Here is a 72089-nt window from a genome sequence, read left to right as displayed (position 1 = left end):
GAGCTAGTGTCTCCAAATTTATCTACTGCAGACTTACTGTAGTCTCAATCCATAAAATCTTTCTTCAGTTGTTGAAAGGCTGTAATCACATCATCACCTTTGTTATGCAACCTCATGTTCCTAAGGAACTGTCCTTTCAAAATATTGCCAGTAACATAACCTGGGTGCATACTATTTCTTAAAACGAGAGTATTTTTCTTACAAGGTTTCTTGTGGATTCATGTAACTAGCTCATGCAGATCATTTCTGCAGGCAGAGATGTCCAAAAAAATCTATAACATCTCTACAAGATGTATAACTAAACTGAAGAAAGCTCATTGTTCCATGCAGAAAATCAGTGAAAGCACTAAGGTCATGCTTACCACCTTTCCAGAGGATAAATATATCATCCACGAAACACCTCTAGAAACATGTCGAAGGGGCATACACATTACCTTTTAGAACAGGGGTGTCCAACCTTTTCAGTTACAAGGGCCGCATTGAGTCAACAGAAATGGTCTGGGGGCAAATGGCAAGTGAGGACCAAAAAAAAAAAAAAAAAAGGTCTCTCAGATTAACTGAAGAGCAAAAAAAAAAAAAAAACAACGCATCATAAAAGACCCCAGGTTTATGCGGACTAATACAAAGTCAGCCCACTGGCTGTATTGGCTGTATTGTAGGTGAATTTGAACAATAAATAAATTAATAAATGCATAATATTTGCCCTAAAATTCAATATCTCATTCTAATTATTAAAAAAACAGTTAAATCTAACATCTTAGTTTATGACCTCCCAAAGGATACCATTATGCTTTTCTTGACATTTATAGTTTTAGTCCATGGCTTTAACACCAGTCGTCTGTCTGTGTGTGTCAGCCCCTCCTGGAGAACATTTGTGTCAGTGTGAGATTCAATGACTGCTCCTAATTTGCGATCTACAAATTCATTCAGTCAGCCACAGACCACTGTCAGCCTCGATTTCTCAGTAGTAAATACCAAAAGGCTGTCCAAGGACTGATACCAGACAGACTACACTTGTGACTGGCCTCTTTGTAGAGGTGGACTCCCCAATTCCAACTTCCTGGGGCCTGTCTGTAAGCCAGCTGGCTATCCACCGGGTGATATATGGGTTTGTACCCAACCTCCTGTGTTTGTCAACAATGCCAGAGAGGGGTATTGTGTCAAATGGCTTCATTTTTTTTTTAGCGGTTTCTTCTGACCCTTCCTCCTCCCTAGTTTCCTCTTTGAGCTTTGGCACTCTCCCATACTGCAGCAGTGAATATAAGGACATAGTACAGTTGTGTAAAATCTTACCATAATGGTAGGTGTCCTTGCCTTCACTATTACAGTATTCGCTCCTTCCTCCACCCCATAGTTCTTTACCTTCCAGGATGTACACTGTACAGATTACCTCTTGGGTTCCTAGGACTGGTGTTCCTCCTAGTGCAATCAGTTCTGTTTTTGGTAAGCCTGAACGTCATGTTTATGCCCTCCATTATGCAGGGTGTGTACGGTGATGTTTGACATACCTTTTTAAATTCAGAACTCCTTGAAGACTGGCCGGATGTCAGGCTTTTGTGGCAGGGAATCTCCATATAGTTAAGAATACTGTCGCAGTGAAGTCAAGGACATCTACCATCATGGTAAGATTTTACACAACTGTACTTTCCCATGTCTTCACACCACAGAAATACACATATTGCAGGTTAAATTACATACAAAAATACAAGTCATTTCACAGTGCAGTTTTCTGTTACATATTTTACAAAGCTAACAAATGTGTTATCAAACCAGAAATAAAAGTATGTCTCTATCCTGGCAACACAGGCCCATGCAGGAAAATGGGCTGTCTTTGCTTAAACTTAAAGCCATGGTGCAGCTAAGTGTTGCATCACTGGCCCAGTCCCATCTATCCTCCTATGAAGGTCTTTCATTCCGCTATTATATTTTAAAATTTACAGGCTCTGTGTTAGTAGTGCATAGATAGAGTTTTCTTGCAGTTTTAATATCTATCCAGGTTACCTACTCAATGCCAACATTTTTCAGTACATTTCTGTAGAACACTTGCATTCTAAAAGCTGAACTTAACTTTGTATATGCTTCTGTGTGTTAGCTTCAGAATAATGCATGGCTGTATTGGGATAGAACTGTAGACTGGTAGAAAACAAAGCACTACTAGCTTATTATTCTCCATACATTAATGCATAGGTCTGGGCTGTTTGGATATCTCCAGGTTATTTTCCCATCTAACCTGACATTTTTCTATGCAGGCAAGTGAAATTTATTAATACACCAGAGACAGTACATATGTAAAATCACAAGGTTTATTAAGTGAGACATAAACCAAAACTTCAGCCCACATGACTTTGCAGCTTCAAAACAAGACAGAGTACCTTAACTGCTTCTAAATAGCAAGGTTCAGTTCACACAGCACAATTTAGGAAAAATGATGTCTTTTAACACACTCCAAAGCCCAAGGTAGCAGCCCTTTCCCAGACCCAACTTTCAGCTCAAAGAAAAAACATCCACACGTTTAAATCAACAGGTAGCCCCCAAATGAGATGTCACTTGATGCTTCCAAGCTTTCATTAAAACACTACTAACGGACATCACAGAGTGAAACACCTGCACCTTACTGTCCCTGATCATGACTGGTGTAGCTTCCCAAATGCAACGGCACATCTGTGTTACAAAATGTATCGCAAAGCACACTAGACTAGTGCAACCCTAATTTAACGTTATAACCTTGCCATACACTGCAGAATCCCTGTTGAAATAATTGCCTTCACTAATTTACATCTACACATCAAATGCACTCGTTACATTAAGTGATGTAGTGTAAACTCACAAAATTACTTGGCTTACCTTTTGCTATGTTGTAGTGTAGTCAGTGTGTACTGTACTCCAAAATAAAATTAATCCTCTCTCCACGATCTCGCTCCTACCTTCACCATAACTATAAAAAACGACCGAACGGTGTTTTATACCAGCGGAAAGACGCTGGTATGAAAAAAAAAAAGAAAGTTGGCGCGAACAACAAAAGTACGCGGACGTGTAAACACATGGAAAAAGTTAAATTAAAATTAAATTTAAATTTAAGGGTCGCATGGAAGAGCTCTGAGGGCTGGTTGGACACGCCTGTTCTAGAACAACATTTTTCTCCCAGTAAGGAAGCACCAAATTAGCATAGCTGTTAGTGCATGCAGTGCCCATCGCAACACCAGTTTTCTGTAAATAGAAATTAATACCAAATACAAAAACATTATTTTCAAGTATAATTTCAAGTAGCAAACATAGTAACTCAATTTTATTGGTAGAAAATGTTGTATAGGATGTCAAATACTGTCTGACAAATTCCACCCCGGCACTGTTTGGAATAACTGTGAACAAAGAAGACACATCAAGAGTCACAAAGATGTAGTCATAGCTGCAAAGCTTCAACTCAGCCCACATATATAAATCTTCCCAAAAACTTTGAGTCTTTCAAAACTATGTCAGTCTCATCTAAAACAGGGCTAATGGTCTTCTCAACAGAAATGAATAAGGGTTTTGTTACCCATCCTTGGCTGGATAAAATAGATCTCATTGGGGGTTCCACAGGATTTTTGTGTACCTTAGGGAGTCCATACAAAATTGGAATAACTGGATTCTCAATAATAAAATATTCAAAGAACTCTTGATTGATGTATCCAGCCATCAATAGATCATATACTAAAAATGAACTTTATTGATAAAGCCATCCACTCTGTGCTTAGCTATATTCACATATGTAGTCTCATCACTCAACATGGACAACATCTGTTCTATATAAAGATCTCTGTCAAGTACAGCAATGCCTCTACCCTTATCAGCAGGGTGTATTTCTAGATGTCAAGCTGTCCGTAGTTCATGTAGGGCTTTACTCTGGCCTGGTGTCATGATATAACAACTATGCTTATGTCTTTCAGTTAACAAATCACATGTCTATACATAGCTGTGTGACAACATTACTGGCATGGGTACCATTTGTGAAAATATGGATTGTGCCATATACATTTTCTATGTAGGCCAGTCACCTAGCCTGTATTGATCATAATGTCACATACAGGTATAGCAGTGTCCCTCCTAACACCTCCAGCAGATGTTGCAGTGCCTGGACAGTTTGCATGATTACTCTTATAGAATGTGGGCATATCATAAAAGGTGTACAAGTGTGTTTGTGGAGAATCATCTCTGATCACTCTAAATCACATATGTTATGTCAGAGACAGGGGATTACTGGTGGTATTATTCTGATATTGTCCATGATTGTGTTTGCTTCTTTTATTGTTGTCCACAAACTTTTACCTGTGTTCCTCTTGCTGGAAACCCCTACTGGGATTACACTCATATTCAGGCAAATCAATTTCCACAGCTTCAAAATATGCACCCTACTCCAATTGTATATCACATCCGTAATAGATGTCCTCTGCACTGTTCATGTAAGGATGTTTATCTCACACAGGCATCTTCTTCAATGTTATGTCACCTTGTGTGAAAGGCACATAATACACATTTTCACCGTGCAGTCCATACTGTCCCATATTGATAAGTGATTGGTGTTACTGCTACATCTGTCTTCCGTTGACATGCCCTCATCTGTTGTACATTAGGTTGTTTCAGCTGTCCTCTTTCCCTGTGATCATTCCTACATTTTATCTGTGTGTCCCTATTCAGTACACAAATTTCCCCTGAGTATTTATTTTACATGGCAGTCTATGTTCCCTTACAGATCATTTACACAACTTCTGTACAGAATGCCAGGAATGCTGCATTTATTAATTTGCTTGAGATTGCTTTTCTTGGTGTCTGCATTTTGTTTTAGTTAACAAAACTGTGCTGCATTTATTAATTTGCTTGAGATTGCTTTTCTTGATGTCTGCATTTTTCCCACCATCCCACTCTAGTGTTGGTGTGCTCTTAAATTTGGTGGCTTTGGAATCTCCCACCCCTGCTGTAAATGTGATTTTGGACACTCCTCGCAATTCATCTCATTTGCTTACTGTACTGAGTACAGGGTGATCATTTGGGTAGAACTACCCCCTTGCTTCTTTGATTTTGGACACTTCTCTCAGTCCTAGCTCATCAGCTCATTCTACTTTGTACAGAGAGAGCATTTGGGAAGGCCAACCACCTTAATGTCTTAATCTTGAATTATCTTCTGTTCTTTCCCTATCCACAAAAAAAAAAAAAAAAATTACTCTTTATTCATTTATTTATCGTGATCTTCCTCCTTACTGTTAAGTGTTGAAGTGGTTTTATTTTGCTGTATTTATTACTGCTTGTTAGTAGCTTGATTAAATTGTCTGTTATTCTAACCCTCTTAGTTTTTGTTTTAGCACTTGGGCTTCAGGCCAGTTATTTTATATTTAACAAGGTTTTTGTGGTCTACACTGCTGTGGACAAATCCTTATCAAAACCCTCTCTTCCATCCCCAACTCCATCCAAGTTTCAGAACATTATGTCTGGACAATTGCCATCAGTTTCTCCTCCCAGTCTGGTCAACATGGGCATTCTGAGACAACATAGCAACTGCCTCATATTCACTGACAACCCTCTTCTCCTAGCACATAATTCTTCTACTTGCGAGGGATGCATCTATATCAGTAAGCTGGGATCCATGCTCTCTTGAGCCTCAGTCAGTACCACTGACAATGAAGAGATTGACAGCACAAATCCCACACCACCCACATCACATAGCCAAGCACAGCACACACCCACATATACAGAGGTCCTCAATAAAAACTTCCCCAAAACAGCAGAGACCTCCAAAACACACTCACAGACATTCCACACACAACACCAAACACATCACAGACAGCAGACAACATATCAGTCTCTCACAAACCCAGCCCATAAGGCATATGAACTAAACTCATACAGCCCATAAAGCACAACATTAAACCAAACATACTAGTCAGTGATGACTCAATTGTGAGACACACAGATAACCCCCTCACCAGGCTCGACAAGTAGAAGATCATGGTCAGTTGTCTGTCAGGTGCCAGAACCCACCACATCATACACGCACTTAAGTCTCTCTACAACAGGTACAGGTATGACTCTGTCATTGTTCATGTTGGTGTGAATGACTTGAGATGTACCTCCCTGGACTATATGAAGAGACATGATTGAACTGTCGGAGTATGTGTCCCAGGCAGGTATGACCCTAGCCCTAAGCAACATTCTACCTTCACCAAGAATGATACCACAATATCAACAAAAAATAATTGACTTCAACAATTGGCTTAGTTTTTGGTGTCATTGCAAGGGGATCAAGTATCTGTCTGCCTGGGATGACATGGATGAAAGACCTCAATGCTTTGCCAGAGATGGCTTCAAGTTGTCACCCCTGGGATTCAGGATTCTGGCCAAGGCTCTTGCCTCCCCCATTGTGCCTTTTTAGGCAATGTCCCACAGGCAATTCTTCCAACATAAAAGATCTGTCAAAAAAAATTGAAGGTCATGCTGCTTAATGCTAGGAGCCTTAACCTGAAAGTGTACTCACTGGAGGCTCTCCTAGCACTGGAAGATGCTGACATCTGTGCAATCACATAAACTTGTTTGAATGCTGCTCTGAGCATGCATGCCTTACCAGGCTATACCTCATTCCACACATTCTGACCCCAATGAGGTAGGGAAGACTAAGGTTGTGGAGTTTCTATTTTCATTAAAGACAAGCACACCTCCAGACTTGTTTGCCAACATGATACACTAAAACTTCTCTAGGTGCAATTGACAATTGGAAGACAACCATCCAAGTTATAGCCAGCTATGTACACCCCCTCCATGACTCAGGACACTCACTTCTCCTACCTGGACCTACTTTAGTCCATCAGGGTACCCTCTAACACCCTGATCCTTGGTGACTTCAAGTACCTCACCATAAACTGGGTGAAATATTCCTCCTCTAATGCACTCACCCAATGATTCCTTGATTACATCAATTATAATGCACTAGACCAGCTTGTCTCATCCCCCACAAGGGGAGATAGCATTCTTGACTTGGTTTTCACCAACATGGGTGACTGCTGCACCACCTCCATAGTAACTTCTTTGCTGGCAAGATCAGACCATCGGTCTGTCTCATTTGAAGTGTTTAGCCCATCCACCCTCCCCAGCCTTAACCAGGCTAAAAAACTTCTCAAAAACTGATTACAACCTTCTGAGGGAGGGTGTCAGTAGATTCACACCACCGGTCCCCTCAGAGAATGCAGACAAATATGCTGAACAGTATGCCAGTGCAGTATACAAGCTGCATGGACTCAGCCATACCAAACAGAACTAAAACCGGCTCCTCAAGGAAACATAAACCTATGTGGTGGACATCCTCTATCAACAGGCTTTACAACAAAAGGAAGAAACTGTTGTCCAAGTGTAAAAAGGCACAAATTCTCAATTGAAAAATCTCCCTCCTTAGCGTCGACAAGCAAATTAGATCACTAGTGGAAACCTCCAAAGCCAATTATACATTGAAACTAGCTTCCAAAACAAAGGCTAACCATAAAGCCTGTTTCAGTTACATCAGAACCTCCATGGCAAAGCCCAGGTTTGTTCCGAATTAGTTCTTAACGGTGCCACTTACACTGAACCTGTTGACTTAGCCAACCTGCTAGCAGATTGGTTCAGTGCAAACTTCACCCCCTGTCCCCCCAAAGGCCTATTCGACATCCCTGATACTTGCCCCACACCTCACATCTCTGTAGATCAAGTGTTAAAGGCCCTATCCAAGGCAAAGAACACAGCTTCCATGGGACCTGATAGTATCTCAGGCTGTATTCTGCAACATCTCCATCAAGAACTAGGCTCACCATTGAGCACCCTGTTCAACCATAGCCTAAGTATAGGTTTCATTCCAGCAGAGTAGAGAATCGCCATTGTCATCCCTTTGCACAAAGGTGGTGTCACTACTGACCCTGGTAACTATTGCCCCATTAGCTTGACAAGTCTGATCTGTAAGGCCATGGAATGTATTATTATTACTGACCACATAAACAAGGACATAGGCAATCTCCAAGCACTTGACCCCACCCAGTTATGATTCGTCAAGGCAGATCATGCCTGTTGAACCTGGTTGACTTTTTTGAGATTGTCACCAAGGCACTGGATGGAGGAAAGTCAGTCCATACAGCTTACCTTGACTTAGCCAAAGCCTTTGACACAATCCCCCACTCGGGCATCATTGAAAAGCTAACAGAACTTGGTGTAAATCCTTATCTCATCAGGTGGGTGGCCAACTGGCTCATTGATAGGATCCACAAGGCCAAAATAGGTGCCACTACCTCCGATAGCAGACCTGTCACTAGTAATGCCGCCCAGGGATCTGTTCTGGGACCCCTATTGTTTGGCATATATTTCTCATAGTTCCAGGCAAAGACAAAAGGACTGTGGCTGACCAAGTTTGCAGATGACTGTAAGATGGGTGCTGTCATTGACTCCCAAATGAAATTATGTTAACATACTTTAATAGGGTCTCACAGCAACAAATGACTGGTGGCAAACTCATGGCCTTAAGTTAAATGCAAAAAAATGTATTATCATACCATTCAGCAAAAACACAGTGCTTACTGATTACCACATTAACAACAACCCCCTAAGCACACAACCTGTTCTGAGTGACCGGGATACACAAGTTGACAGCAATCTCACATTTGACCATCATGTAACGGCAGTGGCCAGAAAAGCCTTCTACTTTGTTCATTTCATAAGTAAAGGAATTGCATCCAGAAAAAAGAAGGTTATTACCTCTCTCTACTCCTCCCTTATTAGGCCAATAATTCAGTACAATGCCCCATTTGATATGTACCTCTCCGAACACCTGCACCAACTGGAATGTCCACAGAAATACCTCACAAAGAGAATCCATGGCCTACAACACATGTCGTATGTGGACAGGCTCAAATCACTATCACTCTACTCTGTATCATACAGATTGCTCAGAGGTGACCTGTGACTCACCTACAAGGAAATCTTAGACCCTGCTCTATTAGAGGTGCTCCATATCTGTAAGTCTAACTCCTGTGTAGTACCCGATGAAAAGACTTAAATCTAACATGTGACATTAACAAAACTGCTGGAGAGACAAGTTTGTTTCCCAGAGGCTGCCCTGTCTCTGGAATAGACTCCCCATACACGTCAAGCAAAGTATGTCTCTAACCCTCTTCAAGCACAGTGTTGATGAGTGGATGGGCAACCACAAATTTGTCCCAGAGGTTCTACCTTTGTCCCACATTGACAGGGGCAACAAGTGTTGATAGTGTTTTTTTTTCTGGAGATAAACTCTTGGCTAGGCTTGTAAAGGCCACAGAGCCATTAGCCTAGTAATCTCCTATGATCCTATGATAACAGACCAGAAATGTACATGCACTATTGTAACTGTTTAAATGTATATATTTTAACAGTGGAAACTGGAACACAGGAGGTTAACTTCATAAAAATAGCGGGAATTAAATTACTTTATGGCTAGGTCATACATGATGGTATCTTTCAGTTTCATTATAGCAAGAGACACAATGCCTGTACTAGGGAGCTTTCTGAATTGCCTTTAGGGTGAAATTACTAGTCTTAAAATGTGGAGGAATGTGATTATTTATGACTTCCACCATCTGCCAAAGATCTAAGGTCTATGTATTTTCACAGGCAGATTATAAATACTGCCAAGCTTCCAGCAGTGAGGGTTTCCCCTGGGAACTAGAGTCAGATAACAAGACATTATGTCAATCTGCAAGCTATCACAGCAGTAATATTTGAGATATTAATTTGAGAAGTCTCTTAGAGAGACATAACATTCTGTATTCAGTCTTGGACCTGACAAGAACCATTCACCACAACATCTGCCTTGCTCTAATAAGTACATTTCTACAGTATACTAACTCTCTTAGATACAGTGAGGAATACAGTGAAGCTTATTTGAAATATTTTTGCTTATTTGAGAATGTCCTTTAGTGTTGTTTTTAATATTTTCTGTGATTTTGAACTCTGATGCCACTGTGAATATATATTGAGGATTTTCTTGTTATTTTATTATTTATTATTAAATATATTTAAACCTTTCATTGTGGCAGAAAAGGTGGCAGAGGCTTTATTACAGATTTTCAGCAGAGTAGGTTTCCCAAGAGAAATACTGACTGACAGAGGTGCCAATTTCATGTCAGACTTACTGGCTTGTCTGTGGAAGCACTTTGTGGTAAAGAACCTAAAGACCACCCCCAACCATCCCCAGACTAATGGTCTTGTGGAGAGGTTAAACTCTACACTAAAGACCTTGCTACGGGCACTTCTAGACCAGTTTAAGAGAGATTTGGAAAAATATTTGTTCCATTTGTTGCTTGCTTACAGACAGGTGCCTCGGGAATCCACAGTTTTTTCACCGTTTGAGTTACTGTATGGGCATAGGGTGAGGGAACTCAAGATTTAATTTGTGATGTGTGCGAGGGTGAGTGCGAATCCCACAAGGAGTCTATTGTGACATATGTCCTAAACCTCAGGACAAGGCTCAGGGAACTCATGGGCATGGCCCATGAGAACCTGGCAGAAGCCCAACAGCAGAAAAAGGACTGGCATGACAGGAATGCTCAAACTAGAGAGTATGCTGTGGTGCAGCACGTTATGGTTCTCATTCATGTCAGACACAACAAGCTGCAAGCAGTTTGGGTGGGACCCTTCAAAGGGGTAAGGAATCTCAGTGATGTTAACTACATGGTAGAACTTCTAGGTAGGAGTCAGGGGCACAACTTGTACCATGTTAACATGATGAAACCTTATCATGATAGAGAGGACCTTGTGCTGAGTATTTGCAGTGGATGGCAGGAGGAGTCTAAGGGGGATCTGATTACTGATCTCCTCAGTGATGCTCGGACTGACACCTCAGTGGAAGGGGTAGCACTGTACCAGCAACTATCCCCTACCCAGGTTTGAAAAATCTGAGCAGGGTTACAGGAGTTTGGGGCATATTCACTGGGAAACCGTAGTGTACCCACCTGATGCAGCACCATATATATATATATATATATATATAGAGAGAGAGAGAGAGAGGACCCCAAAGGCCTATTAATCAGTCCCCTTATAGGGTGCCTGAGAGAGTCAAACAGACTCTGATGGAGGAGAATAAGAAATGTTGGAACTAGGGGCAATCCAGGAGTCCAGCAGTCCCTGGGCCTCCCCAGTGGTGCTGGTACCAGGAAAAGGATGGCAGCACCAGGTTCTGTGTGGACTGCAGGAAACTAAATAGTCACACAAAGTCCGATGCTTACCCCATGCCCAGGACAGATGAAATGCTAGAGTAGCTGGGTGGGGCTAAGTATCTTAACACTATTGATCTTACAAAGTGCTACTGGCAGCTGCCTTTGACTTCCAACGCTACAGACAGGTCAGATTTTGCGATGCCTTTCAGCTTGTATGAGTTCATGAAAATGCTTCTTAGAATAAAAAAATGCCCCAGTGACTTTCCAGAGTCGGGGAGATCATATCCTAGCAGGAGCAGGAGATTTTGTCCTTGCTTACCTGTGTGATATTACCATCTACAGCCATTCCTGGCAAGAGCACCTTCACCATGTCAGGGAGGTGCTGAGCAGGTAGAATACAAAAGGTAGGGTTAACCATTGAGTCCAATAAGTGTCAGGTGAGTATGGCAGAGGTCTCGTACATGGGACATAGAGTGGGTAGTGGTAAGATAAGACCAGAACCTGCAAAGTAGAAGCCATTCAGGAATGGCTTTTCTCTGTAACCAAAAAGCAGGTGAGAGCATGTTAGGGACAGCATGGTACTACAAAAAGTTGGTCCCAAATTATAGTACCATAGCTTCTCCCCTCATAGACCTGACAAGGAAAAACAGGCCAGATAAGGTAGTGCAGACCCAGCATGTGAGCAGGCATTCCAGAAGTTTAAAGGAGCTTTGGGAGGACCCCCTGTGTTAGCCAGTCCAGATTGCAGTAAAGAATTTGTTGTGAAGGTGGATGTTTCAAACCATGGGGGTGAGGGTTGTACTCAGCTAGGTTTCTTCAGAGGAAGAAGAGCACCCAGTGGTATATCTCAGCTGTAGGCTCCAACCCAAGGAGGAATGCTCTGCAGCTGTAGAAAAGGAATGTCTAACCATAGTGTGGGCACTGCAGAAACTTCAGCCTTATCTGTATGTAATGAGATTCACTGTAGTTAGAGACCGTAATTCCTTAACATAGCTACACTGAACCAGACTGAAACATGCTAAGCTACTAAGGTGGAGACAGTGCAGCACCACAGTAGGTTTAACAATGCCAGTGCAGATGGGCTCTCAAGACAGGGTATGGAGTAATGTATTCCCAGATAGGCTCATCTCTCTTAAGCAATGTTTCTCAGGGGTCACTTGAAAAACTAGCTTGAGTTTTCGGGGGCGGGGTGACAAAGGGGGATACTGCCAGCACCGCTATCTGGAATTTTGAAAATAATAATATGTTATTTGTGAATATCAACATGATTTATATATGACACTTGTGTTACACGTGTATTAGATCTGTATGTCATGGGTATATCAAACTGCTGGTACAGAAGGGTGTGTTGAAAAGTGTTTTTGCAAAGTGCTGTTTGAAATTTCCTACTGGAATAGAACAAAAATGTACATGTACTATTGTAACTGTTTAACAATAGAATCTTGAATACAGGAGGTTAACTTCAGAAAAATAGCTGAAATTAAATTACTTTATGGCTAGGCCATAAAGGATGGTTTCTTTCAGTTTCATTGCAGCATGAGACACAATGTATGTACTAGGGAGCTTTCTGTATTGTCTTTAGGGTGAAATAATTACTAGTTTTGAAATGTGGAGGAATGTAATAGTTTTATGACTTTCCGCAGCTGCCAAAGATATAAGGTCTATTTATTTTCACAGGTAGATGCTAAATATTGCCAAGCTTCCAGCAGTGGGGAGTTCCCATGGAAACTAGAATCAGATGACAAGATATAATGTCATTCTGTAATCTATCCCAGCAGTAATATTTGAGATATTAATTTGAGATGTCTTTTAGAGAGACAGAGCATTCTGTACTTGGTCTTGGACCTGACAAGAACCATTCACCAAAACATCTGCCTTGCTCTAACAAGTAAGTTTGTAGGGTATAGTAACTCTCTTAAATACAGTCAGGAATATAGTGAAGCTTAGTTGAGTTATTTTATTTATTTATTTGAGACTGTTCTTCTGTGTTGTTTTAAATATTTCCTGTGATTTTGAACTCTGTCACTATGAATATATACTGAGCATTTTCTTGTTCTTTTTTATTTATTAAATATATTTAAACCTTTCATTGTGACTGATCTGTGTAGAGATGTATAAGTTTTGAGAGTACTTGCATATTTATTTAGTGACACAGTGTGGGCCACTCCTATTAGCCTTGCTCTTGGTCAAACTACCATTTGTATTAATATTAATATTACACAGTAAGATTGGACACCCTTTGCTAAGGGTCTTAAAGTAGCTGATAAGGAGTTGACTAGTTGCAGTGGTAACTACCTTCCAGTCTGGACAGAAGGGGGCATAGATAGTAAACATGTGCCAGCCTCCCCCAGGTGTGTGTGTGTGTGTGTGTGTGTGTGTGTGTGTGTAAATCAAACCTCAAAGAGTGTGTGTGTCAGCTACTTGGTCAGGCACATAAAGTGCTGGTTGGGCAGAGAGGGTGCCGGTAGGTCTTGGCTTGGTCACTCAGCTGAGATCTCAACTCTGTAGCTGTGCCAGTGGGGAGTCTTACTGGAGATCTGGAGAAAGGGTGAGAAACCAGCCCTAGACTGTGGTATCTGTGTGCTCTTAAAGGAAATTGGACTTGATGCAGAGAGTTGCATCTGGATATACTGTGTGTGTACCTGTTTTCCTCCCAGTGTACATCCCCACTGTTGCCAGTAATGAGGATTGAGGATCCTTGATTACTGGTCCAGTGGTGGGTCATCACAGCATATATGAACTTTGAGGGCACTGACACACATAACTATTAAAAACTAAAACAGTTAATTTTGCCTAGTACTGAGGCCACACGTAATGCTCTATCACTTAAATGTCACAAATGGATATTCAATATGGACACACTGGTAAGGTCACATGTGGTATATTAATACATATATATATTTTTATTTTGGCTAGAATCTCAAGTAAATAATGTAAGTAATTTAAAGAAAACAGTGCAAGGAGTTAAATTGTAAAATATACTCACTGACAACTTAAGAAAATGAGTATTAAAAAGTGGCCTTAAGTTTGCTGAACAGCTAGTTGGTTATCAGAATGCATATTGTTAACTGAAACTTCAAAACCTCAGGTCAGAGCTTGTTTATTTAAATTTTTTTAGGAAAGGGTACATTGCAAAATGCTACAATAGCTATTGAGAACAATACTGTACCCTGCAAAAAATGAAAAAAATATGAATGTTGCCTTTGTTATGTGGTAAGACCGAACTCTTAATTATTAAAACTTTAGAGTCTGCATTTTGTCATTTTACTGCTGAGATAGAGAAGAATGAAATACCCTATAAAACAGATAGAACTTACACTCAGTAGCTTTAGTGCCTAACCAAACAAATAAGTATGATAATTGACCAAAATATACCCTATTTTAAAGAGGTATGGAAGATATGGGTGGAAAGAGTTCAGACAAGTATATAGTCTCAGATACATAACCACAGTACAAAAAAATGTAGAATTAGAAGACAGAGAAGGAACCAAGATATGACTCCTGTATGCTGATAGAAGGGATAGATAAACCCAATAAACCTGATACACCAGTAGTTTAAGTTATAAAACATGTTGATGTAGAGACTGACACACAAGGTCTCATATTTAAAAAAATACAGTAAGAAATAGATGCTGAAGCTAAACAAGGCAGAGGACAACCTCATACTGAAAGAAAAGGAAAGAGGAAACCTAAAGAAAGTCCTAAGCTTCTCACTGCCACACCAGTGAGGAACGTCAGTCAGAAACAATATTTCAGTTGTAAGGGTAAAAAAAAGAAAAAAATAGGTAACTGCCAAATTAGAGAAAGCTATCAGTATGCATTGGGTAAGACATTTTTTGTTTTTCTGTGCTAACATTTATAGAAGATGAAATATAACCATGGATAAGCCCATACCTGTATTTCTAGAAGAGGACATTCACATCAGAGTACTAATGAAACTAATGCTACCTAGACACCCTCCACTGAAACAATGTCAGTTTCATAAATAGCCAGGGGGAAGATGATATCCGTCATCATCAACCCCCTTTTTCCCTTTTCTACATGGGGTCAGGGTGTCAAGTCAACTGCTGCCATCTCTCTTGTTTCAATGCCACTCTTCTTACATTCCTCAGCAATCATGCCTAACTGTCACGTTTTCTTTCATGCGATCCATTCCCTGCTTTGCTAGATGTCCTTGTTTCCTCTTACATTTTTAATTTCTGCCTCAAATCTTCTTCATAATATTATTATGCTTTTCTGCACGTGCCTGAACCACAGTAATATTTTCTCTATGACTTTCACTGCAATTGCAGGTACTTTGGCTTCTGCTCTGATTCCTAATGTCTTTTTCTCTCACACAGTGTGCATCCTACCTTCCATCTCAGGCAATTCATCTCCATGACCTCTAGCTTACTCAACTGCTCTGCCTTTCCTTGTCAGGTTTCTGTATCATATAGTAGTACTGGTCACACCTCTGTTTTCTACACCTTATTTCCAGCTTCTTGGTCAATCTTCTCTCATATACTACCCCAGACAGTCACCACCAGCTGGCTGCAGACTGTCTGACTCTGTATTTGACCTCCTCTTTCAGACTTCTCTTCTCCTCAACCACCCCTCCCAGATACCTGAAGTCTCAGCTTCTTCTGATCTCCCCTATTTCCTACCATTAGAACTCTTATTTGTACTAATTTCCATCCCACATGCATTCAGTTTTGCATTCCATTCCCTATTCTTTGCTGAGGTTCTTGCTCAGAGTCTGCCTTCAGTGCCACATCACCTGCATACAGCAACTTAGTTAATCTGTTTTCTTTGACCTCTTTGCTAATATAATCACTAACCAGTATGAACAGCAGAAGGTTCAGAGATGAACCGTGTTGCACATCCTGTTGGAATACCTATGTAAGACCGAATAATGTTTAAAGTTGAGTAACCTGGTCCTTGCATAATGCCTGCACTAATTCTACCAAGGTTTTTGCAACTTCAAACAACCACAAGATTGCTTAAATCAGCATTCTTGGTAAATTTTCATATGCTTTTTCCAAGTCTAGGAATGCCCATTTGGACTCTTTCCTCATCTGTAGCTTCTCCTCAACTATGTGTATCACTGTACATGTCAGGTCAGTTGTGCTACATTCTGATTTGAATCCTAACTGGTCATGTCTCATCTTACTTTCTATTAATCTGCATATTTATCGAGCACTCTTTCCAGAACTTTGATACAGAGGCAGGAGTTCAATACCTCTGTTTTGCCCACAGTTATGAATGATCCCTTTGTTCTTGAACACTAACATTAAGTTAGCAGTGCTTACCTCTGTGCAAACCCACTTACTCTGCTTAAAAGGGCCTTAATCACTCTGTATCCAACAGCCCTTGCTCTGCCCAGCAACAAAATAAAAAGCCTTTGCAAAGCTTGAAACCAGGACCCTGCAAACTATAACCAAAGTGATTTACCACTAAGCCATCTCAGATATAAAAAAATCTGCATGTTTTCACAAACATATCATCCAGCCCTGTCATTTAACAGTACAAGAAATGTATTTAAACATGTATATATATCAATATCTAAATAGATCTAACATATCTATATATGTAGATATATATATATATATATATATATATATATATATATATATATATATATATATATATAAATACACACACACACACACACACACATATATATATATATATATATATATATATATATATATATATAAATATATACAAATATACATACATATGCATACATCTATAGATATACATGTCTGCATCAATATCTATATATATATATATATATATACATACAGCAATATATATATATGTAAGCATAAATATATTTCTATATAGGTCTATACAGACATACATCTATAGATATAAAAGAGAACATAAAAACATATATGTCCACATCCACTGTTAATGGGGGTGAGGGGGCCCAAACAACATACAACTTGTACGTATAGATAACCCCCACAGCCAAACACGTTTGCCCTGCAATACAATACCAAACATTGCAGATTCCATAACCAGGACCTGACACGACATGGGCACCTGTATGATGTCAGGCTAGTATCAGTAACATATCATGCAGTACAGTCTGGCTACCATAGGGAATGTACAATGTGGAAGCAATCAACATTCCTAAGATGCATTTACACAGACACATATATGCAGATACATATATATATATATATATATATATGTATATATATATATATATATATATATATATATATATATATATATATATATATATCCACACATATATGGATTCACTTTAGAAGCTTGAATTCCCAAAAACCCGAACTTCATATGGTCGAGACCATAAGTTCGATTTTTGGAAAATTGAACTCCTAAAATGAAACATAACAAAAAAAAAAAAAAGTCAAACATCGCTGTGCCACTCACACACCCGTACTTAAATATACCAACTCCAAGATAGCACTACAGTGGGGTAAAGGGAAATCTCCCATTTCACTCTGTATGAGGAAGTGCAAAACGGGAGATTTCCCATTTCCTGTCAACATCGCAAAAAAAATGAAAACATTACTTACACACAGAGCATACAGTGGTCCTTGCCTCTGTGTGTAAGTAATGTTTTAAGGTAATTAAAGTGTTTTTTAACACTTTACACATTCGAGTTACTGAAAGCTCGAGCATATGATCTTGACCATATGCAATTCAAGCTTTCAGTAATTTGAGCATGTAAAGTGCTCCTATATATTTATATATATATATATATATATATATATATATATATATATATATATACATAGGTTCATAGGTTGATATATATATATATATATATATATATATATATATATATATATATATATATATATATATGTGTGTGTGTGTGTGTGTGTGTATGCATACCTTCACATACACACACACAGATATGTATAGGAAGATACATATGTAGAAGGTGCACACAATACGGAACAGCCACTATGCCTACAGTTGCCACCTTGCCAATTGGACACTGTTTGAGCTATCTATACAAATGACAATGGTTGCCTGCAACATATACCCACAGAGAGGCCAAAGGATATAACACCACACACAGTTTGCATACATGGGAAAACTTTATTTGTGTACTATTGCAGTTGTATATGCCATGTCGTATAGCTGTTTAGACTCTGACATACACATAAACAGAGTAATGCAACTGTGAAACAGTTATATTAATACAGCTGTCTGGAAAGGTTTACATATGTTGCTGCCAGGCTGAGGCCTTCAAGTAGTACAATAGTAAAGACAGACTGGGCCACAGGATACCTATCAATCAACAGTAATTAATGCAGATGTATAGTCCAGCAGCCTCTATCTACACTTTGCACACAATCCCTAGGGGTACAGCCCTCAGTTAACACAATGGGATGTATCTGTTACATAACAAGGCATATCTGACACCATCACAATCACACTGACAAACAGAACAGTCTGTATGGCAGGAAGCAGTAGGCCTGCATTTACCCCAGGTGAATTTTATGGTAACGTACATCCAGATACCTTAAGGCAGCTTACCCCTGATACCCCCACATGTTGTAACAGCCTAGGTTAGTTATGGTGCACCCCCCATAGACTGAATAATACTGGGCCATATACCACTGTTACATACACTAGCCTCTTGAGTACATAAGGGCACACATGTATTGTGTAGATGAAGCTCACACATATATGGACCCAACCCCACAATATGTGTGAGGGCCACAGCAGCAGCGGACTGATGGCAGGAATGGCAGCATGACATACTCACAGCCCACTATATAAAACCCCCTGACAACATGTCATATGTACAAAGCCTGGTATGTAGATGGAGGACAGAGGCTGGAACACAGGCCCATATGTGAAATACTGTTGTTATACACTAAGCAAGCTGCTGGTGTTACAGGATAGTCTGCAACATACCCTTAGTCAGGAACATGAAATTTGAAACAGAAATATATGTAGCCATGTACTGATAGCACTCAACACACACACGTCCAGTGATATATCTGACACAAGACCTGTGTGGTGGACAGACAAAACATAATAGGCAGACCTCTGGCCATGACGTGGATAGGCCCACTGTTGAGAGCTATGCAGACAGAATGAATTCCAAGTTATACTAGTATGTACACACAAACCCTGTAACACTGGAGCTATACAATGCAAATAACACTACTCACACTCTGTCTGTAGTTCTGGAACCTTCTACAAATATGTAGCTGACCTGAGTGTGCAGGTTCTCCTGTAAGAGGTATTGCTACCTGCTGTCTGTAACACTGCTGCCCACACACAGGAAGTATGACCACCATACAGGAAAGGTAAAGGGACCACGCCCACATGATGTAGGAATTTATAGTAGTTGGTTGCCATGACAGTGGCAATTGGAAGTATTACACAGCATACTGCATGTAGGTAGCAAGTGGAGGACACTGATTGGTGCAGAGGCCATCTCCTGATCATGTGCATCATCGACAAAAGCCTTGCTGCAATCTATTTAAAGCAGCTCAATCCATTTACTTTAGAGAGACCTAGATAGAAAGAGACAGAGTGCATGAAAGGCAAAAACAAACACAACAACAAAAAAAAAAAAAAACATCCAGCAAAATTTCCAGAAGAGACATCATTCCCACAACAGGTATGTAAAGTATATATTCATGTAAATGACTGTAGTACTTGGACCATAATAATGGGATAGATGATGTGGAATGATTTATATGTGCCATCAGGTGTTGTTGTTTTTATGATGTTCAGCTGAACAACTGCTAAGGACAATCAGAGTCTGTTCCGGTGGGTAGTCGGCCATATCCGTCAACTGTCCAGAGCAGCACTGACTGATAAGATGTAAGCCATCATAGTGTGTGTTGTGTAATGGGAAGCATGTATATTGCTGTGGTCAATAGCTGGTGGTGAAAGTAATGCCATAGTGATTGGCACGTGGGTTCCACAGCCCACCTCTTGCAGAATACTCAGGTTAATCTGTATTGTAGCATGCAGGAATGCCATAGGTATGCAATAGGGTTACCTGCAATCTGGTCCCACATATACCCCCTAGTGTCAGGCTGTGTCCATATGTGGCACCTGTCTGTGTTGTAGCAAGGCAGAACAGTGCAGCTGTGCAGGAAGGTGTTGTGAAATTGTGGACCTGATGTCTGAATGTACCCCATATATAAGCATGCATATGTGTATATATATATATCTATATATATATATATATATATATATATATATATATATATATATACATGTATGTCCACAAATATACAGGTACATGTATGTCCACAAATATACAGGTATCCATATGTAGACATATATATGAACACTTATATACAACAATATATTTATATATATATATATATATATATATATATATATATATCTATATATATATATATATATATATATATATATATATATATATATATATATATATATATATATATATATATATATATATATATAACACACACACAAACATATATGTATGTAAATACATGTCCCCTATATTACCTACCATAGTGCTGCTTGCTATGTGTGAGGGAATATCACACATAGCAATACACACAGATATCTACAGCTGTCATTGTGTGCAACATGGATGGGTATGTCACATGTAAACCCATTATTGGGTCCACATTGCTCTTGTCTGTGAAGTATGGAATGGGAATATGGGGAAGTATGGCAGGTATGGTTGTGGTGGTGGTCAGGGTTGGTAGATACAGAGGACAGCCTACAGGGGTTGTATGTGACACGTGGTGGGTAAACACCCTGGATGGTGTGTGTGGTCTGTGATGTGGAATCCCCATGGGCCCCAGTATGGACACAATGGGAACAAGCCTCCCACCCTCTGCTACTCACAACAGCAGTCCACATCCCGAAGGTGCCTGGCCTGGAGGCTGAGCAGGAGGAGCATGTGGGCCCTGTGAATGTGTACTGGGTGCCTCAAGGTAATGTAGCACAACCCACATGTGTCTGTGGAGCCCGTTATGGGACAGACTCTGGACCTGACCTCAGGGGACAAGGTCATGTCTGTGTGTGCCCCCGGGAGGGGGGGGGGACAACATCCTCTGAGTTGGTTCCACCTGAAGGTATTGCCAGACCTGTACATGAGGAGGCCCCAGGGTGGGTCACACATGTGATGTGACCTGATAACACAGGCAGAGTTTGGAGAGGTGGTTCTGCTGGCCAATAGTACATATACATGCTATTGTGTCACTGTTATAGAACATATGTGGGTAGTAATAGTCTACACATTCTTGGAACATATCCAACAGCATGCATATAAATCCCCAATAAAACAGAATGTCAGATGTGCATCAACCACATAGCAAGCATACCACAGGCATATATGGAACCATAGTGGCCCTGACAATGGCATGCAGGTGAATAGTCTGTAACAGGCCAGCAATGATAGTGGCCACACAGGGAACATGGCTACATACACAATGCACAAAGTGTGGTACAATACAATATCTGCCCCACTGGTAGGTAAGCTTAACCATACCTATTGAGTTGTGTGTACAGTTTGTCGTCCCTGATATGGTGGGGGGTGACAGTGATGTGTATTATGAACTGTGGTAACCTTGCTGCATGACTTGCTCACACCTGTGCCCATCTTTATGTATTTCAGGCAAGATGTCACATGGAAGGCTTCTGGCCTACTCAGCTGCCGAGAGCAACATTGTGATGAACCACCTAATACAGCACAATCCTGTCTTGTTTGGCCAGGCCACCCCTGATCAGCAGGAGTGGACCACCTGTGGAACGACCTAGTCCACAGGGTCAATGATGTTGGACTGCACAACCACAGTTATGAGCAGGTCTGGCACCATTGTTCTGACCTGCTTTTCAATGCCCATCAGTGTGTTGCTGCAGTCTGGGGGGGATCACCTAACAACAAGGGGGGGCCATGCCATCCATCCCTCTGACACATGTGGAGGAGCTCCTAGCCAGCCTCATGGCACCTGACCATCCACATAGCCACCAACTGCCGGACACCTTTGTGGAGGTGGGTACTACCCACACACCGGCTGAGGAGCGTGCAGGTAAGGCCACAGGGCACATCAGTAGACCACTGTTGCATATACATCCGCATCTGTACAGGGTACATCATGCATATCTGGCATGTCATAGATATAGTTTGTTGCTGCATAGTAGTGATAAACAGATGTGCATATGTGGTAGTATTGTGGACATGTATTGTTGATGTATTATAATGCTGCACCCACCCTTTAGCAATGCCACAGGTGTGGCCACTGACTTTGCATCACTCACCCTCTTATGTAGGTCCCTCCGGTATACCACCAAGGCAGCAGCCTGTAGCTGGTGAGTATGGTTTATGTAGATGCTTGCCAATACACCGGGCATGTAATGGCTATGATATATTCCATGCACACATCTAACACACTTACCCAGAATGCATGCTGTACATGTGTTTGTACTGTTGCTGTTAAATGCATGGCATCACAGTGGTGACCATGATGGGGTATTGGAAGGGTATGTCAGACACCTGCAAAATAACTGACATCCTGTCATTGTGGAATGTGTCCACAGGGAGTAACATAATGGTCAGAGACATGGCCTACAGTAGGGACATGTTTGGAACAACACCAATATATACAGTGCAACACCAGTGTATATACCTGTAGGACAATAGCAACTGTTGCAGAGTTACACTATGGCATAACATATTAACTTAAATATAAGAAAATGGCTGTTGTAAAGTGATTCTCTAAACTCTAATAAGCTAGTAAATTTAGTAATATGCTTAGCAGTTAATGACACCATATTTAAAACTGAAATGTCTGCCTCCAAGCCTAAAACTGTATTAAGAAATGTGACAGCAGCATATGGGGGGGATCATGCTGGTTTGTTTTTTGCTACTAATCCTAAAGAAAATTTTGTTTGCAGAAAAGCTACAGTGCATGCTAGCAAATACGTTTTTCATACAGTGTGTGATAAAACATAATAGAATTGATACCACTACGTCATCATGTTTCAACCACGTTAGTGAGGTTTATTGTATTTGTAGAAGGAACATATATTGAAACCTTGCTTGAGTGTGGGAGCATTATTATCCTTGTCTCAGATTATAAATAACCAAACTTAGAGATAATATGCATTTGTGGTGACAGAAAAGAAAATCTTCTCATATGTTTAGAAACTCTACAAGTTCTACAAAAAATGGTGGCTATAACTCCTGTTTTGATGCATAATGTAATATTAGAGGTTCATAGGTTGGTACTAGGCTTTCGACCCTAGGGCCTATACAAGCCTAGCCATAACAATTCCCTGGATATTTCTTCCCACACTATTTACTTCCCTGGACCCCTGTCTGGCAGGGCGACTGACGTGATCCCTGGGGTGAATTTCCTATCTCACATCCAATCATCATGGTTCCTTTTGAAAAGGACCAAAGAGGCATTCTGCTTGACATGTATGGGCAGTCTATTCCAGAGTCTGGGGAGTCTGTGGGTCAGGAACCTATCCCTCCAGCATATTTTGTTTATTGTGAGGACAAGGTTTAGATCCCTGGAGCGTGTGTCTCTGAGGGATTGGGATTTCTTTAAGTGTCCAACAGCTCTGGGTTTGACATAGCCTTGTATGTTAAGCAGAGATCGCCTCTGAGAGACGATATGCGACAGAGTATAGGTGGAGTTTTTTTAGGTGGTCAGCATAGGGCATCTGCTTAGGAAAATATTTTTCCCATTTTAAAACACTATCAAAAATGTGAGAGGGGAATAAACTCCGTAGACGTACTGTGATACACCTGGTGAAAGGGTAAAGCAACAAACTGATGCAACCATTCTGTATAAAAAAAGGGGGGGGGTGTCATAGCAAGACATTGCCATGCAGGACTGACTTCAGTATAAAATAAAAAAAAAGAAAAAATAGGAAATGGGAAACGGCATAAAAGATATGTCAAGGACTAGAATTTAATTGTGTTTGTATAGCAAAAGGGATCATATTCGCCATCAGAAATAGCACCAGTAGTAAATAAACAGAAACCAAAGACTCTGAGATATGTGAGTACCAGAACAGAAGGTCAAATTTCAGAAAAAAATCTGAAGTAAAAATCAGTGCAAGAGAACAGTCTGAACAGAGACATACAAGAAGTGATGCCACAAAAAATGAGACAAAATCTTGAGAAGAACTGTGTTCTAAAAGTGAACTAAGCAGGAGATAGTAGCTTTCTGAATCCATTTCTGCTAGTGTCAAGCAGAGAGCTTAAGTAAAGGCATATTTTAAGCTACAGGTATCTGTAAGTAAAGATAAAAAACAAAAATATATTTTGTTCTGAGATGTGCCTCAAAGTGGAAGGGGCAACAAATATGGAAAAGAAACTTAAGGCCATATTCCTTCACAATGAAAAAAAGAACAAACTAAAAAAGTACTCAGGGGGCTTGCACTGACAGAAAAGAGAAAGGGTAAAGCAGAGGATTAATTTTGTTTAGAACAGCTCTTTGCAAGAGAAGACATAAAAGAAGCTGAAGTACCAGCATTTTCAGGGGAAGAAGCTACACCTTCAACCTCAAGGCAAGTTACTGAAGAAAGTAACTCTGAGTTAGAGAACTGAGCAGTAAGCAACAAAAACCTTTTGTAATGCCAGGCACAAGGTGGTAGGAGAAAATAATGAACTTTATGATTCTATTACTTCTTACTCATTTCAGATTTTTAAACAGACTTGCTACAGTTACAAATCACCTCACACTGAAGTTCCTCTGCTTCAGCTATAGGCACAAAGGCATTATTTGCGCTTATAACTAAAGATGGCATTGTAATCTTGTACCACTGGCACCTGATCATTGTTTTCCCTAATACCTGACCAGGCAGCTAACCTCTTCACCCTCCTCTGCTTCATACCCTTAGTTTGATTTAAAAGATTGCTTCTTATATAATGCAAGGAAAAATAAGAAGAAGTGCTGTCAGTTAGTAGTGCCAAAATCTTACAGGACACTAGTATTGAAAATAATCCATGTTAGGAAGTGGACAAAACTAAGACAATAGTATTAGCCAGAGTTTGCCATCTATGCATAATGGAAGAGATAGAAACCATCTAAATTTCTTGTCCAGAATGCCAGAAAACTGCTTCCCACTCTGGACATAAGAGTTTCTTAATCTCAAACGACTGTCATGCAGGTGCCTTTTGCAAGTATTGCTATAGAAATTGCTGAATTACTAGTAAAATTTAGCAATGAGTATCAGTACATACTTCTAATAAAAAAAAGATGATACCATGTTTGCAAAAGCATTGACATTACGCAAAGAAAATACCAAAGTTATTGCCAGAGAGCTGGTGCTACTATTCTGAAGAGATAGTTAACCACTGAGATACACCATTTATGTCATGGGTACTACATCATGTATGCAGTGGTTTAAGGCCAAACAGTTGTAGACATTTGATTACCATTCACAAAATGAATTAGCTGGATAACAGAAAAGTTTATTAAAACACATTTTTCTTTATTAAAGGAAAATACCAGATGATAAAACATCGTAACAATTGTTTCCCTACTTACTGTTTGCAAGTTGAGTGGTACCATGAGCTACATGTGGCTTTAGCACATTTCACCTTCTGAATTTCTGGCATCCCAGAGAATTGGATGACATTATTAAGGAATCCTGAGCAGAAGAGAATACACCACTTAAAAGTGTGATAGACCACTTTGGGCAGTATTTATAGTCCTGAGTTTCACACTTGTGTAGCGGTTATCTGTGAAGAGCACCACTGCGCCTGTATGCAGATACAGTAAGTGCAGGCCATTTGTAATGAACAAAAAAATGAGAAGGCATTTTGATAAACATGCCTACTTACACCAAAAGTTTAAACTAGATGAGGTGAATCATTAAGTTTATGTGAAGGACTATGTGAAAGCCTTAGGCTTCATATGGCTTTGCATATTGATATTGCATCTGATATTGCAGATGAGCGAGACCATCCACAGCAACTCTTGAAAGACTTAAGGCATGCAGCAGACTATGGGCCAGATTCATGAAGGCTTGCATGGAGTCTAAGACTAGAGTAAGACTCCATGCAGCCAACATGTCTGCCGAGCGATCCAGAAACAGCCGGCAGGGGCGTGCAAGAGAGCTCCTAAAACGACTTTTACACGGACAGGGTTAGGTTATGCAAATTACCTCATTTGCTGTTGAAAGCTATGCAAATGAGGTAAATTTGCTATCCAGGAAACACTAACCTGTCCCAGTAAGAGTAGTGTTATTTGCAGAAATGTACTCAGTTGGCAACTGAGTACCATTCTGCAAATAGCAAAACGGAGCCATGACAGCTCCAAATAAAGGATGCATCCTGTTGAGGAAGCATGCTAATGGCCAAATATATGGCCATTGGCATTTTCTTTCTTCTTTTTTTTACCTCGATCTCCGATGTTTAAGCGTAGTGCAGCACCGCGCAAACGTGCTGTGCTTTAAAAACCAGAAAAACAAAAAATAAAAGCTATAAATAGGGATTTTATTCAAAATATTTATCTGCCATTCAAGTGAATGGCAGGCTGAAGACAACATGGCTACTGAGTAGAGGTTGCTAAGGGGGGAAGCTCAGTCTGAGAGATGTAACCAAGCATTAGTAGGCAATCCTATGCAAATGAGGATGTGAATCCCAATATTTCCTGCTATGTGAACCATGTCCCTAGAGTGTAAGAGTAGGAAAAGGGGAGTAACAGAGTAGAAGATGGGTGACATCATGAGGGGGTATGTATCAAAAAGACTGTAAGCTTATTGGAGCAGAGTGGCATGTGTTTGCTGTGAGTTACTCAGGAATAAAAGAGGTGTGTCTACAGTTGTCTAAACTGAAATCAAGAAACTGAAGGTGTGCGCCGTGACTATCGCTAAAGTTTCTTGCAAAGCTGCTTACACTGTGTGCATGCGTGTGTGCATGTGTGCGCGCGCGTGTTAACCCGTCTAAGGCTGTGTGCACGGGTGTGCACCCGTGTAAGCCTGTGTTAGGCCGTCTAAGCTAGTATACATGAATGTGCACCCACCTAAGCCCGTGTAAGCCTGTGTAAACCTGTGTGTGCGCGTGTGCCCGGGTTTTTGCTTGTTTGCGCAGTGCTGCCCCCTGTGGAAACAGAAATGGGAAAAGGAAGGAAAGGAAGTAGTAGGAAGTTAACCAAGGAGAACTAGCAGAGCTGCCAGGTGAAATCAATCAGAATCAGCCAATTACACAGGCAGTACACTAGCCCAGCCCAGCCTAGCACCTAAAACTCTGCAAACAACATCCCCCCATGTTTTTCTCAGAAACACTGCAACATTGCTGTCAACAAAGAGAAGTAAAAACTTAAAAAGCTTAAACTGAGACATAAAAATGTTAGGGGCTGCCATTGCTGTTATAAGGCAACATGTGCAAGATGCTGAGGGTGGTGCCATTGCGAATGCTGCTGAGCAACCCACAATGAGGAGACGGAGAAGAGTGTACAGACCCAGGGTTACCTACCAGGGGCTACATGAGCTGGAGATAGTGGAGTGCTATAGAGTAGACAGAGAGCTCCTGCAGCAAATTGTTGAGCTGTGCAGGCCATGCCTCACACACAGAACCAACAGAGGGGAACCCATCCCAGTGGAAACCAAGGTATGTGTTGGCATAAGAATACTAGCAACAGGTACCTTCCAGAGACAAACTGGTGATATGATGGGGATTTCACAAGCATCAGCATCAAGGGTACTACACCAGTTCTTGAATGCCATGTCAGCACATGTCGGTGATCATGTATATTTCCCCAATTCCCGTGAGGTATTGGCCAGCAATATGCGTCTCTTCCAGCAAATAGTGGAATACCCTGAGGTAGTGGGTGCAATTGACTGCACGCACATACACATCAAAGCACCAGCTGGTGAGCGGGGTAGGAACTACATCAACCGCAAGGGCTTCCACTCCATCAACTGCCAGGTTGTGTGCGATGCCCAGGGCATAATACTGAATATGTGTGCTGGCTGCCCTGAAAGCTACCATGATTCCCATATCTGGCATCTGTCGCAGCTGTACCAGACATTTGCAAATGGGGACATCCCTGACGGTCACCTAGTGGGGGATGCTGGATACGGACTGGAGCCGTGGCTGATGACACCCATCACAAATGCACACACACCTGAACAAGAACTCCATAATGAGGTACACGCACAAACACAAAATGTAATCGAGCATGTGTTTGGGATGCTCAAGCATTGGTTCCGGTGCCTGGACACATCTGGTGGAGCCTTGCAGTACTCACCAACTACATGTACCCAAATTGTTATGGTATGTGCCATGCTACACAATATGATCTTATGGAAACAGTTGCAGCAGGAACAGCATGGGGCAGGGCCAAACAGCCCCCCACCATTGCCAAGGCCTGCACAGGCACAGCGTGACTCGGAGGATGAACAACCTGAGCCTGCGCCAGTAGGCAGAAGGAGGCATGCCTAGTATGCCTTGTCCTTGGCAAAGAGGCAACGCACAGCACATACACTGGCTCAGTAGGAACCTTGGAAACTATACCTCTCACTGACTTGCACATAAAATAAAAGGGATGCCTAACTTGACACTACCTGCTTCCAAACATGTATAGGGAGTGTAGTATGTGCATCCAACATAGGCACCTCTGCAGCACCACCTGAGGCATGATTGCTATGTTTTAAGCAATATAAAGCAGTGCTAAGCAGCTTTTACCAATATCTAGTATATGTAAACAAAATTGCTTGTGCAATGTTGGCCAAGGTCAGCCAAAGTTGAGTAAAGTCAGTTAAACATGCTTATATCTGCTTTACTGATCCTTAAGCAGTCTGGTCTGGCCAGTATGAAAATAAAAATCAGTGATTGGGCTTGAACCCATGATACTGTGCACTATGGTCACAGTACTGAACCACACAGCCATGATAGCATTACAGTGGTGCAAACACAGCAGGACAATTGTACACTAATGCAAACACAAAGCAATGCTGTATCATGCCCCTAATGAGGCAAATGGGTAACCTCACCCACACGCCTATGCAGACAGAGGACATCAGGCCAGGCATTGTGATGTGGGTTGTGTAGACTATGAAGTTGCAAGCTAATATATGTGGCAATGGACGCTAAGATCTGTAGTACACTAGTATGCCTCAAGCCAGTACGATAGGCAACAGTACAGACTGTAATGGTGTCCTGTACATTAGCAGTGCAGGCACAGCAAATGTGTATAAGTGTCAGGTGAAACCCACATCCTATGTACATCTACAGTAACCATCCGGTGTACCCATGGGCAGAAATGTACAAAGAATAGCTGTCCCCCTGTATGTAGAAATGTTGATAGGTCTATGCAAAGTGTCTCATGGAAGTCCTGCATGCACAGCATGATCCCTGTTGATCTATGACACAAAGGTGAGCCCTGCTGTAAAAATACACCTTGATTTACCATATAGTATAAATGTGTATACTGTGCATGCTCACACACTCCAACAAATGTAGTGGATTTCATTCAGCATCACACTGAAAGGTCATACTGGGCATGCTCACACACAGGCTAAATACGGATGTGATAATAAGGGATCTGTGGACAAATGTGTATAGTTATCTCTACTTCCAGAAACACATTCACAAAGTGGTCTGAAAATACTGCTCTGTGTACACACAAACTGCCAAGGTCTGTGCATGTAGGTCAAAGGAGGTTGCCACTACTCAGCGGTCATCAGACCTGTCAGAGACTACCACAACACACTTGTGAGGAATCTGACTAGGCACATTCAGCAACTAGAAAGACCAATGAAGAACCTTAACAAGAGGATTACTGGCCTCAAATAGTTGCCCCATGCAACAAGAATGAATGTAACCCAAGCTGTACTCTGTTGCATATTGTCTATGCAGGAGATCTCTGCCCAACAGACAGGTCCATGTCATGGTTACACTCAGATCTGTTCTGAGTTACAGCTCAATGGCACTAAATGTACAGAGCCAACTGATATTGGCAACATCCTGGCAGATAAGATCAGTGTTAACTTTACCCCCTCTCACCCATGAAAGAGCACATGTCTATAATGGAAGACTGCAAAGTTGCTGTCATCACAGCTGCACAGGTAAAAAACACTCTCCGAAGCCAGTATCACAGCAGCCATGGGACTAGATAACTTCCCAGGCTGTGTAGTATCTACTTCCCTGAAGTAAACATTAACATGAAAGTTCTGTGGCTACTGAAGTTTCCAGAGGACTGAAAACTAGGAGCAATCATTGAAAACACTAAAGATGTGGACATCCTACAAAAGGGCCTCACTGAGACAGATGGCTGTTGTCCAAGACATGGGCCGTAGCTCAATGCCAAAAGGTGCATTATCATCACCTTTGTTAAAATCTCTGTAGCCAAGAACTACAACATAGGTGGTAGTATACCTCACACTGTAAGTGTGACAAGAGACCCTGAGTCACGGGTGGACAGTGGATACAACTGTGATAAGCACATTCCCACAGTAGTCAGGAAACCCTCTCATGTGGCACACCTCATCACAAAATGTGTCTCATGCAGAATAAAAGAGGACATTCTTCCCCTCTAATCACCACTCACTAGAACTATAAAAGAGTACTATGCCACTGTTGCTATGTACCTCACAAGACAACTACAGCAACTGGAAAGCCAGCAGCAATACCTCACAAAGAGCATTAGTGGCCTGAAATACATGCCATACACAGACCATCGCAAAATGCTCCATCCGTACTCCCTTGCATATCGCCTACTCAGAGGTGTTCACTGCGTAACATACAAAGCTATGTCAAACATACAGCTGTTGGATATGATCCACATAAAACACTCACAATCACCCTGACCTTTGGACCCAAGACCACGAGTGAAATACAAAAGGAAATGGTGTAGCCATTTACCTTATGGATATCCACACCTCCAGGTTACTGCCACAGCATGAGGCCTTGGAGACCATGCAAGTGCAACTAACATTGGGCAAAGCTGCCCATCAGATTGTAGCCTGCTACAGATCATGTACCTTGTCTCAGGAACCTCACTCAGTATTCTGGAGAACAATGGCAAATATAAGGGTCCTATCAAACACTATTATATGAGGAGATTACAACTACCCAAACATTGAGGGGGTGAATTACTCGTATACAACATCCTTTTCCCAATGTGTCCTAGAGTTAAGAAACTCTAACACCCTGGAACAGCTGGTCAGCATGCCCACTAGAGGTGACAACATACTGGACATGATCATCACCAACATGGGGTACCAGTGTTCCACAACAGAGATAACCCCCTCGCTGTTAATATCAGATCATTAAGTAATCACACTGGACATCCACATCCTGCCCCCACACCCAGTCAATGAAACCACGGTGAAGACATTTTCAAAAGCAAACTGCACACTTCCCAAGACCAAAGTGGAAAGTTCCAAAGCCCTCTTGCTATAGGATAATGGTATACAATCTGCCAGATCATTTACAAGTGCATCCTATGAGCATCTACAGAGATGCATAGATCAAGACATCACAAATAAAACCAAGATGCACTCCTCCAAAAATAAGAAAACAATCTGGTGGTCATTGCCCATAAATAAGCTAGACAACAGAAGGCGGAAACTAACACCTGATAGAGCCAACTTCCCTAAAGGAAAGGCATCACTGATCATTATTAAGATGAAACAATGATCACTCATAAAATAATCCAAGGACAGTTTCTAAAGACAAATTGCCAAGGAATGTAAGAATAACAACCACAAAGCCTTTGGTAGCTATATCAGACATGTAGGTTTCAACTTCCAAATATGCTGTCAGCTACTGAAAAAAGTAATGACATACACCAAACCAACTTTCATTGCCCGCACCCAGGGGGACAAGTGCAGTGTAAACCCCCCCATCACCCCCAAAAGGGCCTGTGTCTATCACAGAAGGATGCAGAGACGCAGACATCATGGACATGCAGGTAAAGACAGCCCTCACCAAAGCTAAGAACATAGCATCAGTGTGACTGTATGTTGTCCCAGGCTGCATCTTACACTAGGCCCACAAGGAACTACACCCTCACCTACATTCACTGCCCAGACTCAAGCATATCACAGGCTATGTTCCCAAAGAATGGCATACACTAACAGTCATCCAGCTCCACAAAGGGTGTGCCAAAACAGAACCTGGAAACCACTGCCCAACATGTGTACTCAGCCTGGTCTACAGAGCTATTGAGCAAATTGTCATGGAATCCATACACTGAGACATTGGAAATCTCCAGACACTGGACTCTACACAACTTCGCCTTGTTAAAGGCAGAGCCTGGCTCCCAAACCTAGTTGACTTATTTAAAACAGTTAGCATGAACATAGATGGAGGTGAAAGTAGTCCACACAGCCCACCTGAACCTCACTAAGGGCTTACTACACCATTCCCCACTCTGTCATCATGGACAAGTGTACCAGCTTGAACATGAGCAGCTATGTCACAGGATGGGTGGCCAAGTGGCTCACAGATCAAACACACATGTTCACTGTTGTGGGTGCCATGTCCAACTCTAAGCCAGTCACAAATGGCATCACACAGGTCTTGGTCCTGGTACCCCACCTGATCAGTTGATACTGCTCAGAGGTACAGGCAAGCACGGCAGGTGTAAGGCTGAACAGATTTGCAGATGACTGGAAACTGTGGTCCATAATTGACTGTACAGCTGACACAGACATCCTCCAGAAGTGTCTTACAGAGACAGATACCTGGTGTCAAAACAATGCCCTCAAGCTGAATGGCAAAGAATGCATAGTCATCCCCTTTGGTAATACAAAGTGCACACAAATTACTACATAGGTGGTAATCCAGCATGTACGGAGGAAGTCATTATGGCCCTAGGGACACAGGTAGATAGTAAACTCACCTTTGATGATCACGTGGCCAAAGTGTTTAGACATTCCTTCAATGTAGGACCAGCATACAAGGCACCTTATTGTAACGTAGAATACTTTAATAAAAATATATTGGTTCTTGTGACAGACCGGTTTCAGCTAATTTAATACAGAGCCTTCATCAGTGTAAAAGATTCACAAAAAAAGAACCATCTTATAAATAGATGAGTAGATCATGTGATTAATTACAAATGCTCATTTAGACTTGGCTTAAAGAGACCACCAAATTTAATAATCCATTTTTTCTCCATGGAATTCAGTAATTCATGCCAACCTAATTTGGATTAGGACCACTTGGTGAATGTTTGGAGGGCTCTGGTGCTGCATTCAATAATGACAGTTGTGAGAATATTTTCTCGAACTTAAATAAACATATGAGATGTTTGTGAAATAATGTTTGGCATTATAAGCTTTTCTGTGCCTATTTAACCAAAATAATTACCCCACGGGGTTTAAGGATACGTACACAACCACTGCTGAATAACCCTGATGATCTCTTACTCAAACAATGGGGGGAGGTACAACAAGAAACATCTCTTAAATTTGTTGAAATATTGGCTAACTATCACAACAGGATTATTGAACAAGAAATAGCATCTATTACCTTACTCAGTGATAAAGCCAAGCGGTTTGAGGGACTGACTACATATACCAATAGCATAAAAAATTTAAGTAAAGAATTGTTAACATTAGAAACTCAGTTAAAAGAAAGGAAGAGAAAGAAGTTTCAAAGAGATTTAGATGATTACACCAAAGGTGATCCCTTTAATTTTGAAAATAAAGCAAAACATGTCAGATTTAGTTCACAAAATCGGACAACTCCTAAAAGAAAACGCACTAAATCTATTCTAAAAAAGGGTGCACCTTATAACACAGACACATCAGCTGAAGATTCTTCTTCAGGTTTAGACACTGATTCTATGGGTGCCACAGGCTCACCAGCATTGAAAAGAAGGAATTCCCTAACCACTCCGGGTTTACACATAGGAGGAGGGGGGGCAGAAAACATAAAAGCTGTAGACAATATGGAAAGTCTACTTCAGATGTTTGTGACCAAAGAACAAATGTGAACATAACAAACATTTCATCTCATGTCCTTACCGCCTCTGAAATTGAAATTCTCAATAAAGGGTTATCATTTATTCCTGGTTTCTTTGTTTCAGAAGAAAGTTTTGTTAATGACATAATTTCATATTGTAGGATTCTTAACCTTAAATTATTTTTTTCAGGAACAACAGTCATCAAAGATCTCTGATGAATTTAAATATCACAAATCCTCTTTTATGCCTCCCATGAATCAACATGTCTCCATGTTTCAACATGCGATTATCAATGATCTTCACTTTCAATACAGGTCATTTACCCCTTTACCCAATAATATATCCAGAACATGCATGGATAGCATTACCAAACTAGCCAACAATCATGAGCTGGTTATCATTGGTGCTGACAAAGGGGGTTCGATAGTAGTACAGGATCTGTCTCAATATGACAATGAAGCTTTTAGACAATTGTCCAATGTACGATACTATACTCAATTAACCATTGACCCAACACCTGTTTTCAAACAACAGATTGATTCTTTCCTTACATTAGCTGTTGAAGACGGTATCATCACCAAGAACACACAGTCCCAACTCACTATATTCAACCCTTGCCCACAGTACATATATTTTCCACCCAAAATACACAAAAACCTCCAGAATCCTCCTGGCAGACCTATTGTTTCTGGCAGGAATTCATTAACTGAACCTTTATCTCCCTTCTTAACCCAATACTTACAGCTGCTTTTAAAATGTGTTAGAGCAAGGATTAGAGACACCACAGAATTTCTTCAAATCATTTCCGAAACACAGTTGGAACCAGACTGGTTACTTTGTACAATGGATGTAACATCACTATACACCAACATTCCCCACTGGGCTGGTTTGGAGGCCTTAGAATATTGGCTCAACAAGACTGAATTATACAAACACGGCTTTAATACTCTTTTGTTGTGCTTGACAGAACATGTATTGACCAAGAATGCATTATTTTTCAAAGGAAACTGTTATTTGTAAACTAAGGGGACAGCAATGGGGGCTTCTTTTGCTTCTATATATGCAGATTTGTTCATGGCATATTTCAAAGAACAGGTCATTTATGACACTTCGCACAATATTTATATAGAAGAAAAGGGCATCTGGCATAGATATCTGGGCGACTGCTGGTTGGTATGGAGGGCGAATACTAAATATCTTTTGGAATTCACCACATACTTGAATGAAAAAAAATGGGGAATCGAATTCTCTGTCAACTATGATAAAAACAAAATGATTTTTTTGGATGTTCTGGTTTGCCGCGCATCTGATCATATGTTGACTACAGAATTTCATCGTAAATTCCCTGAGAATAATTCACTCCTCCATGCCTCCAGCTTTCACCCTTCCCACATTTGCAAAAACATTCCCAAATCCCAGTTTATGCGTGATAAGTGCATTTGTTCTGATAAACACGCCTATACACGATTTAGGGACGATTTAGTTCTCAGATTTCATGACCGGGGTTTTAAATTGGGTCAGTTATTACACACTAAACATACTGTGGATAATATGAAAATGGATGATCTCCTTCTTTATAAAAATAGGATTCAATCAAATTCCAAGCCACCCAGACTCATCACTACATATGGACGTAACACTAACATATTAATCAATACTGTCCAGCAAAACTGGAATATATTAACATGTGACCCGAAACTCAATGAAATACTTGGTGACAGATGCCTGTTTTCTTTTCGTAAAGGCAGAAATTTATCTGCTTTTTTCAATCATTTCAAACATTTCTAAGCCAGAAGTACCAACACTACACAAACCACATTATCAGGTGAACCTTTACTTGGATGCTTTCCTTGCGGACATTGCACACATTGTGCCAAGTTACTTAAAACAAAACTTTTAGTAGTCAGAACATCCCCGGGGTTTATAATATAAATTTTTTTGCCAACTGTTTCTCGGACTGGGTAATATATTAGGCCAAGTGCAACTGCCCTGCATTTTATGTTGGTCAAACTTCAAGACCCTTGAAATTCAGAATATCTGAACATCTCAGTGATATTAAAAAACAAGAGAGAAACCAATGCTCTTTATAAGCATTCATTAATACACAGCAATGCATGCTTTAGTTTCACCATTATAGATAAAATAAACAGACCCAGAAACAATAAATTAGGTTGGCATGAATTACTGAATTCCATGGAGAAAAAATGGATTATTAAACTTGGTGGTCTCTTTAAGCCAGGTCTAAATGAGCATTTGTAATTAATCACATGATCTACTCATCTATTTATAAAATGGTTCTTTTTCTGTGAATCTTTTACACTGCTGAAGGATCTGTATTAAATTAGCCAAAACCGGTCTGTCACAAGAATCAATATACTTTTATTAAAGTATTCTACGTTACAATAAGGTGCCTTGTATGCTGGTCACCATCCTACAAATATACCTGTGGAAACACAAACTCCCAGTAATATGTATAGTGTGTTGTGTTAATGTGTACTTCTCTAGTATCATGACATAGTTAGGTAGAGGTTTGAATCCTGAACGGGACAACTGTATGTTTGTGTGTGTTCTCCTCGGGGAAAAAACAACCTTTTAGGAGAGTACTGAAACACCTCAAAAGTGGTAAGCTAACCTTTGTCAAGTCTGATGATGTCACCATCCTACAAATATACTTGTGGAAAAGAAGCCTTCCAATATTCTGTATAGTGTGTCATGTTAATGCATACTCCTTTAGTATCATGAAGTAGTTAGGTAGGCGTTTGAATCCTGCATTGGAAAACTGTGTGTTCTCCTTGAGAAAGAACAACCTTTTAGGAGAGTAGTGAAACACTTCAAAAGTGGTAATGTAATCTTTGTCAAGTCTGATGATGTCACCATCCTACAAATATAGTTGTGGAAAAAACTCACAATAATCTGTGTAGCATGTCATGTTAATGTGCACTCCTCTAGTGTCATGAAGTAGTTAGGTAGGAGTTTAAATCCTGCACCGGACAAGTGTTTGTTTGTGTGTCTGTTCTCCTTGGGAAAGAACAACCTTTTAGTAGAGTAGTGAAACACCTCAAAAGTGATAATCTAAACTTTGTCAAGTCTGATGATGTCACCATCCTACAAATAAAGCTGTGGAAAAGAAAACTTCCAAGCATGTGCATAGCATGTCATGTTAATGTGTACTTTGCTGGTATCATAAAGTAGTTAGGTAGGGGTTTGAATCCTCTACTTGGTAAGTGTGTGTGACGCTGTCGATGAATGTGTTGTGTGCTTTGCTTTTATCACTGTATGACATATCAGTATGCATTGCACATGTGAGCTAGCTGTGTGTCAATTACATATCTGCACGTTACCTCAATGATTGCATGTGTGGGAACCCTGCTTACTCCAAGAACACAGCTGTCATCCTTGCCAGACTGTGCTGCTGCTTCCCAGACCTTAGGTCACATCTGTATGCTTGTGACAAGGCCAGCCACTGCAGTGATTCCTGCCCTAGGTCATCTGTGTCACATAAAGTCATTATGATTCCTATTGGAATGTGTGAGTGAGGGTCTATGGCTGAGGTACGTGGCAGACCTGTTCAAACACAGCAAAGTCTGTCCATGATGACTATTCATAACAGGTGTAGAACAAACTAGGTGGATATGCATGCAGACCCCTTATTGCTTATGTGATCCACCAAGGGATTCCAAAATACCTTTGGAAATGTGATTAACAAAGGAGAGATGACATAATACTTGATTGCATGTACACATCAGTACCTGTTCATCATGTTGGTGGCTACTACCTATGTGGCACTGTGGGGATAATATGTTCCTTAAAGGTGGATGACTATGCTTAGTTTGGCTTATAGCTTTACAGCATGGGTTTGACAACAGGCATCTGACTGTATGATCCCCTTGTGGAGGATGTGTGTGTCATCTGGAAAATGCATTATCGGCCACAGTATGCATCACCAGACGTGGACGGTCATATCCCTACTGTGATTGTGGGAGAGCTATATGCCAAACATGAGTGGTCTCAGTAATGGGTGCAGGTGAATACCAGTGGTTACTGGCATTGTATAGTACCTGAAGGATCCAAATGTTGCTGTGTGTCCTACATCTGTGTGTCGGTTGTCAAGACATCATCTAACGATTGGTTATGGTCAGGCTGTTGAAGTGATGTATACCACCAGAATGCAAAACAATGACAGATAGTAACAGTATCACCCACAGCACAGTGTCAAACCATGTCATACACATGTGTAAAAAAAAAATGACACCGAAAGAACTGAAGTGAGACAATAAATCCAACCACAGGACCACCAGAGTAACTTTGTTAAGTGCTTTCACTCACTTTAATACACATGAGCTTCATCAGAGCAAACATTACATTCATTACAAACTGCTTAAATACCACTTGATATCAAATCACATGACTTTCCATTTAAAAAACCTTAAAGTAACCTTTCTATTTATATTCAAATGTTTTTTAAAAAAAATAAATAATATTCATCAAATTATTAATGTACATATTTCTGTCTTAACAACATATAATCTAATGATTTAAATATATATATATATATGCATAAATTAACAAATAAAAATTGAATTTATACAATTATTTAATTCTGGCCATCTGCAGAAAACATTTCATGTTGACTGCCCCATTGAGGCCAGGAGGTTCATCAGCTATTAACAATATTTGCCACAAACTTTCCTTACATTCCAAAATTGCCTTGTAGTCCCCAGAGAACAAGTCAGTGTCGACCCTTTCCAAAACAAAAAAAGAAAACTTCTTAAACAAAACACATTCTGTGGCATGAACAGCAAGAGCATTGTTGACATCTTTTTTCTTTATGGCTAAACTATGCTCATAAATTCTTTTGTTTAATGCTCTAATAGTTTTCCCAATATAAAATTTTTGGCATGTATCACATATTGCACAATATACCACATTGGTCGTACTACAATCATATCAGACATTTAGAAAGAATACCTTTGTCAATCAATATTTACACAGTGAGAGTTTACATCTTGTTCATATGAAAAGTGGGGTGGTCAAAGGTCAGTTCATACGACTCAGTAGATTGACCGCTGAACATTCGATTTTTTTAGAAGAGGTAGATAAATTGTTAAGCTTTTTTCAACAAAGAGGTTATGATTTGAACTGGCTTTGCAAGATAGTTCAGGAAGTTAAACAGCTTAGAGGGACTTCAGCATGTCCAATTTTGGACAACAATGTCACTCTAAGGGTTACATCTCACAGTGTTACAAATAATGGATATACGAATTTTAAGTTAGCTTTTCCTATACCTATTTGTAATGAGATGAGTGTAATAAGAACGATTCTCATGGAACATTGGAAGGTAATAATGGGCAATACAGAATTAGTCAAGATTTTAGGTGAGAAACCATTTTTTTTGTTATAAAAAGGTCACTAGTATTAAGCAAATTCTAGAATCCAAGAGAAATCAGATCACAAGTTCAGTGATTTGTTCAGTTGGAAGTTTTTCATGTGGTAGATGCAGACAGTGTAGACACATGAGTAATGTGTCTAGCTTAGAATTTAAACATTTAAAAAGAAAGTTTGTGGCTAGATCACAATATGATTGTAGTACGACCAATGTGGTATATTGTGCAACATGTGATACATGCCAAAAAATTTATATTGGGAAAACTATTGGAGCATTAAACAAAAGAATTTATGAGCATAGTTTAGCCATAAAGAAAAAAAAGATGTCAACAATGCTCTTGCTGTTCAGGCCACAGAATGTGTTTTGTTTAAGAAGTTTTCTTTTTTTTTTTGGAAAGGCCGACACTGACTTGTTCCCTGGGCACTACAAGACACTTTTGGAATGTAAAGAAAGTTTGTGGCAAATATTGTTAATAGCTAATGAACCGCCTGGCCTCAATGGGGCAGTCAACATGAAATGTTTTCTGCAGATGGCCAGAATTAAATAATTGCATATATTCAATTTTTATTTGTTAATTTATGCATATATATATATATATATATATATATATATATATATATATATATATATATATATATATTTTTTTTTTTTTAAATCATTAGATTATATGTTGTTAAGAAAGAAATATGTACATTAATCATTTGATCAATATTATTTATTTTTTTAAAAAAACATTTGAATATAAATAGAAAGGTTACTTTAAGGTTTTTAAATGGAAAGTCATGTGATTTGATATCAAGTGGTATTTAAGCAGTTTGTAATGAATGTAATGTTTGTTCTGATGAAGCTCATGTGTATTAAAGTGAGTGAAAGCGCTTAAAAAGTTACTCTGGTGGTCCTGTGGTTGGATTTATTGTCTCAGGTCAGTTATTTCGGTGTCATTTTTTTAAATTTTATTTTTGGTCTAGTTTAAGTGAATACACACATGTGTAGTCAGATTCTGGAATATGTGTAGTACAATGCATACTGGCCACTAATCGAAACTATGGAGTGTTACTATGTAATACAGAGCATGTCACCCTGGCCATGTTTCCATTATGCACGTACATGCAGACAGTGCACCTCCACCATGTTCACAACTGTACACCTGCAAATCTGTGCTACACACATCCCACACATACTGTCCACACTAACACATGCTGCTAATACTGCACACATCAGCCAAGTGGCACGTGGCCAGACAATACACAATTGAAACCAACACTGGTGTAAACAACACTACAATGACAATCATAACTTTAATGCTTCATGCCAGCTCAGCTACACCTTCAAGCATATCATTGCACTCTACAGCTGACAACATGCTAACATTGCTATACTGCTATATAGACACCCTTTGTATCAGCACCATGGTTGCCTGTTCCTGCATCGATGTTACAGATGATAGGAGGTGGCACAGATTTCATCATATGCACAGGGTGTGTTGCTGGTTTGCCAGAGGCCTACAGTGAGCCATCCAATTGACATGTGTGTGTGTGTGTGTGTGTGTGTGTGTGTGTGTGTGTGTGTGTGTGTGTGTGTGTGTGTGTGTGCGTGAGGGGAAAGAATACTGGAATGGGCCAATGTTGTTGTAATGTGTGTGAGTATGTGTTAGCCTTAGGTGTCTGGAGTATGTGTGTGGGTCTGCATGCACACAGTTCCACCATGTGGCTGCCATATATGGGTATTTGTGGGACAGCCACAGACTGTACCTGCGAGGCTTTACAGATCACTGTCTCTGGCCATGGATACAGTACCTGTACCTGGCAGGGGTGCTACTGACACTATCAGGTACTAAGCCAGACTGGGTACTATCTCCAGAGTTGGATGGATGTACACTGGACACAGAGCCACATGCACGTGGTCTTCTAGGACATTCTATGGACAGCCCACCCCCAACATTGCTGGGGCTGGTACTGGCACTATGGGAGTGGCTGTGGCTTGAGGGACGTCCGAGGCGACTGCCAGCTGCTGGTGTTGCTGGCATACATCCACATCGACATCTCAACCGTCCCGCACTGTCCTGACACATGGACATGACATTGCGGAGGATATCTAATGTCTCTCCCCAACGTCTATCAGTGACCTCGGTGTAATGATGGATGGCACCTGCTAGGTCACAGATACTGTCAATGACGGAGGTGTTATGTGCCCTCTGTGCCCTTAGTCCCTGACTGGAGTACCGTTCCATATGTGCATGTGCCTCCATGACAGCCTGGAACATGCGTGACATTGTCAGACCTGTGGCACATCTGCCAGTGGCATGATGAGCAGCAGTGCTCCTACGAGAACCCCTGGACATCTGCCTATGTGGTACCCTTCCAGACATCTGGGTATGGCTGCTGTGTTGGGATTTATGTGCCATGGATACCACACTGTCCTGGCCAATGCCAACTGTACACTGTCCCTCAGCTATGAGCATTGGTGATGGATGTATTGGCAGTATGACTGTATGCATGGATGGGGTGGACAGCTGTGTACTGTCGATTGGTGGCCCAATGACAGACCCTGGCAAACATGCCTGTGGCTCAACACACCTATCTTCATTATCACTATGTGGCTCAGTGACATTAGTTTCCTTGCTGCAGTGAACCAGCCCTAACACAGCACCTGTGGGAGGGAGACAGGAAACACACTTTATGATCTGTACATGATGTCGGCACACATGCACACATGAACACATGGACACATGCACACATGCACACAATTACACTCCTCACTACAGCAGATACCCACACACACCACCAGCAATCCAAAACATACTTAATAGTGGTTGAAGGTGGGTTACAGTATCACAAGGCAAACAGTTATATCACACATGTCAGCATGCAGAAGGTTTGTTGCTCAAGACCATGCAGTATGAGTGTAGACAGCCCGTGCTAATAACAGTATACATTGCTTTGATGCATGTGTGTTGTTGTTCAGTGATTGGCCTCACCCTGGAATGCAATGTGTACATGGACACAACATTTCTGTGCAAGTATTAAAATATCTGCAATGTCCTGTGCACCATCACTCACAGGTATACATACCATGGCTGGATGTGTATCTATGTGTCCCATAGATATCCATTTCTGATTACAGTGTCTGTGTCTGTAGCAGATAATTGTGGACACAGGTTTAGCACATGCATGCTATGTATACACACAGGATGAGTGGTGCATGTATATGTGATGGAATACCATTGCTCAACATGGCCATTGTACAGTGGGTATGGTGAGTGTAGGACATAATGTGGAATGCCAGTGCCAGCCATGACATGGCATGCTACAACATGACTGCAACATTGAACATCACAAATACCCAATGTGCGTCATATGACCTATACACTCAATAGCATTACAAGACATACATGTGTCACTTTGTACAAATGGTGATTGCTATGCATATTGTGTATAAGTGCATATGTTTGCACACACACAACATTCAGGTGCATAGCAATGACTACTATATGTAGTACTGTGGTCACTGTAACTGGATGGGGAGTAGTACCATGAGCCATCATCATCATGCATCATGTGGTTACTCAAGGCTACTAATGTGTGCCAGACTGCCACCTAGCATGCTGTACCTGAACTGCAGAACTGTGACTACAGTCACAATTACACAGCCACTTGTTATTTGGGTTTGTAAGGTGCCCAATAGGGAGCATTGCCTAACATGAATGTGTTATGTGTTGAAGAGTGTCGCACAGCCCCATGATAGGCCTCTGCCCCTCAGGTATATTATGTGTGTCGTGTGGATGACATGTGGGATACTGAAGTGTGACCTTACAGCGGGTGTCTGGATATGCTATGTGTAGCATGTTAAGGTGTACTGCGTATGACAAAGTTGTGTATGTTGTGTACATGTGTATCAGCTATGCCTATCCAAAGTCCAGTACGGTGTTGCCACAATTGTGTGTGATGCTCTGTGTATTGCATGTGATTGAGGCATCTACTGTCATTACTGAGATGTGCATTGTCTCAGAGCAAACATGCACAGCATGCATTATGCGTAGGTGTGTTGCATGTACATGGCCTTCACCTCACTATGACATGCACATTTCATTAGCAATATTAAAATTATAACACACTCACCAGCATCGACTGGCTGCCCTGCTGTCACACCAGAGGGACCTACAAGAATATGAGACAGTTTGTCAGTGGACACATCTGTGCCTTTGTTACTGTGCGTTTGCTAAACTACAGTACTACAACAGTCGACAGTCAAAGGCATACAGATTATATTCCAAATATCAGTATTGCACAACACTATGCAGCACAACTGCTAAACACACAGTACACATCTCACATATGCATAATCTACCAATGCAGGTAACAGTAGTCTACAGATAGGTCATGTTACCTCCACGCTCCATGTCAACATGCTGGGTGGCTCCAGCCTCCATGATGACACATGTAAATTGCTGTTCCTGTTGTTGGCTAGGAGCCACCAAGCCTATGAGCAGCTCCTTCACTCTGGTGAGGGGGGGATGAATGGCTACCCCACCACCTGTGGCAAGCTGTTGTCGACGGATATCAGATGCACGCCACCGGACATGTCTAATTAAATCACTGCAGTGATGGCGTACCTGCTCATATGTCTGGTTATGCATGCCTATGTCATTTACCCAACGAGCAATATCTTGCCACAGTGCAGTCCACTCATGCTGGTCCTGGCTGGTTCTAGAGAACAGCAGGGTGTAGTGCTGCACCAGGCTGCTGTGTATTTCAGCTTCCTCTGCAGCTGTATAACACGGATTTCTTTGGTGGGACATGCCCCTGGAAGACAATTAAACAAGATGTGTGAGCAAGTCATGTGGCACATGTAACATCCTAAAGTACAGATATCAATTAACTGCCATATTTAGCATCCAATTGGTTGTCAGAGGATACACATATTCAATACCACATATTAGTGCTCAGGCAACAACTGGCTGACAGTTCCTGGCATGCTCTATATATCAAACCATGTTCTGCACAGCAGCAAAGAGAAGCCAGTATGTAAGACTATACACCAGTACATGGTACACTGTATGTGACACAATGCACCACCTAGCCACAGGGGGTATATATCAAGCTAATGCATAAAGAAAGATTCCATCCATTGCAATGAATGTAAAGTACAATTACAGTATTACCAGTATACCACACTAGTCATTGATGCCAAAACTCTGCCTAACATATGTGCACAGTTGTTAATATAGGTGGCATACTGCTGTACTAGACTATACATGTTGCTAGATACACATGTATACCCTGTAACACAGATATGATTGATGGCATGGTACAGGCATAATTACAACTGTGGTGGTGGTGCTGTGGTAGCATTGCCGCCTCACTGTAAGACGCTGTCCGGTTCAATTCTCAGCTAGAGCATCTTCTGCATGGAGACATGCATGAATGGGCGTACCTTCATTGAAGGTTATGCATCAGGGCTGGCAACTCGGCATGTAAAAACCAACTGCCAATCATTAGCTGACCGGAGTTCTGCTGTGGTGACCACTAACCGGGAAAAGCTGAAACGACACAAAATCAGACATACATAAAACACACAAATGTATGCCAACCCAGATGAGCTTTACCTGTTTACCATACAGTACTGTGTGTCACTACTTACAAAACCTTATGCCTGAGGTATGTAATTTGTGAAGACTACAGGAAACACACAAAACAGTGTTTCCAAGCAATGTGAACATTCACCATACCGTACTGTTTAGGCCTACAGCTTCAGGTAGTACTACAGTTCATATGGGAGCTGTATTCACCAGCAGTATCACTCATTAAGCATACATGTATTGCTTTAGCCTACAATGGGACACCACAGTCAACAACAAGAGACTACGTCACACTGTATGCCATACTAATTTTTCTGCCTAGCAATAGCATACACATCTTTTGCTGGGATCACAGCTAGGACACAAACTACCATGACAGAAACAATTTCACACTAAGCTATCACACCTTTACAGACCTTGCACACATTCACCAACACATTCACCATCACACTCAGTCAAACTCACAAAGCAATTATTGCACTAAGTACATGTGTGTGTGCATAGTGTCATAGGTAGGTAATATGCTATTGGCCCTAGGGCCTACAGCAGCCTAACCATACACTACCCTGGCCTTTGACACACATATAATTTAATTTCACTTGCCCCTGTCAACCAGAGCCACAGAGGTGATTACTGGGGTGTATTTCCTATCTCCCAACCAATCATCAAGAGTATTTATGACAAATGCTAATGAGGAGCTTTGTTTGCTATTGATAGGTGGTTTGTTCCAGAGTATGGCATGTCTCTGAGTTAGGACTCTATCCCTCCAGCATGTGCTGTTTAGTGAGCTGACAAGGTTTAGGCCCTAGAGGGTGTATCTGGGAGGGATTGTAATATGTTTACGTGGAGGATGTCCAACAGCTATGGGTGTGACATAGCTCTATATGTTAGGCAAATGTCACCTCTGGGTAGGCGGTATGCAACACAGTGTAGCTGTGGTTTTGTGAGTCGGTCTGCATAAGGCATCTGTTTGAGGCCGGTATTACTCTTTGTGAGGTATGTATGTGGCCTTTCCAGTTGCTGTAGTTGTCATGTGAGGTACATACCACATGGGGCATTGTACTCTATAATGAGTTTTAAGTGTGATGAGTAGAGTGGAACACTGACCTGTATTTCCCTAGATGACACACCTTTTGTGATGATGTGTACCACGTAGACAGAGTACATGACTAGTGTGGCACTGTGATTATTAAAGGGGAGGCTACTGTCCACCTGTGTCCCATGTTCCCTCATCACACCTTCGGTGTTAAGTAGACTACCACCTATGTGGTAGTTAATGGGTACAGTGTTTTGGCAAGAAGGGATGGCACTGCAGTGTCAACACTGAGCTTCAGTCCATACCTTGGTCACCAGGCACCTGTCGCAGTAAGTATGCCCCATGTGTCTCCCTCTCTCTCTCTCTCTCATATATATATATATATATATATATATATATATATATATATATATATATATATATATATATATATACATATATATATATATATATATATATATATACATACATACACACATACATATAAACATCAGTTGCTGTACATATAGATGTACATATAGGCACATATACAGTCCAATTTTCATGGTGGGAATATCAATTATGCAACAATTGTGAGATATACAGTTACGTAATAATATTGCACAGTGTTGTGCTGACTGCATTGAAGGTGTCCTCAGCCCATGTAGCTTTAGCAGGCCTCACTGGCTGCAACACTGCAAAACTGATAAAGCATACCCACAGCGTTTAACCACCACATGTCATATATCAGCACTGCACGCTGTTTTCTTTGCCACATACTACAACCTACATAGAAATATGCCCATAGCCTTCAACAACATATATATATATATATATATATATATATATATATATATATATATATGTGTATATATATATATATATATATATATATATATATATATATACCCTTCACAAACAGTTGCAGTATGTCCCTTGCCCTGTGCACATGTACAGATAGATATAGATACGTACTGCTGCCACATATGGATGATTCACAGTATGTAGAGTACTCTTCAAAAACATCTACTACATGCCAGCAAATACATATGTGTTACATACCTTTCCTTTGTATTTCTCTGTTCCGTCTGTTTTTAAAGGAAATATATATATATATTTTTGGTTTGGGTTTTCTCTGTCTGTTGATGTTGCTCTTTCTTTTTCTGTATCTCTCTGTTTCTGTCTCTTTGTCTGTGTCTGTGTCTGTGTCTGTGTCTCTGTCTCTCTCTCTCTCTCTCTGTTGCTGCAATTAGATTATTGCATGTGTGGACAGCAAGTACAGCCTGCATTTCTAGGTATCTGCACATGTGCATGTGATGGCCTCTGCACCAATTGGTGCCCACCATTTACTAATTGCATGCAGCCTGCTGTGTGGTAATTGCAGTACTCACTGTCATAGCAGCCCACTGCTATAAAATGCTAAGTTAGGTAGGCGTAGCCCTTTCAGCTTCCCAAAGTGGGGCCCATGCTTGTTTGCTGTGGACACCATTGTGTCAGTCAGAAGGTTGGTATACTTCTTATATCTGAAGCTAGGGTTGTAGCCAATGATTTGCATGTTGTACTCAAACCTGAATGTTGCTGCTTCTAGTACACACTTGTCAGTGTAGTATTTTCCTCACCCCTCCAAATGCTTAAACAAGATACTTTCTTTTCTAATTAGATAATTAACTGCCATACAAAAGTAGTTACTGCAATGTATTCTTCTGGTACATGAACTGTTTGTGAACTACTATACTGTAAATATTAATTTACTAACTTCTGAACAGTTTGTGGTTTATTTGTGTTGACATTAGCACAGGCTGCTCAAGACAGCTGGACAAATGTCTGTACTTAGTATGCCTACCTACATCCTTGGTAGAGCCTGAATACACAGGTATATTGTTCTTTTGGGTAGGGGTGCAGAAGTACAGAAAGCATTATTTATTATTGTGTGATGTTTATCTTTCTGAACATACAGAGTTGCTGTGTACCTGTTAGTCTATCAAGGCAAGTAGTCTGTCTGCATAGCTCCTTCCTGTGGACATATCCAGATGGTAGCCAGAGGTTAGCCTATTATTCTTTGTCTGTGCAACACACCAATCTTTTCAGCACTGGAACAATGGCATTGTCACAGTTGGTTGCTACCAGTACATAGCTACATCCTTTGATATTTCTGTGTTGTACTCCTACATAAGGGTATGCTTGTGGGACTCCTTCCAAAGCTATTTGCAGAGTGTATAACAGCAGAAAAGCTGAAATGCCTGTGTGTTTCTGCCTCTGCCAGGCCTCTGATACACTCAGGTATATATTTGAACAGCCTCAGGGAAAGGTACATATAAGTGAGGTACACCTGTAACATATTATAGACATTATGTTGAGACTGTGAGAAAATCAGAGCATATGTATTAATACACCTTTTCTGACATGCAAACAGTGTCTACTCTTACTTATTGACATTATTCATTAAGTGTAATTCCCCACTTTTCTGCCTAATGTCAGTACTTTTCAGAGGGATTCTAAAGGACACAGCTAACATTTGTTTACGAATCAGGGACATCCCTGACAAGCAGTCACAGTTGGGAAGTATGGCATTTGCCCTATTCAAATATGCCAGTGTTTATCTTGCTCTGATACTGTGTGGGGTTTGTAAAGTGCTACTGTGACATTATTTCCTGCTAGAATGGCTGGTTCTCTTTTCACAGTCATGTCATGGAATTCCACAACAACTGCTGGTAAAGATCCACAGAACAAGATTTATGTTATGGTATTCCTATTTTCTCTTTACATTCACTCATTATAATGCATGATGTATTTATTACAGCACCAACTTGCTGTATGTCTACTGTGGCTTACTGGTACTTCATGCAGTGCAGTATGTCCAAGGTCTGGGGTTTGAGACTGACAGAGGTGTTTTATTTTGCTGCTCAGCAGAACAAGGGCCCTGCCATGCAGAGTGACTAAGGCACTTTTAAGCAGTTGTATGTGGGTTTGCGCATGTTTGCATGAAGCTTAGCAATACTTAGCTAAGCGCACACATGCACACACTCGCTCAAACCTGCTAACTACTGCTTAAAACTGCTTACTCCCACTAACCCCTGCACTAATTTCTTTGAAAGAAAAGAAAACGGGGAGATAGGAAAGTGGTGAAAAGGGGGCACAATGAGGGAAAGACAGTAGGGAAACCAGCTCCGGGTGTGCAGGACAGGTGTAGGGAAGGTCCATAGCTGCCCATTTCTTTACCAGCAACAGCTGTGCATATGTTAGAAATTTGGAGTGAAATTTGAAATCTTCCACCCCTGAGAGATGGGTGAGGACAACAAGTATGTTGTACTGCCAATTATAATTATCAGTTTACATGTCCGGCGGACATGTGTGCAAACAGGGTAGCTATGTATGGGGCGTAATTTTTTTGTGGGAACAGATTGCCCTTTTTTTTGTTTTTTCAGGTGAGAGTGGAATGTGAGGTAGAGGAAGTAGGTATATTTGGGGAGGTAGGTTGGGAGGTAAACAGACAAGACAAACAAGACACATACAGGGGTGGAATATGACACATGGGGTGGGTGAACACAATTGACGGGGAAGGATGTTTGGAAATCGCAAGCCCATGAGCCCACAGATGGTAACAGTGGAACTGAGATCCCCACCCATGGGCAGTCACCACTGCATCTTCACAGCCTGGAGGGTGGCTGTGCTGTGCTGGGGGCTGCGTAAGAGGGGCAGGCTCACCCGTGTGTTGCTCCACTCTTGCCTTGAGCTGGCATAGGGGATCAGCGACTGAACACTGGATCTCCCTACGCACCACAGCCCGGACCCTTCGGAAGGTGACAGGTGACCTTCTCCACCCACGCTTGCATGGGGGGGATGAGCCCCATCCCCTGCAGTGCTTCCACCTGAAGGTGGCACAGGACCAATAGAGGAGGGGAGCCCAGGCTGGGCACCGGACCTGCTGGTGCCAGGTGCAATCACCAGCTGAGGAGGGACAGGTGGGTCCACTGGGACCAGCCTTTATATGCATTCTGTGTTTAGGTGTGTTTAATTACAACATAGACAACAGCATTCCAAATTAGTTGTAACAGCATGCAGTAATATTCCCATTAACCCAACACACCAGGGTTCCAACAGTTGAACAGCAAGCATAACGCATGCATATATTGTACGACAGTGGACATTCCAGCAGCATGCAGGGATGATTGGTGGCAACAGGCCACCAAGATTGCGGTGTTTGAACAGGGCACATGCATCAAAGTAAATGCAGATATTTATAGAACAATAAGACATATGTCCCAACAAATGTTTTGAGATTAGACATACCCATTGAGGTGTGGAATTGCATTGTTTATGCACATACAGTAGGGTGTAAAATGATACCTCCATTAACATCTTATAAGTACTTATAGTTTACACTACATTCCTACTGACTGCAGGTGTATATCCCCTACATGTATTATTACACTAGGCAATGTGCATTAGGTTGTGTAATGGGTTCATTATATACCTCACCTATATCTGACATACTAACTGTCCAAGATGCAGATGTTACTGCTACATAGTTATACATTTTATTTATATATCTACATATCTGGATGTGTTCACGTGATATTTTCAGTTATATTTCTACAGAACCCTACATTTCAAGTAGCGCACTCACATTTCTGGGGAACACATTAACAAGCTACTCATGTGCCAGATTTACCTATGCATGCCAGCCATTAACCAACTGTTGAGGACTGTATATATGCTTCACAGCTACTGGCACTTCTTTCATCCACTTTATATGGGACTGCCCAATTGTGGGTTGACAGCGCTTAATACAACAGTACTATTTATATAATGCAAGAGTACAACAACATTTCAAAGTAAGTGACACGGACACACTCCAAGTATTATACCTTTATTAATTACATTACACACTTTTCTAGAGGCTCTCTCATTTATTTGATATTACAGTGCATGCAGAAGACTTATTCAAGACCTATTATACCTTTATTAATAGGTTACAACACTCTTTTTCAGGCTTGCTCACTTATTTTATATAACAGTACATGCAGAGATATTATTCAGGACTTATTTTACCTTTATTAATGGGTTACAGCACTCTTTTTCTGGCTCTCTGACTTATTTTATATAACAGTACATGCAGAGAAATTATTCAGGGCATTTTATGGCTTTATTATTGGGCTACAACACTTTTTTTCAGGCTCTCTCACTTATTTTATATAACAATACATGCATAATAATTACTAACCTGCCTGGTGATGCAGCCTTAGCAGCCTATCTGCATAGGCTTGCTGATTCACAGCACGGACACCTGCAGCTGAGAAGTAAATGAAGGGATATTGAGACATCACTATCCATTATATAGACTACAATAGCATGTCTTACATACTTCATTCCATGGCTACCTACTCAGTAGTGGGGCATCTTGCATATCACGGGCCTCCTGTATCCATCGGTTCAGTAGGTCCTGCTTCCGTCTCTTCAGGTCTGCATGGTGGTGATGGACCTGCTCACCAGTCCGAGGGACACCTGTGGCACTGGTGAGATCATGAGCTAATCGGTTCCAAGCCTCTGCTTTGTACTCCATCCCTTGAAACTGGCCCTGCAGGAGTCTTGACTCATGATGGTGAACAAGGAGCCAAACCATGTATTTTGACTCCTCGATGCCCCAGCGTTGTGCTCGAAAGTGAGTACCCTCTCCAGCACCAGCCATTCTGACTGCAGATGGGAGCTACAATCAGTTATGGTGAGTATTCCTGCCTATGGAGCTTAAATATGCCACATTTCCCACACTTATTTGTGATTGGCCATTTTTGAAAATTCTCGACTAACAGCAAACCTGCTTAGCAATGTTTAAACTTCCATTTATAAGTATATGTATGTTAACAGTGCATGCTTATGCTAAGCTGTCATGGCTTAGTGGTTCAGTGCTTTGATTATGGTGCACAGTGTCCTGTGTTCAAACCTTGTCCTTGCTTTTTATTTTACAACTGTCCAGACAGGCTAGGGGGTGCGGCTGTGTTTAGGCAACTTTGCTTTACGTTGCCCGACGGTGTGCTGGTTAGCATGGTGCGCAGCTCTGCACAAACCTATTGCTCTAGGTAAAGTGCTGCTTAGCTATGGGCAATTATAGTGAGCTGGGTAAAGCACTGCTTAGCTATGGGCAATTATATTGCGCTAGGTAAAATGTTGCTTAGCTATGGGCAATTATATTGTGCAAGGTAAAGTGCTGCTTAGCTATGGGCAATTATAGCGCGCTGCGTAAAGTGCTGCTTAGCTATGGGTAATTATATGTCAATATCCTTAATGTTGCTCACCTTCTTATCTTTATATATGTACATTTTGTTCACTAATACATAGGCCATTTCAATGCTTTTTACTAAAATTTCATTCATATATGTCAGGAATTATTTTATATACTAATTTAAAACATAAAATAGACAGGGGAGTGGTGGGACTAGAACCAAGAATGCCTGTGTGCGAATGCTCTACCTCTACCCTATTGCTATTTGGCTTGATTTGCATAAACATTTCTTATTATGCTCTTCGATGTCGAAATTGCTAACTGCAGCTAAGCAATGGGCACACCCATGCAAACATGCGCAAATACGGGCAGCTATATTGGGAATTATAAAAAAAAAAAAAAATGTTACATTTTACAATTACAAAGGGGTTTAGTATGTGGGGACGTGTAGTGCTTGCTATGTGTACATTTCAGCGGACTCGCTCATTGCACTTGTCATTTTCACATTTATATAGTTGCAGGGGCATGGATATTTGGACTGCTCGGCAGTCCGACACACCCACTGCAGTCTTACACGCTCCATGTTAGCCTTCCAGTTGAGTCAGCATGCCCTCATGAATATGCATGACATGCTGACATCTTAGTCTTAAACATCAGTCTCCGAGTAAGACTTAGTTAGTCGTACCCGTAGGATTACTGAATCCCCCTATGCAACTTTTACTATGAATATTTGTAAAGAATTTAGAAATTTAAAATGTTTAATATAGGGATACCTTTATTTGGTCACTCTGATGTTATTTTTTTTTTAAGAATGGAAAAGGGGAGATAAGAAATCCTGAAAAAGGGAAGACAAAGAGTGGAAAACATAATAAAGACATCAAGATAGTTGTGATGGAGGAGGGAAGAAGTACTATGTTTTTGTTTACGGATAGGCACCCCCCCATTAGTTTTCAACATTTTTTTAAATATAAAAGGGTAGCTTGGCTAGTAAATAGGTAAAGAGGTTATAGGCGACAAGGTAATGGAAGGAATTGGGGGGGGGGGCATTATGTCCCAAGAAACATTCACAGTTCACAAGGCCTCAAACATTTCCAATGTCAGTTGATGTTGCAGGGGAGGACACCAATGGTGAAGGTACAGGGGCCTGTAGTAGCATGGAGGTCACTGCTGATTGAGAAAGTGAGTCTTTTACCTGCTGCAAAGATGTCTCAGTTGAAGACATCTTATTTTATTATTTTTATTTTATTTTATTTGTCTTTTGTTAACCACGTTAGTCCAATTGGGCTGGTGACCCATTTTCAGAGGAGACCTGAGAAGAAAAGCTCCACGCAAACAAAGATAATAACAGTACACAAAGTTAAATAACAACTCACGTGAATATGCATAAATGACTACATTCATTAATGCCATATAAGAGTATGAATACATAGCTACAGGAGATGACTAATTACATTCTTGCCCGAGAAAGCCTGAGGAGAAAAGCTCCATGCAAACAAATATAGTAATAATAATAAAATTGCATTACAAGAAATGTGAATATGACTACATGACTACATACATTCATGCTATATATGACATAGTTAAATACATGACTACATACATTCTTGGAGAGTTAAAGAAGATTGAGCAGAATAAATAGTTGAAACATGCTAGAGGTAGAGACATGGAGTTAAGGATTTTTTTTTTTTGTAAGTAAACTATGTTGGTATGGAGTAAGAAGAAGTGTGGGAAATAGAAGGGATTGAAACAAAGGGGTGGGGTGAAGAGTTTAGGACAGTAAAAAAGAGTAAAAGGAAGCAGTTATGAGAACAGAGGGTGGGCGATAGTATAGTAGTTAAGGAAGAGAGAAGATGAGATTTGTGTATAGTGTTAGTGGGTAGGAAGTATAGTAGTTAAGGAAGAGAAAAGATGAGATTTGAGTATAGTATTACTCAGTTTCATGGCTAAGGTACTGCACTACTAGTTGATTATAAAGTTATAATTAAAATAAGGAGAAGGAGAATTGCTGTACTGTAATGAATGGGGGAGTAAATGTTAAAGTAGGGTGGTAACAGGTACAGGAGGGGGAGATAGCAAGGTAATTTTTCAATTCTCTTGAAAAGGAACAAAGATTGGATAGGATTTATATTACCTGGGTGTTTGTTCTAAGTTTGAGATAAGGTGCATTCATAGAGTAATCTGCCTATAGTTTTGTTAGGCCTGTATGTGCCAAATAGTAGTTGGTCAGCACTACGGAGAGACCATAAAGATTTGTAAAGGGATAGGAGGGTGGACAGGGAGGGACAGTTTACAGGTTTGTAAAGTAGAGAATGTGTCATTTGTAGCTGAGAAAGTTGAGGGAACTTAAGTCACTGTACTTGTTTGAGGCAAGGCAGTGACGGGCTTTGTAAGAGAAGTTATAGGCAGATTTAGCTATCTGGTTGTAAGTTTGTTCACGTTTGGTTAAAATATTTGCTTGGAGGTGGGTAAATATAGAGGAAGCGTAGAGTAGGCAGGGGAGGAGGTAGGCTTGAGCAAGTGAAGTCCTTGAGGTGATGGATAAAAATATTTTGTTCCAGTACAGTAAACTGAGTTTTTGATTGGTCTTTTGATTGTTTATTGGATGTGGAGGTCAAATTTCAGTTGATCATCAATTTTTATTGCTAGACGTTTGGTATGGGAGTCAGCATGAATGAAGGTATTGTCTTACCAGTGTTCAATGATGTTGAAAGAAGTCTCTGTGAGGGAGTGGAGGTCAGTGGGGTTGTCAGAGAAAACTGAATCAGACAAGAGGTGCAGCAGGTGGAGTGTAGACTGTTAGTTGTTGTTGTTGTGTCTTTTGACTTTTCCCAGTTAGGGGTCGCCACAGCGGAACTCTGGTCCGCTAATGATTGGCAGTTGATTTTTACATGCTGAGTTGCCAGCCCTAATGCACAACCTTCAACGAAGGTATGCCCATTCACGCATGTCTCCATGCAGATGACGCTGTAGCTGAGAGTCGAACCGAACAGCGTCTTACTGTGAGGTGACAGTGCTACCGCAGCACCACCACAGTTAAAAATATTAAAGAGAAGGGGACGTAGAATGGATCCTTGTGGGACATCTGTTTAGACTGGTAAAAAAGGTGAGCAAGAAGTCAGCCATCTAACAGATTGCATTCTGTTACTAAGATAACTAGAGAATCAGAGAGTAGTTGAAGTGGAGAGGCTGAGTTCAGTTAGTTTAGAAAGAAGCCTGGGGTGGGAAACAGAGTCAAAAGCTTTGGAGAGGTAGAGGAAAAGACATGATACCAGTTTATTGTTGTCTCTTGCCTCTGGTATAATCTGGGTGAAGGAAAGGAGGGCTGTGTGTCTACTGTGATGGGGACTTAAACCGTGTTGAGAGGAGGTGAGGAGGTTTTCCTGGAGTAGATATTTAAGAAGTTGTCTGTGAATGCATTTTTCTAGAATTTTTGAGAGGGGAGAGGATGAGTGGGAGGGGCTGCTGGAGTTTCCTCCTTTGTGAAGCAAAATTGTATAAGAGGATTTCCAAATTTCGGGGACTGAGAATTCTTTGATAGAATGTTTGATATGGATAGATAGGGGGATATGCTACAGCACTGGCTGCAAGTTTGAGAAAATGGGGGGGTAGGTTGTCAAAGGAATGAGGGCATGGTTTAAGTTTCTGCAAAAGGTATTTAATATAGGCAGTGGAAACAGGTTTCAGGGAGAAAGCCAAGTGAGGGCAGGTGGTGGAGGGGATGGGGGTTAGGATTGGTTATTGTTGGGGAGAGTTAGTTTGTGGATAGAGTCTATGAAGTAATTATTTAGCAGAGTGGCTGTTTCAAGAGGTGTTTTATTGGGGAAGGTGTTGGGAGTTGAAGCTTTCCCTGGATGGAGAATATTGTTCATGGTGTGGCAAAATTGTTTTGGATTTGAAGTGTGGGTAGATTGAGCTTCGTGAAATATTTTTTTCTTTCCACGGGTAATGAGTTTTTTCAGTAAGGTTTCTTAGTTCTTTGAATTTAAGAAGATAAGGATATGTTTACTTAATCCGTAGTTTCCAGGTAGTGTCTCGAAGATTCATAGTGAAAAATGTATCTTTAGAGAGGCAGGGTGTGGGATTAGATTTGATCCTGATTTTTCTGATGGGTGCTAGGTCATTTAGTACATTTAGGAAAATATTGTTAAACTCAATAGCAGCTTCATTAAGAGGGAAGGTTATACAGGTGAGAGCAATTGACAAGGGAAAGTTGGTTTGTGAAAGTTTCTGCATTAAAGTTGGGCAGGTTACAGTAATCTCTATAAAGGCAGAATTTTGAGGTCTGAGTGGGTAGTCTTTGGATTGAGTAAGTGCTGTGCTCACTTAATGAGTCTGGTAAAGTGTAGGGATTCTGATACTGATTAAGGTCGGAAGTTAAAATCGAATGTATAACAGAACTGGAGTTTTTATTGATGTGAGTGGGAGCAGAGATGAGTTGACTGAAACCAAAAAGGTTAATACTTAGTCTAGGGAAGTGGGGGGGGGGGTTATTCCAATCAATACTGATGTCACCTAGAATGATAGTCTAATATGATTTATGCTGGGAAATCCAGGATAAAATAGAGTCAAAGATTTGAATGTTGTTACCAGGAGGTATATAGATAGATGCTATGGCAAATTTTTTTATGCAAGTTATTAAAGTGACAGTTGAGAATGATAAGTACTGCATGGAAGATGTCAGGTAGGGGTAGGGAGAGGGAGACATCTGTCCATGATCTTCTCCGCTATATCCTCAGACAAGTCTCAAAGCCCACATTCAGGGAGGCTTTTCAGGCTGCCATGTGCCAGAGTGCCTACATGACCAGTGCCACCAACACAACCCAGTTAGGATGTCAATTGATTAGCAAAAGGTGAAAATTCCCTAACCTGGGAGGCACATGGCTGGGCAGCTTCTGATGAATTTGCATCTATAAAAAATGAACAGAAATGATTGTGAAAGAAAATAAAGAAGGGCAAATGAATGTGTAATTAAAATAAAATAAGAGAGAAAAAAGGGATGGGAGACAAAGAAGACATACACATAATAAATTTACACAGAAGTAAACTGGTGAACATAGCAGGGAGAAAACACCTGGAACAAATGTTAGACTATGACTTTATAGAGTACTAGAGTCACAAAAACAGCTAGTAAGAGAAGAAGTTCAAAAGATGATCAAGCTAGGAATGAATACAGTACCTCAACAGTGCTAGTTTCTAATCCTGATGGAAGTATTAGATTATGTAAAGACTTTACGAACTGCGTAGCTTATTAACACTTGAAAGCTATCCCATGCTAGGTTTGTTGAGTGGACAGATATAATAAAAAACAGATATCTGATGATACCAGATTTGTCAGAGGGATACTAGGAGATGACACTTGCAAGTTTTGCCAAGGAGAAGACAGGCATTGCTACCCATAGACAGCCAGGACAGACAGTTGTTAAGTAATGAACATACCGACAACTTTTATTATAAGAAGGTCATGTACATGGTCAGTAATTAAAGGTAGCTATATGTAGTCCGACAGCACTACACATCAGTGCTGAGTATGGGCGTAACTACTTACTGTACATGATGCCTTAGCAGGTAGTGTAGTAATTAGCTGTGTTAGTACTGCATGAAGACAACAAGAATGACAGGTTTAGTCATGTGAGTATTACTGGGGTAAGCATTGTACTATGGGAATGGAGGAATCTGGTGCTCTGAGAGCTCCTACTTGTGGAGGTTCATTAGTATCACAGTTTGAAAGTAGGGTAGAGCAGTGTGTGATAGCATGTTAGCCTGTACCATAGCAGTCAATGTTGCCACTAATAAATTTCCTTCCATGAATTGGAAGGTTTTTTGTTTGTTTTGTTTTTAAGCTGGCATAATGCTCAACTCCATTGAATGGTGAAGTTAATGCTGACAGGGCAGAGACATCGCAGTACTTGGTGCAGCCTCATTGAGCACTTTACTTTTGCTGACCCATAGGTTACTCCACTGAGAGCAGCGGAGTCTGCACTAATGGTTTTATGAATATGAAAGGGCTTTGTACAACATTCTATGGTACACAAAGCCTTACATGTTATCATAGGGCTATTATGAATATGACCACCAGTATAATGAGTCTGATGGGTGCTTAATTATAGGTAGTCAGGATAATGATCCTGTAAGACTGCCTCTGAGATCTGTTCTTAAACGTTCCTTCAAGATCTTTGCAGGGGTAAGAAATTGCAATAGTTTCCAAATTATATCAAGTCGATCTTTCAATACAATACCACCTTCTTCTATCAAAAAGAAAGGAGTCATTTTGTGACATATTCTGCCTTATCTTATCCTAGTCAATAATGATTTATTTTTCATTACCAGGTCTGACACAGAAAATCAGTTGCTGATGGTGGGCATATATTTAATTAGAAATATGATGCGACCATGTCTTCTAAATAAGATACTTATTTTTTAATAGTACACTGCACTGCAACTTTAAGAATTACCTGCTTTACGAACTATTACAGTTTGTAGTAAATTGCTTTGTTTCTAGTTTCTGCATGCAGATTCTTTGAATGTTTTGAATTCAGTTAATGCTAACATAGTGGTGAAGCTGTTTGAAGTTACCCTAATGCATTTTCTATGATAATTAAAAATCTTTATTCTGATGCAAACCCTATGCCTTCATTCTTCATTTATTCCTTATTTTATGGCATCTTGTGCACTTTAATCCATTCTAAATCCCTAATTTATATAACTGTTCTAAATACTAGCAATGTGTATTCAAAAGACAAGTTTCCAGGATCTCAATTCCCAAGCAAGTTCACAACAGCATTAAAGGATAAAGCAAACAGAACTGGCTTTACATAAAGAAACAGAAGTGCAAAATCAGCAAGAAAAATATATAAAATATAAGCTTTACCAGCTGTAACAGTTTGCTAACACAGAAAATTATGCATGCTGAAGTTGCTCATAGACTAAACATAATGTTTGTTGGACTGCAAAATGTCTGCTCAGCAATTAATAATATAACAGATTAGGCGTGTAAAAGCATGTATGTACTGTCAATTTTAAAATATGACCATGCTTAAAAATACCATAATATCTTAATATAGGACCCGCATAAACACCATGATGCATTTCAGAAAAGGAAATAGGTCATGATATTATCACTTCCATGAAAACTATTTAGAATTAGCTTAAAGATACAAACAGCAACCAGATAAATGTTTGCAAACTGATGCGGTAGGAACATATACAAGATAAGAGTATGCTAAAGGCTTCTGCAGTTTGTGTTACAAGAGCTTTAGTCATTTTAACATAGCATGCAACAAAATGGAAGCGGCAGTAGAGTCAGAGTGAAGCAGTTATACTCTTTTATGGACTGTTAAGAAATCTAAATAATAAATATACAAAAGTCAATTTTAGAAGGCAGACTACCAATGTGGATTATCCCTCTTTTCATTTTATCTCATTTTCTATAGATGTTGCCTCTCTATATTTTTTTAATATATATATATATATATATATATATATATATATATATATATATATATATATATATATATATATATATATACACACACACACACACACACACACACACACACACACACACACACACACACACACACACATATGTATATACTATATTTAGTTAAAAAGAAAAAAAGACAAATATAATCACAAAAGTTTTGCATCTCAAGTACTCTGTAAGAACGTGAGCCGCAAAAGATTTATAATACCTTGGACAGGTACTCACTGCATTTGATATTGCTTGTTCTGCAGTGCTTCATATTTTGAAGGTGTTAAATGGAAGGTGGTAAGGGAATGTGGTCAGAAAAATCCTTTATTGAGTGTTTTTATTATTTTATATGCTTAGCAAAAGAGATTACCAATCTACAATGCCGACTTCCACATTTTTGTCTTACATACCTGCCATGTTAAGTCAGAATAGGACTGTATGCAGTATAGCTAAAAATGCATATCTATACCATCAAAACTGAAATAAAATGTTGGTGATATTATGTGCCTTTATATTCTTCATAAATATATATTATTTTTTTTTTTGTATTATAGTAAGGTAACTGTGTACTCACTTTAGAAATAAAAGAACAGTGGCAATTTTTGTTACCGCTTAGGTCAAAGACAATAATTGCATGTCAAAGAACTGAATGTTATTTCATTCTTAAATATTCATCTCCAACCAAAAATTGATAAGAAGTGGGTAGAATAAAGCTTAAGAAGGTTGTCCTTCTTTCACAAGTTGTCTCAGTCATTTCTTAAAAATGTATAAACAACACACTTGAAAAGAAAGCTTGGATTTAGCACTATACACATTTTTATTCTTTTCAGAAAAATCTGCTTTACATATCCATGCAGGACACATACATGAACATATATTCTTGAGAAACCAAAGAAGGACCAGGAGCAGGCTGCAGATTCCAGTTTTAAAGTATTTTATTCCAGAACAGACGACATCCAAACACAAAACAACACTAGCGCTTTCATAGGTGTGTACCCCACTTGGTCAGATGTAACAATGTTTCATTTAAGCGTCATTTTATACTGTAGAAGTGCTGTAAAAACAGCCATGACTGATCACATGATAGTTTTACTTAAAGCCACATACACATTTCCTTAAAGAAAGTGGTACAAATATAAAAGCATACATAATAATGTATTGAAAATACACATGAAACTTTATTAAAAGTATTAATATATATATATATATATATATATATATATATATATATATCTTAAAAATGTATATATTAAAAACTAATACTTAAAGTATAAATAAATATGAAAAACTTTTTCATCGAAAAAGTGGTCTCTTCTTTAAAATAGGCTTCAGAGGTATATGGTGATTTAAACCATGCCCACAGTCTGCTTTCAGTCTAACAATCCATTTGGCTTCTAAGGCCTCAGTTTTACTGCAGACATCACCACTTCTTATATTTTCATTAACCCTTCCTATCACAATAAACTTAAAAATGTGTCCATCATCATTGTCACTGACATGCTTAGAAAGTGCACTAACTTTATCCTTTATATTAATATGATAAATATGTTCTCTGATTCAATCTTTAAGCACCCTATCAGTTTTCCCAACATAGAATTTAAAACATTTCAAGCAATGTGCAAGATATACCACATGTTTAGTATTACATGTAGCAGAACTTTTAAAAGTGTATCCCCTTTTTTCATCTGGGTGCATAAATTTAGTACTAGTATCCAAGTAACTACAATAATTACACCGTCCACACATAGTTAAACCTTCATACCTTAAAGCTTTAAATTCATTCCTTGGAAAACATAGCTTCCTTTTAAGGGACAGCTCATTCTTAAACAAAAACCTAGGTTCATGGCCAATAACATTACTAATGTCTTTGTCTGAGGTTAAAATACCCTAGTTTTTCTTTACTATGCCCATATATTTATATACATCAGATGAGTAGTATAGGGGCATCTTAAGTTTCCTTGTAGTATTAATGTTTTTAATGTTACTAGAAGCACTTCTGTCTGAGAAATATGGTTTTGCAACCGAATCTCTAAGTTTGGCCACTTCCTGTACATTATTCTTTACCATCTTCTCATCATAACCTCTCTCTATTACATTTTTAATAACATTGTCAGTGCACTCTATAAAGTCTGCTTCCTTTCCATTGAGCCTAGAAGCTCTAAAAGCTTGATTTCTTACACCGTTCTTAAAAATGTGCTGAGGGTGCATTCTGTCATGTGACAACAAAGTATTCACACGGCATGGTTTCTTGTACTGTTTTGTGTACAACCTGTTGGTGTCATCCCTCAATATTGCTACATCAAGGAAGTTGATTTCATCTACAGAATTTATGGAAGTGAATTTTAAAAATGTGGTACTACTATTAAGATAACACACAAATTCAGATAACTGATACTTGTTTCCATTCCATACAATAAAAAAGTCATCCACAAAGCTTCTAAAAAATGAAATATATTTACTATAAGGACCTTTTAACAAATATTCATCTTCCCAAACCACCATAACAGTATGGGCGTAGCTATTGGCACATGAGGTGCCCATAGCTACGCCATTGCTCTGCCAGTAAAAGTTTTTTCCTAATGCAAAAACATTACAGCACAGGACAATTTCAAGTAAAGACTTTAGAAGTAAATTCTGCCTAATGGCAAATTAGAATAAGTCATAAGAAACTTTTCTAAACTCTCAATTCCAATTTCATTCGGAATCACAGTGAAAAGTGAGACCACATTCATGGCAACAAGTAAGTAATCAGCATTAACATCCAATGTTTGTATATGGTCAAACAGATCTTTCAGAACATGTTCAGTGTCCCTTAGCACCTGTGGTATTTCATTCACAAATGGCCTTAAATTATTTTCTATGTATATAGAAATAGGCTCAGTAGACCATCCTCTCCCCGACACTATAGGTCTCATTGGTGGATTAGTTTTACTTTTATGAACTTTAGGTTATCCCTGTATACAGGGAATAACAGGATGTTCTATAAGAAAAAAGTTATAGAACTCATTAGTTATAAGGCCTTCATTCAATAATACTTTTAACTTCTCTTTTATCTGATTAACTATTCTGTTTATTTTAACATTTGTAATTTGCATATAAAAACTGGTGTCTGCTAACATAGTCTGCATAGCTTGTGTATACATATGAGAGTCCATGACAACAATAGGGCCCCCCTTATCAGCAGGCCTGATTACAATGCTAACATTTTCCTGCAAGTTTGTTAGGGCCTTCCTTTCATTCTTATTTAAGTTATTTTTCATATAACCTCTGTTGCCTTCAACACTCTGTATTTTATACACTTCTTGTATACACATTGTCTCAAATGTATGTATTAATAGATTAACTGGTGGTATAAATTTATAAATAAAGGTTTTCTAAACGAGTGCATTCCTCCACCTTTATTTTCAGCAAACAACATTTTCAATGTTAAATCTCTACAAAACTTTTTATATCAAAAATAACTTCAGTAATGTCAGAGTACCTACTTGGTATGAACAAAAGTCCTTTATGCAAGATATTCATTTCTTCTGATGAAAGAGTAATGTGAGATAAGTTCAAAATGATGCCTTCTTGTGAAAAAAGGCTTTCTTGAAGTTGCCCAGGTCTGCAGTCTGTCCCTCATGTTTCCTTTTCTGGTGACTTCTACTTCTGCCCCTGGTTTTGAAGTCCATCTCTCTTACAGGTAGAGGAAAACAAAGTTTCTGTTGGACTAAGGAGCGAATGCTGGAAGCACTACATTCTTCATTTACTATTGCTTCCGCTGCTACTGAACCTGTGCTGAAAGCAGAAATGTTTTTATTCTAGCCTCAGTTCAATTGAATCCTTCATTGTTCTCCTTCGAACCAATGTTCGATACCTCAATAGACGTGGAATCACTCGCAGAGTTCTGCAATAAAGTCAAATCCACTTCACATTCTCCTTCAACTGTGTTCTGTTGTGACAGTCTCTCATTAACTGAGAGTGCTTGTCTTTCTGTAGTTAATTCAGTATGTACAGGCATACTAACTGCAGCAGTGTCAGTACCAGTAAACCTAGGCCAAGAGAACACGTTGCCATGTAAAAAATCGTTACGGTCTCTCTCAACCTTTTTCATTTTTATCTTACTTAATTTACGTTCATGAGCAGTGTGGGCATGGTTTAAATGACCATATACCTCTGAAGCCTATTTTAAAGAAGAGACCACTTTTTCGATGAAAACATTTTTCATATGTGTTTATAATTTAAGTATTAGTTTTTAATATATGCATTTTTAATATATATATTTTAATACTTTTAATAAAATTTCATGTGTATTTTCAATACATTATTATGTATGCTTTTATATTTGTACCAATTAAGTAAATGTATATGTGGCTTTAAGTAAAAATATCATGTGATCAGTCACTGGCTGTTTTTTCAGCACTTCTAGAGTATAAAATGATGCTTAAATGAAACATTGTTACACCTGACAAAGTGGGGTACACACCTATGAAAGCGCTAGTGTTGTTTTGTGTTTGGATGTAGTCTGTTCTGGAATAAAGTACTTTGAAACTGGAATCTGCAGCCTGCTCCTGGTCCTTCTTTGGTTTGTTTACATTTGGACTATATTTGTTTCTTGGGCCCGGAGACTTGCATTTGGAGGTAGCTATTTTTCTGATTCCCATATATTCTTAAGAGTTTTCTGTAGATGAGTTAATTAACTACAACTAACGTGATAATTAACTCATAAACAGATTAGTCCTACGTTAGTCTAATAGAGGAAAACATTTAATTTGGAAATACAGTATTTAGATTATCAAGTACTGGGATCACAGCTTTCTTCCTATTCTAGTCAAATAGAAACCTTTATACAGCATATTACTGTCATTATGGCATAAAATGTGATATTCACCTTTGTGGTCATTTTATTTGACTTGTCATTTATGCTCTCGGCAATTAAATGCAAAACCATAATGAAGCATAATCTAATAATTTCACCCTGGTAACAGATTAACTGCATATGCATTGGCTGAATGCATCATAGGGATGCAGAGAAATAGTGATCATCTCTTCTGAACATGTCATACGCATAGCATTATATAGATACACACACACACACACACACACACACACACACACATATATATATATATATATATATATATATATATATATATATATATATATATGACATATATAGATTCAGGACATTTTGACCCTTTCAATTTGTCCCCGGACGATTCGCCCCCAATAGATTTGACCCCAGATGGTTGGACTCAAAAACAGATTAGAAAAAGTAAACAAAAATGTAAAAGCAAGTTTAAATACAATTAAAATAGTGAACATAGATATGATAAATAAAAAATGACTAGAAGCTATGGATTATAAAAGTACTAATGATAACATCTGGATTGCCAGGATTGCTATAGTTTATCATATCCATTCAACATACTCCTACAGATTAATGGCTGAAAGTTATAAAGTCATCTCATTTTGCAGACCACATCATAGGCCTTTTAGATTCGCCCCTACCACCCTGAAACAATGCTTTGTGGGAGATGTAGTCTAGTGTCAGTATTAGAAAACATTTTTTGACATAACTGGCATGACGGATACATCTCACAGACTAGATTGCTTGTGAGGTACAAACATGAGCACTGGAAAAATTATGAAAGATAAATGAAGATGGTGTGGCATCTGTCTTGTATTCAATTTTTGAATGAAATAAGGAACCAATTTAGCTCAGTGACAAACTTTGAACTAAATAATGACAGATTACTTGAAAATGTTCATACAAAATTTGGAATGGGGTAATAAATAAAAGAAAATTATGAATGGATGCTACTGACTATAAAAGTACTACTGATAACATCCGGATTGGCAGGATTGCTAAAGTTCATAGTTTCTGTTCAACTTACTCGTACATAATGGCAGAAAGTTATAAAGTCATCTCATTTTGCAGACTACATCAAAAATCACATGTAATAAAAATAATAACACATTAAAGTATTCAGTTTAAGAAAAAATATATACAGCAGAGAATTTAGAAAGGGACAGAAGCCTGTACACCATTTATTAAGCCAAATGCTTTAACAAATAGTGACTCTTAAGAAAAAAGCCATAGAAAAGCTATCAAAAATAGTAAAAAACATACCATGTAACTCCATAAAACAAAGAAATCTTGATCCAAAAAATCGATAAATTATTTAAATCCATGAGAGATTAAAAAAAGAGAAAATGAATCACATGTATAAAACCAATTAGAAACAAAATTAAGATATTTGTCTGCTGCCACCTAGTGGATGCTTCTAAAAAATCAGTATATATATATATATATATATATATATATATATATATATATATATATATATATATATATATATATATATATATATATATATATATAAAGGAAAGACAGGTAAAAAGAAAAGAATTAAGGTTCAAGCAGAGAATCATTTAAAGATGTGAAAAATTACCTAAAAAAAAAATCTAGAAAAAATAAGTTATAATGGATGTCTATACTGCTTTGCAAAATACAAGCACGATCAGACAATAACATTTGGAGATGTGACATAAGAACATCCTGAAACTGTAAATCCAGACTTCATACAAGGGTATCTACAAATGAGGTAATCAGTATGTTACATGAACACAGTCATGTAAGTGACATGTCAGAAATAGAGGTTGATAAGAAAAAAACAATCATTAAACAAAGGACTGAAGATACAATGGAAATTCCAGCAGTGATCATTAACACTCCAATAGAAGGGACTTCAGAAGCAGTGAAAGGAAAACTGCCAAACAGTAGTGCAATGAAAAAATAATCAAAAGAAGAAGAGAAAAAATGAATAAACTTCCTGTACAACCCATTGATTTATCTTCCTTAATAATTCTAGAGAAATATAAAATTTATGGAATTAATGAGAACTTTCTTATATACGACTCCAGAAAAGAAGATAACAAAAGAATTTTAATATTTGGATTAGAAACAACAGTTCCATGGAACCATCTAATAAAATAAACTATTCATAGATGGAACATTCAAAATAGCACCAACACTTTCTTCACAGTTATACATAATAATGAGTGAGAGAAGCAGATTCATTATAACAATAGCTTACTGTCTATTACCAGACAAGCGAAAAGAAACCTATGAAAGGATGTTTCGAGGAATAAAGGACATTTGGCCAAACCTGTCAACAAATTCAATATTGACAAACTATAAAATAGCCATATTAAATGTTATTAAAACAACATATCCACCAACAGAAATCCACGGATGATTTTTCCACCTGGTAAAAACATGAAAAATATGATATCACATGAAGGACTTCTAGGGCAGTATAATACAGATAGTGGATTTTGACTACAAGCAAGAATGATTCTATCACTCACTTTCATACCACCTGATGAACCAGAGAATGCCATAGAAGAGTTAGCAGACAACATACCAGAAGCACTGCAACCAGTTCTAAACTGGTTTGAAGATCACTATATTGGACAATCAAATCACAGAGGAATAAAAAGAAATCCAGTATTTCCACCTAAAATTTGGTTAGTGTATAAAATAACCTTAAGTGTAGAACACCAAACAAACAACTATGTAGAAGCAACTCATAGAAAAATGCAAACAGAATTTGGAGTTGATCATCCACCAATTTGAGGATTTACAGATGGCATTCAGAAAATTCAATGCAGAATAGATTAAGATTACGAGACATTTATCAGCAGAGCAGAACCACCAAAAAAGGCAAAAATATCAAACAAATGATAAAAGACTACTAAAATTAGCAAGGGATCATGCCAATTGAAAAAATTTAGAATACCTACGGGGAGTAGCACATAATTTCATAAGGGGTTAAAAGAAAGAATTAGAAGGAATATTAACATGAATGTCTAAACAAGACATTGATTTCATTTTAAACAACTTAAAATGTAATAACAAAAAAATTAATAATAATACATAATAGATTTATTAATAAAACAGCATAGTATAAATTAAAAAAAGTGTTTAATTTCACATAAAGAATATGTTAAAACAGAAAAACTAGTTGTGAATTATATGTTAAAAATTTATGTAATAAATTTATGCTAACCAATGAAATGATTAAATAAATTATTAATAACAGTATAAAAATAAAATATATTTAAAATCAAAGCATATCAGTACATTTATTGTATAATTGAATGAATAATAAAATAATGAAAATGTGCTTATTAAAATATATTTGGGGTCAAATAGTCCGGGGTCAAAAATCTGGGATCAAACTGTCCACTAAGTACTCCCATAGACAATCCCCAGGATTCAGCAAGCTCTGCATGATGTGCAGGAATAGTGCAAAAGCTGCTGCACGCAATATGGCTGACGAGCGACCCAGGAACAAGCTCCTGGGACGTGCATGAGCACTCCTACACTATTCCTGCATGGACACCACTGATTGTCCAATATAGTGATCTTCAAACCATTTGCTGGTGAAACCCATGCAAATCAGGTGAATTAGTGATCCAGGAAGTAGGCAGGTGTCTGTGCAGGAATAGTGTAACCTGCAGAAATGTATTCGGTTACTAACCGAATACATTTCTGCAAATTACAAAATGGAGGCATGCCAGCTCCAATGAAAGCATGTATTCAATGTAGTAGGCATTCCAATGGCCAAATATTTGGCCATTGACATGAGGAAATAGTTGTAAAATTATAAAAAATAACTTTTATTTTTTTTGACCGATTTCAGCCGTTTAAGCATAGGGCAGCGGTGCACAAACGGGATCAGCCTGAAAATATGAAAAAAAGTTGGAAATAAGCTTTTGAACCCAAATCACCATTTACAGCAAATTGTTGAGCTGTGCCGGCCATGCCTCACTCACAGAACCAACAGAGGGGAACCAATTGCAGTGAATACTAAGGTATGTGTAGGGTTAAGAATACTAGCCACAGGTACCTTACAAAGGCCAACTGGGGATATCATGGGGATCTCACAGGTATCAGCATCCAGGGTACTCCACCAGTTCCTGGATGCCATGTCAGCACATGCCGGTGAGCATATATATTTCCTCAACACCCGTGAGGTGTTGACCAGCAATATGTGTCTCTTCCACCAAATAGTAGAATACCCAGAGGTAGTGGGTGCGACAGACAAACACATCAAAGCATCACCCGGCAAGTGGGGTAGGGTATACATAAACCACAAGGGCTTCCCCTCCATCAACTGCCAGGTCATGTGCGATGCCCAGGGCATTATCTTGAATGTGTGTGCTGGCAGCCCTGGAAGCTATCACATCTCCCACATCTAGCATATGACACAGCTGTACCAGAAATTTGCCAGTGGGGACATTCCATATGGCCACTTAGTGGGGGATACTGGATACACACTGGAGCCGTGGCTGATGACACCCATCAGTAATGCAGACACACCTGAACAAGAACTCCATGATAAGGCACATGCACAAACCAGAATAATAATAGAGCATGTGTTTGGAATGCTCAAGTCACAGTTTGCTGCCTGGACATATCCGGTGGAGCCTTGCAGTGATCTCCAGCTACATGTACACAAATGTTCATTGTATGTGCCATGCTACACAATATGATCATGTGGAAACAGCTGCAGCAGGAACAGCACAGGGCAGGGCCACACAGCCCCCCACCATTGCCAAGGCCATTATGGGCACAGAGTGACTCGGAGGAGGAACAACCTGAGCCTGGCCATGTAGGCAGAAGGAGGCATGCCCAGTATGTCCAGGCTTTGGCAAAGAGGCAACACATAGCACATACACTGACATGGTAGGGACCCAGGGAATGACATCTCTCTGACTCACACATACAGTAAAAGGGATGCCAAACATGACACTACCTGTGCTTTATCATGTATAGGGAGTGTACTACGTGCATCCAGCATAGTCAGCCCTCCAGCACCATCCTTAATACCTGCACAGCCACAAGGTAAGTCACTCTTCCTATCAATTGCTGAATAGAGTAGTATGTTCTGCTAGTTGTATCTATGGTATGAATGTGAGCATGCAAGGGAATTGGGTGGCTGAATGGGATGGCAGCAGATAGTGGACACCTAGATGGTCAGCATGAAATTCATAATAAATACCGGTGTCAACAAAGTTGTCAGTACTAGACAAGGGGACAAATCCCACTACAGTACATGTGGTGGCCCAAATGTGCATCCATAGGACACACACATGCATGTCAGTGAGGCTCACATACCCAACACCAGCCTCAGCCAGCAGGACAGATGTAGATGACCATGAGGAAAGGCTCTGCTAAGCCCTCCAATTGATGGCAATGGTGAACAGCCCCCCTGCAGACCTACACAGACAGACTAGAACAGGTCTGGCAGTTGTATGCTAGTTCAGAAGGGTAAGAAGTCTGAAACTGAAATGTAGGTCAATAAAACCTAAGATCTGTACTCTGCTGATATGCCTCTAGTCTGCATTATAGGTAAGAACATAAAATGAAATGGAAGCCAACAGAGTACCTGAAATACCAAGTCAGTCATAGCAAATTTTTACAATTCTCAGCTGTGCACCCCCCAACAATCCTATGTAGAAATGCAGTAAAATGTAAGTGTGGGTTTAATAATAGTGGCACGCAGATTACCTGAGCTGGCCCAGGATAGATTGTTGCATGTGTACAATATGCAGGGGTCTGTGTGTTAGGTTGTTGTGTGTTCAATATTGTGTGGAAGTGGTCAGCATGCAGGCATGGAGGGTTGTGTCTCAGTGGCCTATGGCCAGTACTGTTGATGATAGGACCATGTTCCAACAACTGCAGTGCCAACCACAATGCATCTCAGCAATACCCATGTAAGCAGTCATCCATACCCACTGTCCAGATGCCAATATCTGTCACTTTCTGAAAAAGACATGTCATGAATGTGGGCCCAGACATACACACAGTACACAGGCGGAGTACCCTAGACAGAGTACATAAAATGTAACTGTCAACTGCACACACCTTTGGAATTGTACATACAGGTTAGCAGCACATTAGTTGTCTGTGTAGTATGGAAAACTGATGTAGTCTGGCCAATCACTGGCAGACCACAAAAAGCACAGTTATGAAATAATGAGAGACTGCCTATGCCCCCACACAAGGCAGCATAAGGGGAATGTCCCAGATATAAATGTGAGTCAGGTGCAAGAAGCTTCCATATCACACATGCACTGAGCTCACCCCACCATCAGACACAGGTTTATCACAGGTCATATCCATGCTGTTGGGAATGAGAACAGTATGATCCCCACTTCTGTATGGGAATATCCACAGAATGCAGCATGCTGAAGAGGTGTCCCATGCAGGTGTGTCCCTAGCTGTAAGCAGCACCCTGCCAGCATCCAGACCAATGGATTAATATGGACAGGAACTATTGCCATTAACACCTTGCACACTTACCCTATCTCCCCAGGGGAATCCAGTGTCTCACAGCCTGGGAATGTAGGAGTGAAAGAATGCACTGGCCTGCTACAGATGGCCTGCGTCACTACCAAATGCCCTATAGTCCTCGGTCAAAGGCCTGTGCCTCACCTGTACTGCCAATGTATGTTATCTTATGGGGTCCCAACTAACAACATAACACAGTCAACAGAACACAAATGCAAGGCCATGTTGACAAATCCCAGTAGCATGCCCACCATGTCCTTCTGCATGAACTGTAGACCAACCCCTATATACCGCTGGGAAGAAGCGACAACTATAAGGATACTTCACAGATATTGCTCACATAATGTTAGTAAGAGGATAGAATAACAGAGTGTGGGGTGTAGAAGCATGGATGTTATGGAGTGTGTGAAGTCTGAAACTCTGATGTGTGCCCATACTACCCCTTCCTGCAAATTCAGTAATGGGTGGCTACTAACCTGCTTGTAAACCACAATGTGAAGGGGAACTGATTAGATATATGAGCCCTGACTCTGGGTAACCTGGATGAATCTGTACAGCTGATAGGTATGGCCACAGCAGGATATAGCCATTCTGTTACGTCAATATATGTACAAGCAGGGGATCCTCAACCACCACAGTACCAAGGTGCTGGACCATTTACACAGACTCATCAGCAAGTGTCTGCAGCTACCCCTCCAGAATGGCATGAGTATACAAAAATATGTAGGTTGCAGACCACAATACTGGACACTGCTTCATTCATCTTGTATTTCCCAGGAAATAACTGTGAGCAAATAAGTATATCAGTCGGTAGTTGATGACATAATACATCACAATGTAAAACTGTACATATGTCTGCATATCTCTGCTAACACCAACCATATAACACAAGCAGCACAGACACAATAGTTATTGTATCCCACTATCTTTTGCCCATTGTGACTCCATATTGTCAAGCTATCTAGAGATATCCTGCAGAAACAGGTTGCTAGCTGTAGGTGTACAACAACAAGCCCTGGACTGGGGTGCAACCTACCAG

The sequence above is a fragment of the Protopterus annectens genome, chromosome 5.part1 (assembly GCF_019279795.1).
Source record: "Protopterus annectens isolate FY-2018-M chromosome 5.part1, PAN1.0, whole genome shotgun sequence".
NCBI classification, from domain to species: Eukaryota; Metazoa; Chordata; order Ceratodontiformes; family Protopteridae; genus Protopterus; species Protopterus annectens.
Note: the sequence above shows the minus strand (reverse complement) of the source record.